Source organism: Arvicola amphibius, chromosome 3 (assembly GCF_903992535.2).
Source record: "Arvicola amphibius chromosome 3, mArvAmp1.2, whole genome shotgun sequence".
In the NCBI taxonomy this organism is placed as follows: Eukaryota; Metazoa; Chordata; class Mammalia; order Rodentia; family Cricetidae; genus Arvicola; species Arvicola amphibius.
Window position 1 is genome coordinate 163,351,126 of NC_052049.1, and position 71,755 is coordinate 163,422,880.

Here is a 71,755-nt window from a genome sequence, read left to right on the forward strand (position 1 = left end):
ACTGCTCCCTGGTGGTCACATGGGTTCAGCCCCAGTACCATGTCTGTTTGGGTTTACCCTGGCTCGCCCTGGTCACCTTGAAGATCTAAGCCTCAGCATCGGGGGGTATGGCAGTCTTTAAAGAACCTGGGCACAGCATTGTCTTCCAGATCAGGTCTCTGTAGCATCTCTAGAGCTGGGGTTCAAAGGTGGTGGGGGGAGTGGACAGCAGAGGGAAAAGCTGTATGGAGAGGCCCTCCCAGATGTGATGCCTGTGGATCTGAGGACAGACCAGCCAGGCCGATAGTGCGGTCCCCACACCCCTGAAAGAGCACTTGACACCTGGCTCAAGGACAGAATGACAAACTTTATTAGAAATGTTCCTTGCTTGAAGGTCACATTCACATTAAAGTGGAGGCTGCGCTGTCTGGCTCTGGTATCCCACGCTGTGACGGTTTCCAGTTAAAGACAAGTCTGGGTGGAGAATATCAGGAACACACCAAAGACGCTGAATGGTGGTGCTGGTGGTGACGGCAGCGGCAGCAGCAGCAACATTCTGGGAGAGGATGGGTCTCAGGGCCTGCAGAGACTGTGTGTCACCCCCACCCTTCCAGTCCCAAAGCCACGCCACGGGCCCCAGCTGATAAATAAACAGCATGTCACACACACATGAGAAACAAGAAACAAACTGTGGAAGTCTCTTAAGGTGAAAAAATAGTTTGCTCAAAGAAAGCTCTGTGACAGCCAGGCTTCACCCTGAATGATGGCGGCTAGAGTCCTGGACACTAATGGTGTCTCAGATTCAGTGTCCCGAGGCCCCCATCCTCCTTAGCACCTTTGGGAGAAAGCCATCTTCAATACACTCCTCTTCAAAATGCAAAACGCTACTTTAAATGATCATACCCAAGAATAAGCTCTGTCCCTGGGGGAAGTCATCAGACTACCGTCCCTGAAGAGACAGGTGGGTGGGGACAGTCAAAGGATTCTATCCATGGTGGAAGAGGGAAGGAAGGGCTGAGGAAGCCGGCTCAGAGAGCAAAGTCCAGGTTCTTCCTACTGCTGTGGTCCCTGGCGACTTGTCTCTCAAAGTGGTTCTAAGTCTTCAAATGGAAGGATGATCTCCCTACCCTGGCCAGGGGCAGGCAGGGAGGGGACCATCAGGGACTTGCTTCCGTCATTCATTATTCAGAAGCTATTTTCTCTCCACCGGCCAATTTTCCCGGGCCTGTCTGCAGTGGGGAACAGGACGCTGTCTCCTGCCAAATGTTTTATTCATTCTCTTGAGAAGGAAATGGTCTCTACGCTCTGGTTGACTAGGTGACTTCCTGGTCCCGGTTGATGGCAGCAGTTTGGCCCTAGCAGCCACAGCGGCAACAGGCATTCCTTTTCCAAGTCAGTGACACAATCCGGAGCTAGGTGCCGTGTGACCACAGATGACGGCAGGCCTTCAGCCCCGCTCACTGGTACTGCAGATAGTTCTTGAGCGACTGAGGCAGGGGCAGGGAGTCGATGTCCCGCAGGCGCTGTCTGCCCAGGGCTGAGCGGATGGATCTCCGGCACAGGTCCATCAGCGGCAGGGGCTCAGCTGCAAAGACAGTGACATGTGAGTGCCCACTGCTCAACCCACCCAGGTGGCCCGCCACCTACCCCTGCCCCTGAACTAGTCCAGGGCCTCCTGTTTCCCACGAGTCATCCTTGCTTGAAGTAAGAGGCCCTCAAAAATGTTTATGGAAAGGGGAACATGGCTGGTCAGACTAGATTTAGCATAATCAGTAGTGAATAGTGGTGTTAAACTTATCTCTAGCAAGGAAAAGCTCCGATGTGGAGTGCGTGACTCAAAAATGTTTGAAAGTGGCATCCTTTTAGAAACAGAATAATCTGTCCCAGTTACTCAGGAGGATCATTTAAGGCCAGAAGTTCAAGGCCAGCCTGGGCCACACAGCCAGACCCTAGCTCAAAACAAACAAGCAATCAGGTTAGATTCCACCAGCTTTGGAAATTCTTTCAAACCCTCACACTTTCCTATAGTGACTACAGTGGGCACTGGAAGGACATTCTTACAATGCTCAAGTTCTAGAAAAATCCATAAATTAAAATCTACCAGGGGGGTAAAAGTGCTTGCCACAGAAAGCTGATGATGTGATATTGATCCTCAAAAGTACTTAAAAAGCTAGATGCAGCAGCGGGCACCTGAAAGCCCAGCACTCCTACGTCAAGACAGAAAACAGATGAGAGACCCCAACTCAACATGGTGGGAGGAGGGAACCCACTCCTCAAAGTTGCCCTTTGACCTCCACATGCATGCACACCATGGTGCACTTATCCAACCCTCAAGAGTAAAAACCACACCAAACCACAGCAACCTCTGGATACAGGACAGTTGACTGATACAGGCTCACTGAGGGTATTTGCACTGACACTTATCTCTTCCAGGTCCTCTGGTAACTCTGGGGGTACAGAGACAACTAATCCAGGGCCAGAGCCAGCCCTGGGGTGAGCTTGTAGTCTGTGATTTTCTCATGATTTGGGATTTTTAAGTAAATGAATGATTTGCTGCTGCTGTTGTTTTTAATTTTGTATACATGGTTGTTTTGCCTGAATATACATCTGTGTATCAAGTGTAAGCCTTGTGTCCACAGAGGCCAGAAGAGGGTGTTGGGCCCCCGGAACTGGAATCACAGATGGTTGTGAGCTACCATGTTTGGGGCTGGAAATTGAACCCTGGTCCTTTGGAAGAGCAGACAGTACTCTTAACCTCTGAGCCACCTCTTCAGCCCCAGTGAGTGAATTATTTTAAAAGTGTTAATATGTAAAAGAACTCCTGAGTGCATGGGACAGAAACTAGGCAGCTGCTGGAAAGCTTTGAGGATAGAAATCTGAACAGGATTCTGAAGGGTGGGCAGGAGTGTTATCAGCACACAGGGCTGGGCAGTACTGTAAGCAAGGAGAACAGACCAGGATCAGGAAGGCGGAGAAACCGAGGAGGGGAACAAGCCTGGCAGCTCAAACAGGCCAGTGGGGAATGAAGAGAACAGTGTCATGTGGAGACATGGGGCCTAGATGCTTGCCTTGCAGTTCAGTGTTCTTTTGGTAATTGCATAGGGAGGACTTCTGAAAGCATCCTAAGGCATGGTCAAATCCTAAGTAACAAACATAAAAGTGTCAGCTGTATGGGAATGATATCAGGATGGATGGGAACAATAACAGCTGGGGTTCCAAGGGAACTTCTGCTAGAGATGTAGTTTGAATGGGCTGCCATCAGAAGCCAAGTGGGACTTAGCATGAGTGTCAGAAGCTATGTCCAAGGATGCATCTTGCTATCCTTTGGTGAGGCCAGCCTCAGCACCAGTAGCTTGATTTCCTCCTTATCTTTTGATCTTCAAACAAAATGAGGCTAGCCAGGGGACCCGGGCCATGCATCCCCATCTGACCTTTCCCTCATAGGGTTCCCACTCCTTTACAGTAGCACCTTCAACCCTCCCTGCCCCTTAGCCCTCACAGCACCAGTCCACATGTTGCCCTGGCCTGTCAATCAAGCCTCTATTCTAATCCCTCTGCCTTCAGCACCTGGCTGAATACTTTAGCAGGGATAGTAAGGATATAAGATATGTCTGTAGCTGCTTTTTCCTGAAGGATTATTATGTGTCCAACTCACCCTAAGCTCTTCTGGGCGGGCTCAACTCATGTGAACCCCTGGAGGCAATGAAAATTATGATTATCGTCTCTACTTAAGGAGGCAGAAGCTGAAACGGAGTGTGCATGCCCTTTACCTAAGGATGCACAGCTGGTAAGCGGCAGTACTAGGAAGCACACTCACTGAACCAGAAGCAGGAGCTTGTCTTCTATCTTACCCACATTGACTGTACAACAGTTTGGCCCACTGCTAGGCTGAGCGCATCTCACTGAGGTCTTGAAGTAGCCTTCTGAAGTCAGTGCGGTTACTCGTCCCTGGCTGAGAAAAGGAAACTGAGCTTCGGGGAGGAGAGGCTAGTCTAGAGTTGCAAGCTTGCATACGCCCCTCCCCGCAAACAGTAGTAAGAAGTGGACTCGAGGGGACAATGGAGTGAAATCATCTATCTGACTGTGCCACGGCCTCAGGTTCTTGCTGTCCCCCATGGCCACTCTCCAGGTCACGACTACCCACCTCTCCCACATGACCGTAACAGTGCCACTTGGAAGGAGCCATGCTACTGCTCCTCACCAGCCGGGTGCCAAAGTCAGCTGCACCTGTTCCCAGAATAGAAAACGAATCAGCTTGTCATGGAGGCGCCCCAAGCACAGGTGAACGCGGGGACGAGCATCTCAGGGACGAGCATCTCAGGCAGGATTTTAAGCACAAGAAAAGTATGTTGTGACTCCCGAAAACCCCCACGTTTAAAAGTAGCTGATGATCAGGGTCTGGCCAATGATATGCAGGGTATAGTGACCAGGGAGGGTGGTGGTGATAGAGAAGGTTGCTTCTAGCCAGCTTGCCTTAGTGTCGGCAGGGAGCAGCTTGAGATCCTATTACTCTTTACCTACTGCTCTTCACCAGAAGTTAGGTCTGAAATAAAGGAGCCACTCACTGTGTCAGGCCTTCGTCGTTGTTCCCCCCCCCCCCCCGCCCATGAAGGCCTTTGTCCCCCCGGGATAGGGGGCAGGGTGAGCACACATATCAAGAAAGAATACGTGAGGATAAGAGGCGTTCACACTCAGCCCCGCCAGCCAGAGGCAGCTGGCTCCTCTTCTCCCAGCCACACATTTCTCATCCGTATAATGGGACGGGATGGCAGCTTCACATCATGGACTGTATGGTGACAAGAGCATGGCATAGCCTGCCCTCTGCCTTAACAAGGTTCGTGCTGAAACACACTTTCAAACCATCAGCTCAAAGAGGTCTCTTTAAAAACAGCCACGCTGTTGTTTGCTGTGCTTCTAAGGATGTTCCAGCATGCCACCCTATTGACAGCCACTTTCTGCTCTTGATGAGGACTTACCCAGGCCGGTAAGGAATGCCTGGCTCTATGCTACAAACATCCCAGTCCTGTTGGAAGTCCTGGGTAAATTTTCCTCAATTACCCATCACTGATCCCTGTACAACCTGAGGGGAACCATGGGATTTCCAGGGACTCTTGCCATCTGCAAAAAAGGGTAACTCAACTCCTGGGGTTAAGTCGGAGTTTTATCGTCAGGGATGTGGACAGCGGGGAGACTAGCACAGAGACTGGTGGCTTCGGCTGACTTCTCAAGACTTCCCACCTGCCATGGGACGTGCTAAGATGTGAGTCATCAGTTACCATCACGCCTGCATTCCTGGTTTAAGTCACAAGGCGATGGCAGACAATGGGAGTCAGATGGAAAAGCACTTAGCGACATCCCTGAACGCTGAACTTAAGAAGACCTGGGTGCGGTGCTGTTTTTCATAAAGGAAATGAGGAGACACACAGGTGTCTTGCCAACATGTATGTTTGTGCACTACTTGCATTCCTGGTACCCATGGAGACCAGAAGGCACTGGATCCCTTGGAACTGGAGTTACAGTACAACACGTGGGCCCTGGGATTTGAACCCAGGTCCTCTGGAAGAGTAGTCAGTGCTCTTAATTGAGCCATCTCCCCAGCCCCATCCACTATAATTATTCAAGAGTGAGGATGCTGAGAGGAGGGAAATAAGTTCCGGGGGCAGCCTGGGCTCCAAGCTAGTGTCCCTCCCAGCTGTAAGGACAGAAAAGAGGTGCACGTTCCCGGTGTGTCTATGAATGACACCACATCGAGCTGGAAACTAAGAAAGGCAGCGGCAGGCTAGACAGCTGGGTCGACTCTAGGAAGGCGGAAGGCAAGTGTAGTGGGCTGGAGAGATGAAGCAGGGAACCTGGCAGCGATGTCCACTAAGGGAGAACGAAGGTTCGGAGAAGCCGCAGTACCGCAGACCACACATCTTGAGAATCCAGAAAGAGCTGTAGCCCAGCACTTGGGACAATGGTATCCCCACCATTGCCCCAGCAGAAGCCTGAGCCTGCTGTCTGTCTCAAGGGAAGTTGCCTCTAAGGAAGGCCAGCTGTACGGAGCACAAGCAAACACTTCATGCTGGATGGAGGAGGGGTGAGTGGTGGAAAGGAAGAGGCCATTTCTACAGAGGTAAGAACCCAAGAGCCTGGCCTCTGCTCCCCCCCCCAGAGGGGCAGAGCAGCTTCGATTTTCACCCCCAGCTCCAGTGTAACTATCAAGAGTAGGATCAGAGGGTAGGATTTTCACCTGTTGGCCACTGACTGCAGGGTATTTAAGCATCCATGGTGGTATTAAAGAAGGGCTTTTGGTACCAGTGTTGGAAGGTCTGTGTGTCTGTCTCTGCCTGTGTTTCCTCAACCTTCAGCCCCTTGCCCGAGGCTCACGAACTGGGGGTGCGCGGCACTGGTTTACAGGAGATTCCCAGAGGAGCAGGGATCTATCCTCAGACCTGACCTTGTACCCCAGGCCTCCTATCTGTAGACCTGACCATGTACCCCAGCCTCCTCTCTGCAGATCTGACCGCGTACCCCAGCCTCCTCTCTGCTTACCCGACCATGTACCCCACCCTCTTCAGACCTGACCGTGTAACCCAAGCCTCTGTCCACAGGCCTCCTCTGACTCCTGGCTAGGCTCTTGGGGGTTTGGCCACTTCTGGCTTTGCTACATACCCAGCCCTTTTGGAGCTAGATGCTGGCTAGCGACTGAGCCTGTGCCAGCTGTAAGGAAGAATCAACTGCTCTGCTCTAGTGGGCTCTGAGGACTGCAGCCATATCCTCCTGGCTGTGATCTCAGCTCTGATGAGCCTTTGCAGTCTCTGAGCAGACCTGTGTGTTTGGGTTGGGGTGCGGAGAGATAGGGATGAATGCCTCATTATTTGTCTAGCAAGTTGAGAGCTAGGCTGGGGTGTAGAGACCTGTACTAGAGCAAAGTCCAGCATAGTCTGACCTTGGTTCACAAGCAAAGCCATACTTTTCCAACAGCCGTCACTGATAACAAACGATGTCAATATACAATCTATGAAGATACAGAAAAATCGGTTGTTGAAACGAAAAAAAAATTCAAAACACACACAATTTCCTTCTACTTCTATGCTTCTAAATTCTGATCATAATGATTAATGCTGGTGTTTCTGATGTTTAAGATATTTTGCCCTAGAAAGAATGACGTTGCGTCTGTGAACGTTGTCAGAATCTAAGTGAAGCCACCTTTGCCAACTACTAACCAAAATAAATAAATAAATAAAAAGCGGGAGGCTGAGGAGGAGGGTGCCTCGTGCATGTGTGGCCGGTAACAAGACCTATGCACCATAGTCCTTGCCAGAAGCGTCACCTCACACAAAGGCTACCACAACCTTACCCAGTCCCAGATTCGACAGAGATATCTTCTGGACAACTGTTGCTCCTTCCTATGAATTCTTGTAGGCAGGGGTGATTGTTTGAAAATGTCTTTTGCAATCCTCATATCCCGCTTAAAACCTTCCCACATCAACCTCCTAAACACCCTTCATATGGCTCATCTTCCCACGGAATGCCCTACTATTCCTAACTTAGCATTATTCCGTGAATCTCTCCACTTGCTACTTATGCTGACATTCCTCAACTCCGTATCTGCTTAGCACCTACTCTGATAAAATTAGGGCCATTGTCACACGTGATCTCTACCGTGGCTCTAGTCCGGGACCCAACATTAACTCTAAGTGATCTATTCACCCGAAATGTCTATGGGTTTCACATGGAGCCCTTAAATGCAGGATCTGGGGTTTCACCCAGACACACACTGCATCCAGACAGCACTTAAACAGGGCCTGTTATTGTAACACATTGGTCTGCAGACCCAGGGCAGGCAATGCCCTGCAGAGATCACCGGACTATGCAAGGAAGTCAAGTTCCTGTTCCCTCCTTAGCACTGTGGATCCCTGTCCTTCAGCCCCAAACACAAGGGTCCTTGACCCACACCTTCAGACAAAACTCTGCATGTTCTTGTCTTTGAATGGCACCCACTCCTAAGTCCCTTCCCACCCACTTTCCAAGCACCTGTGTTCTCTGTTAGTCTGCATTCACTCTGAGCCCTTGGTCTCTTCCTGATTCCACCATGAAGCAGTCTCAGGGGGTCCTTCTACCATCTCAAACAGCTCCAGCCCTCCTCCCTGTCCTCCTCATCTTACTCCTCAGCAAGGCCAAGCATCATTATGGTGACCAAACCCAAGAATTTTGGGACAAACCCATTTGAAGCACTCTACTCTATCCTACCCTCAGACCTTGTCCTAAGAAGGGGCATCTGTGCTCTCTGTCCCCAGCTTCCAGCAAGCCCAGAATTCTTGAATCACTATTGAATCTCCTCCCCTGGGGACTGTGGCTCCCACAGGCAGGAATGGGTGTCATCCCTGCTGCTTGGTCCTTACTGGAAATGACAAGGCCAATGGGATGGAGAAGCCCAGGTTCTGGGAGACAGAAGAAGCTGCAGTGACACGACCCTGGGGCTACCTGTTGCTCAGCAGATACTAAGCTAAATATGCCCATCATGGTGCAGGGAGCCAAGCCTGTGCTTGCAGAGCCAGCAAGTATGGGGTGGGGGCGGTACCTCAGGAATAGGGTTCCCAGGATGCACCTTCTTCCAAAGATGAAGATTGAGGCGTGTGGGCCAGTCAGACTTGTCCACCAAATGACAGATTAGTCAGTGCTATGGCAATGAATCCAGGGTGGCCCTGGTTCCGGAAGAGACAACTAGGCCAATCAAACAAAGGATCTTGTAGGTGTGTACAGGAATACTGAAGATCAGCGAGGAAAGAAGGGGCAGGAATCAGCACAGAGGCACTTGGTTGTTAACGTTCTGATCTTCCAGATGGGTGGTGGATTCACGCATGTGCATTAAATCTCAAGCAAGTTCACAAACAAATAAATAAACAAGTTGGAACAAAAGAGTGCTGGGCAGGGCACTGGTGATGATAGTGTGTCACTGGTAAGGTCACAGCTAAGTGACAGAAACAGCCCTACTGCCATCAGGAAGTTCAGCTAAAAATAGAGACGAGGAGAGCAAAATGGCACAAGAGAATTAGCGTCCCAGTCTAACTCAAGTAAGAGCTTGGCCAGAAGATGAATTACAGCTAATTCTAGCTAATGAGTAATAATGAAGTCACTCTTGCCTGCACAGAACTCAGCACTGCCCGGGAGGGGCGTTACTACCATGCAGAAACAGCTGACCTGGGGTCGAAGACCTAATGAGTTCCGCCTTAATAAAAATGTTTTTTGTTTGTTTGTTTTTGTAAAATAGTGACACTCCCTGCTTCATGAGGAGCAGTAGGGGAGGATCAGGTAAGGGACAGAGTGCTTAGGGAAGGCCCTGGCCTTTGTGGCACTCAAACATTGACAGCTACTATCAACATTCCAGAGCAGCCTTGGGAGCAAAGCAGAGAAAGAGGCAACTGGTGTAGAAGGAAGCTACTCCTGGTAGGATATTCCTGTGCTGAAACCACAGACGACTCTGAACACAGCCGAGCAGGCCAGAGCAGCTAACGTGTGCGAGAACCACAACCCAGCAGCCCTGGGACTGGAGCCTCCTGTCCTGTGCCCCAGCCTGTTGTGATTTTAGGGACTGCCTTCCAGTTTCTCCATCAGATACAGAAGCATGGAGAAGCCCATGACTGTTGACATCTTCAGGGCCACTCGCTGGACTCTTGAACTTGATATCTAGCAACCGTTACAATATGAATGGTTGTACTAGGACTCACACATCACTTCCTATATTAGAGAACATTCTAGCGCTCTTCACTCTCACAACCCGGTGAGGTAGTTGTTTATGTATGCTCACTTAAAGCTGCGAGGAAACTGAGGCAGAGAGGGGCCATATGGCTAGCTCAAGACCATGGCTGAGCACTGACAATGGGACTGCAGCTCAGGGTCTGATTTGGGATGCACACCCGTGTGTGCATGTGTGTACGCATGTGTGTGCATGTGCACACGCACGTGTGTATTTGTGTGTGTCTGTGTGGTGTAAATACAACCTGCCTACCTGCCCTGAGGAGTCTACTAACTGGTCTCAAGAGCCCCCCTTGCCTTGCCTCTTCAATACTGCTCCATGTGGTGATGTCATCTGGTTTGCTGTGCTTGAGAGACCCTTGAAAGGACTGAAGGTGGACCCTGACCCAGGCAAGGCCAGCAATTGGCTGGCAGGAGAACTGGGAGTTCCGGCCCCTAGTAAAGGAGTTTGCCCAGTGTTAGACAGTGAAATGGGTCCAATTTGCCAGGTCCCATATGGGATTTGGATGCCATCTGTGGCATTGCTTTTTCCTGGAGACCCAGTGACCAGAAGCATGGCCTTTAGTCCTCCTTCTGGAAGCAGCCTGGGTGCTGCTGCTCACAGCCACCAGGCTGGCTGGCACGGCTACCTTCTGTTTTCAAATAGCTAAGGTCAGACAAACTTCCTTCCACTTGGGAAATGTCTCCATGCTAGCCTCTTACTAAAGCATAAACCCCAGGGGCTTAATATGAAGGCCTTCTAATGGATTTACTATGTTTATTTGACCTTTCCAAGTGTGAACTCAGAAACAGGCCCGAAGGAGGTGGAGAAGCTTGTTTTTCTTAAATTCTGCAAAAGTGATGAGTAAATTGAACTCTTGGATATGGTCCGCCTAGTTCTCTCACCCTCCCTCCCTCCTTCAGCCAAAGGATGCAATTAGGCTCAGGAGGAACCAGCATTTATGGGACAGCTCGCTCCAGAGGAGAAAGAGCCGTCTGCTCAGAAGTGGTAAGTGGTGAGGTCTGTGCACAAGTCTGTACATCGCACAAGCACCACAACGCAGAGCAAGGATCACCAAATTCGGTGATCTGTTTCCCCTTCTGGCTTCAAGGCAAGTGATGTCATGTGTTACCTAAATTTTAAAAATGTTAATGCTCAATGCACAGGTGGCAAGCTCCAGTGGCACAAACATTGTAGACCGGAGCATGCAAACTTCAACCCTAGGGGCCCAGGAATCTTCTAGGTGCACCCTGAAGAGCAGGTGTGGAGAATATGGGGGCAGCCAGCAAACCAGGGAGCAGACACCAGGGGACCAGCACTTGGGTCCAAGCAGGACTGTGGACCCCAGGTTACCAGGTTCCTTCCCAATGAAGGTAGGGACTTGCAAGCAGAGGGGTCACGTGATTTCCAGGCTTACCTAGTCTTAGAAAGGACAGACGGAGCTTCTGGACTCTAGGACCTGAACTCTACAAGACACCACTCAATGCCAAGAAAACTGATATATTTGATATAAAATGCCTGTAACATCTGTTTTCCCACAAACCCAAACATTTTATTTCTTATTTTACTACAGACAAGGTATGGCAGACATTAAGGGTTTTTGAGCCAAAATGTATTGGCAGGAAAAAAAACTTGACAGAAAAATCAACTTTTTTTTTTTTTTTTTTTAATGTGCTAACGAGGTAGTGGCAAAACCAGTTTCCACTCAGTCAGTGATACAGACTGAGAACCCTGTTGATCCTGATTGGCCGTTGCCCAGGACATGGGGCAGCTGCCCTCGAGGAACCCTGCCAGCAGACCACCTGGCTGACTCTGTTTACACTCTGCCTCTTGCTAGATCCCACAGTCGTCCCAGACCCGATACCACAGCCCGAGGACTGAGAGGAAGAGACTCTGGCACCTCCTAAACCCATGCAGGGTCACCCACAGGACGCTCAGGTGCGTGGGCGGAGGGCACATCTGTGAATTTAGTTGCACAGTTCGCTGGTGAGAGACAGATACCACAAACTCACTGAGAGGAATCCACCCGGAGCTGGCTCCTCTGGTATTTCTGCCGCGGCAGGACCCACTTTAACCCTCTAGAAATGGCCTCTTCTACTCACACACCTAGCATCTTCAATGGACTCCACCCTGACCTGCCTCCACCTCCAAGAAACCTCTGGGCTTGGGAGGAGTCCCTGGGGAGAGCCACCTACGAGGAAGTCTTAGCCCAGGTCCTGGTGGCCATACCCTGTAGATGTTCTGGACTGCGGTTCTTCACCAGTAGAAAAGCTGGTGGGTCTCTTCTTCCAAGGGAGCAACAGTCTTTTGACAATGTTAACAGAGTCCAGAGCAGTGCAGCAAGCATCTAAGGAGGAAGTGGCTTTGGACAGTGGAGTCCTAGGTTCCCACCATAAGGAAGGATCCCAAGGTCTTCCAAGGAACTTTGACTCTGCCTTGCCAGCTCCCTGACGTGAGAAGTGAACGAAGACAGAGCTGAAGACTTGCCATGGGAAGACCACACTCTTGGTTTGGATTTAATCAGGGTGAGAACACCACAATACTTATCCTTACAAAGCACTGTCTTTTCCAAGGACCTTTATAAACACCCCATTTACTGCAGGAGTGAGCCATTCCAAAAACTCACTCAAGGAATAATGAGGCCCCGAAGAAGTCTCTAGTCGAGGATGGGACACTCAGGAAACTGGGAGAGCTGCTGAACTTGCATTTGCACAGGCAGTCATTGGGCCTTTTAGCTTTGGCTGCAGTTCCTATAGCAACCTCCTACAGTCCCTGCTCCTTCCTGACTCAACAGCCCAGCCCGGGAGTCAAGGACAGCCATGTTTTGCACATTCGTGGGGCAATGGACACTATCTTCAGAGACTTGGATGCAGCGTTTTCCTTAATCTTTAAAGAGAAGCTATGTAAAGACTGACTGAACACCACCTACAAAGTTCCGTAAGAGCACATGGCATAGCGATGGATGTGCTGATTTTCCTGGTCTCAGCCTCAGTTCCCTCTAGTTGCAGGCAATTATTTAACTTGGTCTGTTTTAATGAATGAACCATACTAACCCACCCAGTGCTAATGGAAAGGACTTAAAACAATCACAAAAATGCTGATGTTTCTTTAATATATTCAGTCATATATGTCCCTCATTCCACTCTGGCTTTAAGGGGATATTTGAGGAGAAGGGGTGGAGACTGGAAATAGAATTCTGGCCCTTAGAAGGCCAGCCTCCTGAGAACTCAGATTTCTGACAGACCTGTGACTGCACTGCAGAGGGCCAGGAAGACTGGGTAGGTTACTGAGAGCTGGGTAGCAAAAAAGGATGTGCTTCCCCTCAAGCAGGGAGATGAGGGAGGGAGGTACAGGAAGGAATCTCCTCGAGGAAAATGTGGATGCCACGGGAGCTCGCATTAAGACCCCATTTAGCAACACTGATTAAGGAGCTATAAATAGCACCTGGCTTGTCTCGAAGGCCATAAAACACACTTCCCTGCATCGGCTCCCAGCCTTCAGCCTGCTCTGCTTAATTGAGGCTCAAAATAAAATACCTGGAAGGCCACTTTCTGACTGAGTGCCCGCCCTTGTTGTCATAGTGACCAGTCATCGGGACCAAGACCAGCTAAGGCTTGATGAAGGGCTGTGGGGGGTGGGGCAGCAGAAAAGGAGGAGGAAGGGTTGTTAAAGAAAAAAAAATCACCAAGGAAGCCTGAAATAAAATTCCACACTGAAAATTGTTGAGACGTCAGACTACTGCCTGTAACGCTTACAAACATGGCAGCCTTGCTTAACTATCACCTTCTCCAGCTCATGGCTTGACACACTGTGATGGAGGAGTCAGGACCTGCCAGGCCTTTGAGGAGAGTTTGAGTTCTGGCTAAATCCTTGGATGGCCAGGTGACCTTGGGTTTGTGCCTCACCAACTCTGCACCTTCTACTGTGTAAGAGTCCACCTTCCCGCCCGGTGGTGGTGGTGGCGCACACCTTTAATCCCAGCACTCAGGAGGCAGAGACAGGCAGATCTCTGCGAGTTCCAGGCCAGCCTGCTCTACAAAGCCAGTTCCAGGACAGTCCGGGCTCTTACACAGGAAACCCTGTCTCGACAGAGCCCAGCTTCCAGTACAAGTGAGAGGTCCCGGCTGAGGCTCTGAAACTGAATGAGCCGCGGCTGGCCAAAGAAAGCGGAATTCTCCACGTGCTGAGTCACCTCCAAGGTACACACCAGGGTGTGGGGTGCACGCCGCCACCTGAGGAGAATAGTCAAGAATCCAACTGCCTCAGTGGCCTCTGGGAAGGGCGGCTGGACGCTGAAGTGGGCAGACTTACCACTGTCATGTTTTAATTAAACCTTATGGAGTCATTTAAATAGGGAAAATCTTTAAAAATTAAAACAAAAAAAACAACAGAAACCCACACGCGGCTGCAAACGCCCAGGTTTTGAAGAGTAGAGTCGACTACACTGGTAAGCTCAGCTTCTCTCAACTCTGAAGAGATCTTGCCGAGCTCTCCTGCCCACTATGAGCCCTTGCTCAGATCTCTTGCCCTTGACTGTCTTTTTAAAGCCTCTGATCCTCTGTACACTCCACCCCGTCCTCTGAAATGCCTTCCGTGACTTTCTCCATCCGGCAGTCTCTTCAAAGCTCATTCCAACACTCCTGCCGTGTGCCCCTCCACGGTTCCCTCAAGGGCACAAACAGGGCATTCTCTCTCCGCTGTACTTCCTACCCCTTACTGATGCTCGCCTGACCTATCATAATTTGGTGGCTGCCCCAGCAAGCTGGGGACATTTTGAGGCAGGTCGTCGATTTGAGTATTAGTGGCCTCTGAAAAGAAAGCTGCTCTCTGCAATCCTCCGCACAGATAGGCCATTGTTCGGCTGATTTTCTTGTTGACTGTCCACCAAAACCCCAGGGTTCCTGCTCTCATCTGACCTCTGGCCTCATTGGCATGCCAGGCAAGTTGATGATTAACATCTGGAGCAAAGCACAGAGAAGAAGGGATACCCCCTCAGCAGTAAATAAACACAGTATATGCCTGCTGTGGGCTTCTCACCCTTCCACACCGGAGGGGGGGGGAGGGGGGGGTGGGGTGGGGGAGTGAGGGGAGAGGCAGTTCACTCTGTAGCATGTCCATGGAAAGGTAGGGTGTGGGTCTTCACCTCAGCTGCCTCCCTGCTTGTTGCCTGTGGTAACCAGGCATCCATGCAAAGGAGCTGCTAAGCCTAGGATCCCGGTTTCTGCGATTTAATCAGCTGTGTCACGTAACGAAGACCAGAATTATTTATAGTTCCCATTCTGAGTACAAGGTCCTTGGCCCAGAGGCTCCAAGAACCGAATCACTTGGACCCTGTATCTAAACGTCTTCTTTTTTCTTTTCTTTTTTTCTTTCTAGTAGTGGGATTTGGACTCAGGGCCCCTCACACCCTAGGCAAGGACTCTACCGCTGAGCTACATCCCCAGACTTATTTTTAGCTTTTACTTTGAGATCTGGTCTCACTAAGTCATGCAGGCTAGACTGGCACTCTGTGTCGCTCTGACAGGCCTGTGCTGTGATTACAGAGTACATTCAACCTCCGCTCTGCCACTGAAGACACCTTCTTGATGAGATGGTCCTTCCAGGCCGGCCGAGACTGTCCCTTTGGCTTAAGTGAGAGCAGAATCATTTTAAGTTTCTGTCCTGCTCTTTTGTTGGCTATTAACGGGCTTCTGGGAGTTTGGCCTGCAGCTTCCTTACACTCTCTTTTGGTAAAATGCCTGCAGATGCCTGCAAGGATGACTGGTAAGACTCCGCTCTCAGCTCCGGAACTGAGCACACCAGAGCACATTCTGCCCCAGCCACAGTGATTGATTGGTTCAGTGTGGACATGTGACTGAAGGGACCCAACCACTGCGCACTCTAGGACTTACACCTAGGCAAAGCTGATGCAAATCTCTGGCTCTCAGGGCTCAACGTTGTTTTCGGGATTTGATCCCAACCATGCAGAACAGATTCAAGGGGGTATACACTCCTGGGGCAGGAGAGCCAAGGCAATAAGGAAACACTATATCTCCTTGGGGCGCATTATTTTATGGAAGACAGGAACATGGCAGCTTAAAGCTCAGTCAGACACCTCAGTGAACCAGGAGGGACGGGAGACCAGGACTATTCAGAGATAGTCCCCAAACAGACCCCAGCAGAACGTACTGAAGTGAGATGTAGCATCCAGAGCAAGGTTTCGCCTTGTACTACTTAGTGAGAAAAACACATTCATTCCTTTCCTAACTGTGGCGCTCCGGGTCAGGTGTTCTGTTCCTTAGAAGAGAATAAAGCATCTCGCTATAGACCCTGACTTTGAACTAAAGTCACAAGTAGGTATCTGGAGAGCCTGATGCAGTGTGGTGGAGGACCTCCGTTCTGCCCTCTGGAGGCAGGTAGACACATTGCTTTTATGTCACTGGAGTGAGCCTGGGTTGAAACACTACAAGCTGGAGTGTGAGGTCCTAGGGCAGCAGACATGATGGTCCAGGAAGGGCAGTGCTGTCATCTGAGGGCTTGCTTTCTCTTCCACTTTTAGCCCATCATAGCCTCCAGCCTGTCGAACGGTGATGCTCGCACTTAGGATGGGCCGTCCCTTCTCACTTGCTCTACCAAATATCAGTCCTCTTTGGAAATGCCCTCCCAGAGGTGTGCTTTGTGAATTCTAGGTATCTCTCCATCATGTCAGGTTGACCATCAGCCTGATCCCAATGGGCAGGGGATGTGAAGTGACCTAAGGGGCCTGGCATCAGAGGACAGCAGAGGACCATCCTAGGTGCACTGTTACAGGAGGAAGTGAGTCTTTTAGGAAGGGCTTAGGGATTCATGGAAACCACCATGGCTTCATCACCTTGCCTCAAAAGCCATCTGAGAGGTTTCTCCGTGTTCATTGCAACAGAGCATAGAAACAATGTGTTGGAAGGAACACTCCAGAAAGATCAGACTACAAAAAGCTGCAGAACTAAGAATCTGCTGCCCAGAAAACTGAAGGGATAGTCCCTCTCTGCACCTGTGACTGGGGCACCATACCGATGGGACCGCTGGGCTCCCACCTTCAAAGTGGAGCCTTTCCCATTGGCCCCAGGCTGATGTCTAGCTGTCTTTGCTCTTATTTACATTCCCTGCTAAGCAAAAGCAATGCCACCAGGTGGCAACAAGGAGTTACCTCCCGTGGAATGGAGTTCTAAGTGGACATTGTGGATTAGCTTTCAGGAAAATGTATTTTGACTTCAGCTCAAAAGGTGACTAGAATATATAACTAATGATCAATTTGATCATCACTTCAGTAGCAAACCGCTGGATTATTATGGTGGACTATATACACGGTCTTACCCTCCTCTCCTGCTTCTGTGCTGAGGATCGAACCCAGGGTACCGCACATGCTGCACCCCCTAGTCCCGCCCTATGTCTCCAATGAGTGACCAGACTCTGCCAGATACTAGCTGTGTGTCTCTGGCAAGTCAGTTATCTCTGAGCACAAAATCCACATCTGTCATGGGGGCTTCATGCGCTCTACACAGGGCTCTCATGAAGCATACAGGAGGTGCCCGCTGAATGAAGGCAACAAGGTGCCTAGTGAAATATTCAGCATAGTATTGGAAGTAACCAGTGAATGACGTTAGAGGCAAAAAGGGAACAGCTCTAACAAGAGAGAGACAGAGAGAGAGACAGAGAGAGAGAGAGAGAGAGAGAGAGAGAGAGAGAGAGAGAGACAGAGAGAGAGACAAAGAGAGAGAGAGAGAGAGAGAACCACAGGCAGTAAGAAAGGGGACTTTGCAGGAGGTAGGGGAACTCTCTGGCAAATCATAGTGCATGGGTGGCTGGCCACAGACTCACCGCGGGAGACTAATCCATTTCAATTTCAGGTTAAAACATGCCCTCCCTGCCAGGTATTTTGTGCCAAAGCCCTTCTAGAACGCTCTCTACCTTGTGGCTAACTTTGCAGGAGCGTTCCCACACTCTGCCCTCTGCGGGCCTCGTTAACGGACCTCATCTATGGGAAAGCGGGCCTGGAGAACATGACGCTAAAGTCTGCAGCACCGCAGCTGACCTCGCCACCAGCCTCATGGCCTCCTTATCTGTTCATAGTCTATCAGCTGGCTGGACGGCAGTGTCCCTCCAGGAGGGAATCCGGAGTCTGCCCTTCCCCCTAGAGCCACAAGGCCTTGTCAGGGGCACAGGCTTCTCTGCAAGGGAGCATTGGTTCAGTTCAGACCTCCTCAGCTGAAGCAGTACAAATTACGTGACGCTTTATTTTCCCCAGCTTGCAGGGGCAGAGCTAGCACCTCATAAAGTGACGGGGAAATATGTGGCTGGTTTCGTAAACGAGGGCTACAAAGGCTCACTTGTGCCGGGCCAGCCACGCAGCCTGTGCAGGCTCCAAAGATGCTTCACAGGCCTGCCCAGGTCTGGTAGTGAAGTCCACAGACAGCATGGCCCGCCTGACACTGGCCACCTGTGTGCAGGCCACGGGACCTGGCAGCAGCCCCTCAACCTTGCCACGCCACCTCCTTTAATGGACCTGCAGAACCCCAGCTGCCAAAACCAATAGCCACCAGGGCTGTGCAGAGGGATCTTTGGGCTGTGCTTGGGAGGCCTCAAAGAAGCTTCTATGACTGGTCAGAGGGAGCCACCCAGGAGATGTCCGCAGAGTGGCAGTGTCCGGGTCACAGGCAGCTCTAGTAGGCTCCCCTCATAGAAACCACCCACGACTTCTCTCTTGCCAGCCTCCTGCACTCCCTCCCCTCCCCCCAAGAAGTGAAGGCTGTATGGTCTCATAGCCATTGCTCCTGCCTGGCGTGCTTGGAACATCTTCACCCTGGGCCAGTCTTGCCTGTACCCGCCCTGCACAAGGGCTGTAACTCTGCACCCACAGGGACCGATCTTACCCACAAGCTGACAGCCCTCGCTGCCTGGACCCCTCATTCAGCAGCTAATCAGGCCCTTCTGGGTGAGGCTGATTATTTAATGCCGGGATTATTTATTTCATTGACACCTCACTTACTTAAAACTGCTGGATAAAGGGCCTTTTCAACATCAGTGAATTTTCCTGATCAGCTCTCCTCTTAAGTGAACAGTGTATTTTTAGTTTGATCTCTCTAGGAGGGAATTTTCTGAAATGCCTATGCTCTCGTCTTAAACCGATCACTCTAAATGACGGACTCCATTTTGGAAGGCTCAGTTTTAGAAAAGGAAAAGGTCACTTTTGGTACCATGTCTTGCTCTGAGGTTGGGGCAGTGTGCTGCCTTTCCAGGAGGGCCTTCCAGGACGACTCCCAGAGGGTTCTTGCTGTCTATCACTGTCCTTCCTGGAGAGAGGTAGGCAGATTGTGGGGCAGCAGTGGCCAGGTCCACCGCTGGCTTTACCTGCCCATATTCTCACTTGCAGCTTCTACTCTGAGTACGGGAGGAAGGTAGCTTGTCCGTGGACTTCAGAGAGTCTCCGGGAAGACCTTTAACAGACTACAGAGTTGAAGGATGCTCCTTCCAAGGCCCCGAGGAACCCTTTCAGCCTTCCTAGTAGGCACCAGTAAATAAATCTGTTCCTGGGTCTACATTTCCTTAGTCAGGGCTCCGCTGTGGCCACCTGAATAGCTCAGGCATCTGTCCCAAGTGACTTCAGGGGTATGGCTTCCCCTGAGCCCTCCACTGTGGCATCCTACTCAGGATTAATTGCATTTTTTTTTTTTTTTTTTTTTTCTTTTTCGAGACAGGGTTTCCCTGTAGTTTCTAGAGCCTGTCCTGGAACTAACTAGCTCTTGTAGACCAGGCTGGCCTCAAACTCAGAGATCCGCCTGCCTCTGCCTCCCGAGTGCTGGGATTAAAGGCGTGCGCCACCACCGCCTGGCGATTAATTGCATTTTTGAAGGGCACCTTGGACTAAGACTGGGTGGGATCAAAGCATGCATGCCCTGGCTCCATCTGCCAGTGGCTGTCTTCGGGGGATGCGCTTGGACACCTAAAGATTGTAGCAAAGAGTGTTGTAATCCCTGATCACAGGAAGACAAAGATGTCAAAGAGATTTAAGAAACATATAGGACAGGCACAGCCACTTGGGGCCATTTCTGGTTTTTATGTGATCACATCTGATATAGGCCAAAATGGAGTCATTCTTCTACGTCCCAATTGAGGGGTTAGACCAAGAGTGGAGTCAGGGCAGTAAGCACACAGGCAGACAGGATACAGGGGCTTTGGACAGGAAAGCCTGGGGAACCCTGGAGTCCAGGTGAGAGTCCTGTGGGCAGGGAGATGGACGAGTTGTGCCAATCTGAGCTCTCCTGGGTGATGGCTCTCCTTGAGCAGTCACTCTGATAACAAGGCATTCAGAGGTACCACACCTGGTCCTGAGCAGCACTAATGAGAGCAATCCCACTCCTGCAAAGCATCCTCACCGGAAATTCCTCCAAGCTGCAGGTTTAACTTCCTGCATGCTTGCCTTGCCATCTGGGAAGCAATACCTGTTCCCTCGGCCTCATTTCCTGCCATATTCCCTGCATGCCACCCACCGCCAATCTTTCTCCTGTGAATGCCCCGTCTTTTCCATCTTCCTCTTACTAGTTAAATCCTCCTCTGTGTCTCACAGGGTCCCTCGGGAGCCTTCTATGACCCTCAGGATAGACCGGGCTCCTATCCCACTTCCCTCCTAGGTCCTAGGTCTCCCACATGCTACCCACCTTAGAAGCAACTACATAATAATTTCTGCAGTTAGTTAAGGGACAGCTGTCCTCTGCCGAGTTTCCTCCTTGGGCTGGTATCTTTCTGTCTCTGTCTCTCTCTGTTCCATGCATTTTCATCAGTGACAACAGGGCCTGGCACCAAGCACACGCTCAGTGACATGAACTGTGCCACTCTGCTGAGTTTCCTTCTTGGCCTGGTCTCTGTCTCTCTCTCTCTCTTCCCTGCATCGTCATCAGTGACAACAGGGCCTGTCACCAAGCACACACATGACAAGTGACATGAACTCTGCCAGTCAGGGACCACACTTTCCACTTGTCTGAGCCACTTCAACCTGTTGCCTGGGCTCCATCCTTGTCCTAACTCAGATCCCTTGGTCTTTCTACCTAGACATGCCTTTTGCATCAGTTTCTTTCCTGTTACTACGGTAAAACACCATGACAAGGGCAACTTAAAGAAGGGAGAGGAGGGTGTTTGGGGTTTACAGTTCCAGAAGATTAAGAGTCCATCACTATCACGGTGGGAAAGTATGGCAAGTGGAACCGTCAGCTCAGAGCTCACACCTTAAACTGCAAGCAGGAAGCAGAGCCCCGAAGAAAGTCCACGTCCACCTGCAGTAACATAATTCCCCCCAACAAGGCCACACTTCCTGAGACTCCCCAAAGGGAGCCACAAACTTGAGACCAAGTATTTAAATGCCTAAGCCTACAGGGGACAGTCATCTCATTCAAACCACTACACCACAGTCCCTGCCCAACGCTTGCCCTTTGATGAAGTAATGAATGAATCAAGTGAAAGCACAGAAGAGTTAGAACACCAGGTAATCCACGCGAGAGCCACAGGAGCCCTACTGCTCAGCTGCAAGACCCCAAGACATGCCCAGAGGGGTATCCGTGGATCCCAAGGCTCAGGGGTAGGCAGATTGCCCACCACAGCATAGTAAGTTGATAAGCGTCCGTCTAAGCACTGGGGGACTTCCTGAAGTGTCTCCAGTGCCCCATGGTCAATGAATGAAATGAAGTCATCAGGCTGACTTAAGACACAATGCACTATAGACATATTCTGTGTTTAGCAAGTAGCTATGTCTGTTTAGCTTTTTTAGAAAAATGAAAAATATTCACAGAGGGCTGGGCAGTGGTGTTCACGCCTTTAATCCCAGCACTCAGGAGGCAGAAGCAGGCAGATCTCTGTGAGTTCCAGGCCAGCCTGGTCTACAAGAGCTAGTTCAGGCCAGGCTCTAAAACTGCGGAGAAACCCTGTCTTGAAAGACCAAGATATATATTCATAGAGCGGGAGGAACATAGGTGTCCATCATTTGGGGAATTAGCAAATTAGAAGAAGAGCCCTTAGCAGAGATCACTCCATGTGTTTCTTGGCCCTGTGCTGGCAGTTATTCCTATTACACGATTTGCCCCGCAGGAGAACTTGGGCAGGCATGAGCTGTTTCCACTTTAGAACAGGGGCCCAAGATGGCTGAGAAATTTGTCTAGGGTTCCAGAACCAGCACGGCTCAACTAGGCAGTTGGACTTTCAAGCCTCTGTCACAGCTCAGAATGAGATGTCGAGCGGCTATCCTCAAGTCTAAAGACGTATGTGCTGCCAAAGAAACTGGGATGCCAGTCTCTGGTACTGCCAAACACGGTCCTCAGAGTCTTCGGTCAAATCGTCCCCCAATATTCCAGACTAGGGGTTGAGAGTGCTCAGGGGAGACAAGGAAGTGGTCCCTTGGGCTACTTGGCCCTGGGTATTACAGAACAGCAGGGTCAGCCAGGAGGAAATGTGGCCATCTCCGAGGGACAAGGACTGGGCTATCAGGTTCACCTTCCCTTCTACAAAGGGGCTCTTCTGGGTGGTATTTCTCTGGGTCAGTGCCCTTGAGCTATGGCAAGCTATTATAGTCACAGGCTTTGGAGGAAGCTACTCTCAATCCACTGCTCGGCTGTGCAGCATCTCCTCACAGAGGAACAGTTCCTGTGTGGGCCCTGGACAGAAGGCCCAGACCACTTCACAGCAGGGTTGGGAATGCAACACCACAGTGTTCAGGGCCAGGCTACTATGTGGTTGTTCTCCAAGTATCGTGAGTACCTGGGACACTTTCTCCTTATCTCTTAGGCCACCGTTCACACCCAGGGCTACTAGGTCCCAGAACTTGAGGGACCCAGTCCACAAACTCTCCTCTCTGTCCACCCACACCGTACCCTGAATCTCACCTAGTCTAACCATCTATTCACTCATCTAACTCCTTTGCTTATAAGGTTGAGCGCCCCACAAGCTGGTTTCCTGGGGATGTCAAAACAGTGTCACAGCCTGGTGCACATGAACACTCAAGAACAGAAATGTGGTCTGTTACAGCTCTGTAGGTCCACAGCCTAAGGTGGAGGCACAGTCAGGGGTAGCATCTTCTGAGGGCTAGGAGGGAGCCTCTGCTGGGCATGGTTCCTAGCTTCCACTGGCTCATCAACCATGTTTATTTAGTATAGCTTGACTGGTGTATGCAACCTGGGGGTCTCTGGCCTCTGCCTTCAAGTTCATTACCCTCGTGGGTTCAAGTTTCCCTGTCTTCTAGAGACACTCATCACAGAAATGAAAGCCCTCCCAAGCGATCTCATCTCAATTCACTACAACTACATTTTCTGAGATACTGGATGTTAGGGCTTCAACATGTGAAGTCAGGAAGGACGTCAATCAAACTCCCAGAGACTCTACCGAGGTGAAGCAAGAGCAGAGGCGGTCATGAGGGGAAGTCATCCTGGAAGCCCATGGCCAGACTGACAAGATACCTTTGGCAAACAATGAAGGAAAGAGATGTTTGTACAGCTCAAAGGTGGCCACGGGAGCCACCCACTGCACGCCATCAGCACAGCCGCTGCCACAGATGGTGGTCTCTTGAGCCAGAAGTAGTCAAGACATTGCTGGGCACATGTCTGACTGCTGTGTAGTTCATATCTGTCCCTGCCAGAAGGGGACTCTCGGAAGGAGGTTGACCAAAGCTATATGTTTTATACCTCAGCTCAAGCAAAATCAGGGTATCAGGTCTGACCTTAGCATCAGCCAATTCTGATGCCATGCCTTGTTCTGAACTAAATCTAAGTTCACAACAAAAACCCGCTCCAACAAAACTAGCAAATAAACCCCACAAGGTATAAATTCTCCTCCAAGGAAATGTTCCCCAGTCCCGGGATTCTGTAGAGACTGACTGCCTTCCGAAGCTCTAAAGTGTACACTTTCAGTTAGATTACAGAGAAATCTGCAAAACCTGAAAAATCAGGTGGCAATCGGTCTTGACAATCTTGAAACAGCTCAAGGGCTTCGGCTCCTTGTTTTCACTTCCAACAACTTACCAATAGAATTCAATTCTATAGAATAAATTCAATAGAATGAATGGGAGCAAGGCAAGTATTCTGCGTAATGTTATTTATAAGAAGGAAAGATAGGAACAACCTCAGGTAAGTTATAGTACAACCAAATAGTGACCTGTTATTTAGTCATCGAAAACCAATGAGTCCACAAACACCACTACTACTTATCTCATTGTCCTAGATTAGCCAAGCAATTAGGTAACAGGAGGAAGACTAAACTGTCATTAGCTATAGACAATACGCCAGTCCGTCTGGACCACCCTAGAGACCCCTAAGAGCTTTACTAAGGAAGTAAAGATTCGGTGAGGCAGTTCATTACAGCCTGTTGAGATCTGCTTCCCTCTAAGATAAACAACATTTTAGGAACTCTAACGGAGGATAGGATTCCTTTCATAATAAAAACACAAAGATCAACTACCTGGGATAAACATGACAAGCATTGCTTAAGACTCATGAGAGTAAAAATGTAAACACACTGGAGGCCATACCAGAAAGCTTGAAAGAGGACGAAATATTTTATGCTTGGATGGGCATGCCTAAGGACTTGATACATCGCCTACCCCCAAGAATAATGTGTAAACACAGTATAATTGCAAAATACCAACAGGGCTTTGGAGACCCTAACCATAACTGATTAAAGTTTATCTGGAGAAGTAAACACAATGGAAGAAACGGAAAAATGCTCTGGGAAAGGAGGTAGGAGGGTCCTACCCGCTACTGAAACGTATAATCGTGGCATTACGGTAATTAAAGTCATTTGCTACTGAGCGCAGGACAGGACTGGACAGACTAACCAATGGAACTCAGCCTTTCCACAGGAACTGGTAAACACCTCTTTGGCTGGTATGGTGGCCTGAATAAAAACAGCCCCCATAAGCTCATATATTTGAATGTTGGCTTCCCAGTTGGACTGTTCAGGAAGGCTGAAGATGCTGGCCCTGTTGGAGGAGGTGTGTCACTGGGGTGGGCTTTGAGATTTCAAAAGCCCAGTCCAGACTCAGTCCTTCTCCCTGCCTGCTGCTTGGGGATCAGATGCCAGCTCCCAGCCACCGCTCCAGTGCCCTGTCCTACTTGTCCGCTGTCATGCTTCCCACCATGACGGTCTCACATCTGAAATTATAAGCAAGCACCCAACTAAATGCTTCTTTTTCTAAGTTGCCTTGTTCATGGTGTCTCTTCACAGCGACAGTAACTCAGACAGCTGGTAAGAAAACGGCCTAATGAGGAAGATAGGGTGTAGTAGATTTGAGGGCCAGTTCCCATGACCTGGGCCGTCTCTGGTATGAGTCTGTTTTTGTCTAATGTGTTATGAGGATCATGCATGTGAAGTGCTCAGAGGGGGCTCAGGAGTAGGCACTCACTGACAGTCCCTCTTCTCATCAGAGTGTTCAGTAAGAACCCAGTGTGTACCTGAAGCCACAAATAGAATGGAACTTTATTAGTCACTTTTCTTGTGGCTGTATCAAGAACCCTGGCAAAAAACAACTTGCGGAAGGAAAATTCTGTATTGCAGTCTGAGGGTACAGTCCATCACATGGAAAGACATGGGGACCCTAGCTGTGGTGGAAGGAATGGGAGGTAGTTGGTCACTTTTTTTTTTTTCAGTTTTCTTTTCTTTCGGTCCAGGATCCTAGCCCATGGGATGGTGTCACCCACATCTCTTCCTCCGCTAAACCTCTCTGGGAACATTCTCACACACCAGACCAGGGTTTAGTTCTAAATCCTGTTGAGTTGGCAATTAAGATTAGCCATCACAGAAGCCAATAATTTAACACCTCTCTCATCTCAACTGTCCACTGCCCTCTTGTTCCAACTCTTGTAGTCTGAGGCGAAGCGGTCAGCCTAGCAGGAGCCGCTTCCTTCCTTTTCACAACTCCACAGATTCATCCATAGAGCTTAGCAACAGCGGCCCAGCGTTTGTGTGTCTGTCCTTATTAAGTGGAGCACGTTCCCTCAAATGAAGTACTCAACACATTCTCTTCACCAAGCCCAAATAGCTAGAGCCACTTTACTGACGCTTCGGAGTCACCAGTCAGTGAGGTAAGCATTCCTCCAGGACACGCACTATAGCGATGTAACAGGGATGATCTGACAGCTTCGGAGAGACTAGCAAGGGGTAGAGAGCATGAAGACTCCAGGCAAAGGGCTCACTCAGGTCCCGGGAGAGTTAGAGTGGGCAAGGACAGACTTTACCACGCTCCTCAGAGTGGCACCAGATTTAGAACTTAGAATTTATTTCTTGAATTTTGCATTTGACACTTATGTACCATGGGTTGGTTTTTTTTTTTTTCTCAAAATGTTATTTTAATTGTTGAACACCATCATTCTGCTGCTTAAACGGAGCTTACTGACCTGCTCTGGGGTACTAGGCACAGGTCAGCTCCTGGGCTGGTCCTTCCTTCCATGAGCAGCATCTGCAGATGCCAGAACCCACCATCCCTCATGTGATGGGTCGGGGGAATCAATTTGTCTCCTATGGACAAGCAGTGGAACCCCCATCCTTCTAGACAAGTACCTCAAAGTCAGAGGGTTGAGAAAGGACAAGAACCTGGGGAGCCTGGGCCTGTGGTAAGAACATGTCAGTTGCAGAAAAATCATTCTTGGGTTTGGGGTCTATCACCATGAGTCTAGGATGGTACAATCCAGCCCCTTCTATCCGCAGGCTAGTTAAGAGTGAACAACTGTGAAAATAGAAACCCCTGCAGGGTGGGTGCCAGAATCAACAGAGACAAGGCTGACTGCAATGATGGCTCATGTGAGGACAGAAAGACACGGGCTCACACAGGAGCTGAGGGCTGGGATGGGAAGAGCCCCACAGGAAGCCTGGCTCCCGCCACCTTCATAGACATCAAGGGAGGATGGAACCACAAGAAATGGTATCTCAGGGCAATGAATCGGGAAGACATTTACAGAAGTTAAAGGCTAAGTAAGCATGGCAGAAACAGACACAAAAAGATCAGAGGGCTATGCATTCAGCCGACCAAGGAGCCAGGGGAAACTGATGTCCGCTTTAACGACGAGCCACTCCATGGACACACAAGCCCTATGTGACACACTCTGCCAGGACCCTGAAATACCCTGAGCCCCAGGGAGAATCGATAGTCTCAAAGTTACAGAGAGAAAGCTGCAAAGTTAAAGTGAGTATGATTTAATGTAATTATCTGCGCCCCAAAGAGCTTACGCTGGGCAGTTCAACCCAACTCCACACGATCAGTTCACACCCACTGGGACCAGTTTTACATATTCTAACACAGTGATTATGCTGTCACCGAGTGTGAGAGGTGGGGCAAAGTGTTGGGTCTCTGTCTGGCCTCTGCCTTCACGTTCACATGTTGTCTCCATGTTTGTCCAAGTTTCCCCATCTCCTACTGACATCAGTCACAGAGATTAAGGCCCACCCAAGTGACCTCATCTTAACTCACCATACAGCCATAATGACTTCATGTTTAAATAAGGTCACTTTTGAGAGTCCAGATATTAGGGGTTCAACATATGAATTCAGCACTAAGTAGAATAGGCAGGGAACACAAGGAACATAGAATTGGGAACCCAGTGGTCTCCAACCTCTAGCGAAGTCTGGCCCTGGGCCTAGATAAAATCCATTAGGGATTTCCAAGCCTTGACTCCAGAGCAGACTAGAGGCCAGACGGGCTCACAGCAGTTCCCTGGCTAAGGTCATGTGCACACCCTGGTCCCTCCCTCAATGTGGAAGAATGGCTCTCTGCCCTCAGGGTCAGCTCCACCTGACCTACTGCAAGCCCCACCTCCTTGCTGCTCTGAGGATCTCCTAGAAGGACTCTCCCTGGCATTGCGGGTCCTCGCTGCTCTGAGGAAACGGGGAAGCCCAGCACTGTTCATCTGCCACCACAGGCAGAGACAAGCAGCCTACCCGCCCAGGGGTTGTTCCTCCTGGCAACAGAACCAGCAGACACAGCAGCAGTTGAGGGTTTGACGGTCTGCAGTCTAGTAAAGCTGGGGGCAGGGAGCAGGTGGGCAAGCGGGCCTGGGTAAGTTCACTGGAGCCCCTGGTCAGCCTCACACATTATGCGTTTGTGTTCACTGTAGCCATGGCATTCCGGGCAGTGGCCCAAACAATACAGAGGACCCAGCTGTTGAGGAGCTCATGGCCTCACATTTTCCCCCTCAGAGCAGCCCGGAAATCCCTTCCTGAACATGCCAGTGTGAGGACTCCCTCCCAGGGTGCAGTGCAGGTCTGGTGGCATCCTCGTGACTAATATCAGCCGCGTGCCCCGCAATGGCCCAGGGAGGGTCCCCGCTCTGCCCTTCAACAGGCCTTGTTCCTCATCCTAGCCCTCTCCTACCTGAGTCCTGACCCCCGCTCAACCTGGATAGTTCCTCGCCCTGGCCCCCACCTGGCTTAGCCTCTTCCCCAGCCTCAAAATCAAATAGGAACCATGTAGTTCAGCTAGCTTGGCCTCCATGCTAGCTGCCCAGATCTCTGCTCCATCTTACCCCTCCTGTGTGATTAAACACTTCTCCATCGCTTCAGGCCAGGGTGAAACCCTTCAAAGGCCCTGATTTTCTGTAGAATGGTTCCTTCTAAGAAGGCAGAAAGGCAGATAAGCGCAGGCAGCAGGACAGCTCTCAGGCTAGGCTCCTGCAGTGACTTCAAGGGCTGGGTCAGACACCACTCAGGAAGATGCCCTGAGGGGTAGAGCTGGGGTAAGGACAACCTGACAGTGACCAAGGGCTGCTCTCAGCGACAATTGGTGATAAGGGAAAACCCTGAAAACCCTAGGCCGAGAAGTATGTGCTGGAGTCTGCACTGGGCAAGGGGATGGGGGGACTATGAGTCAGCATCAGGGACCCTAAGGATGAAAGAGCTTCAACTAGCCAGCATCCCAGCCTGGCAGGTAACTAGCTTCCTCCTGGAGTGCAATCAAATGTTTTCCACACAGCTTTGAAGGTAATTAAAAATCAAAAAAGGCCTTGTAGCAAACACAAGCTAAAACCTGTCCTCATCAAGGCCCTCTCAGGAATAGTCTTCCAGCGGCCTCCTGCTCGCCTGTCATTCTCTGAACAGGGACAGCTCTCTCTGGGAGATCGCGGCAGCCAGCACAGAATCGGATACAGCCAAGTTCACATTCAACGATGCATTCATCCCCCAGCTTCCCACATGTTTGCTCTGTTTACCCTGGGCTGGATATCATAGGGGCAGCTCAACAAGGCTCACAGTCAAGGCAGGGAAGTAACAGAACGGGGGTCAGTCTGTGGCAGTCAAGGAGGAAACAGAAGAGGATATGGGCATTGCCAGCCTCCAAGGGTGGCCATGCCTACTTTCCCCAGTTGGTGAGGCTGTAGGAGACACTGCTCTGGAAGTACAGAGAACGCACCCAGCTTCCAACCAAGAGCTGGGCAGGCCAGGATGGCATGGACCACTCGCCAGCTGACTGCTAAGTTCTGCCTGTATCTTTTATAGACACCCCAAGCTCACCTCTACCGCCCAGAGAGGAAACTGAGGCACAGGACAGGGCTGTGGCCAGAAGAGGAGCTGTTAGAGGAGATAATTATTTGGCTCAGGTTCAGCAAGGCCTGGCTTGGGCTCTGGATGGCAGGGAAGTGGGCATATACTCTCTGTGTCAATCAACAAGGACATCCTGATTTGTGCCTCTGCTCATCAAGCTATACTCGGACCCGAGGAGTCCACAGGGGAGAGGGCAGCACAACCAGCCTGGCGGCGGGCCCACAGCATCCTCCCGCAAAAAAGGATGGTGACTAATCCACTCCGGTTCTTGCGCCTCTTGGTCACCAAAGACGGAGCATTCCAGAGAATCAAATTATCCCTCGGGTGAGCTGGATTTTGGAATATGGTCTGCCTAGGTTTGGATCCTGACTCTGCTACTTATTCACTGGGTGATTGTGAACAAGTAAAGTGTCCTCTGCTGGCCAGGATGACCTTATCTGCAAAGATAAGGTCTTACCTTGCTGTTTCGCTGGGAGATTGACAGCAAGCAAATGCTCCCTACAATCCCCGGCGTCACCAGAGACATCATCATTGTCATCCCACCTTAGCGGGCATTTCTGGGCTTGGTTCTAGAGAGTCTGGATCCCTATAGATGCCATGAAAGGTAACTGCTTCATCTCCCTGTATGACCTACGTAAGACTTCCCATTTCACTGTGGCCATACCCTACCTTCAGCCTCTCTATCCCTCCTTGGATTGTAGACAGTTTAAAGCTTGGCTCTACTGCCACCCCAAGCTCATCCCTGGGGTCTGTGCTGCAGGTGGTGAGCAGAGCCTTGTCGGGGTGGGAGGATGGATAGAACAGAGCTGGAGCATCAGACTGGCTTGGAAACAATGTGACCTTGGATATCTCACTTCACCTCTCTGAGCCTCACAAAATGGGAAGAATAGCCCCTCTGTGCTGTGGTCAGGACAAAGGGGAGATTAAGATATACAGTGTGTGCTACGCTGGCACTCTTGGGCTCCTGTCCCTCTCCTTACTTTAGGACAGGGCCTAGGCCATTCATTCTGCCTCAGTTTCTCTCCCTACTCTTAGGTGCTGAGATACAGTCACCAGTTCTAGGAGGCCATTGCAGATGTTGCACACCCCATGGCAGGAGCCTGAGCCCTGTACTGTGCTAAGCATCTGGAGGACCAGGTGGCACAGAAGAGCCAGCAGCTGCCTGGGTAGAGCCTGGAGAGGGGCCTGATTGCTCAGAATCACCCTGCAGCATCTGGCTGATCCCAGCCAAGCTGAGGCTGATGCACAGGGGCATTTGGATCAGTTCCATCACTGATGAGGGCTCCCATGTAGCAAGTTCTGACCAGTCCTCCTTGACTGGTCATCTGTCCCTGGTAGAGAATAATACACAGGGTGTGTAAAGGAAAAAGGCTGCGGTGAGCTCAGACTGATTATCTCTTTCCCTTGCTAATAATGCTAATACCGATGGCACTGTCATTTGCTCAGTCTCTTGACCAGTCACGATGATTCTTACTGCATGGGAGCAGCCCCTGAACTGGCCTCGCTGCTTCTCCACTGATCCTGTACTGTATATTTATAACAGAGTGACGACCCCCCCCCACCCCCTTAAAAAAAACCTTAATGTATATTGTCAATTCTCATCCCAAAAGTTTGTGGTGATCTGTACAACCCACTTAAAACCTGCTCAGAGATGCTCCACTTGATCTGCCAGTCTCTGGGCCCTGCTCCTCTGGCCCCATCCCTCATCTCCTCCCTCCCTAGTATATGTGCCTCAGATCCTCTATATTTGCAGCTTTGCCTGCTATCACAGCCTTGTCTGCTGTCACAGCCCTGTCCCTGTGACAACCAGATGACCCATTTCTTCTCTCCAGTTTGGGTTCTTTGCTCACATGTTACTTTCTCAGTGAGGCCTTCCTTCCTTAACTGCTCACTTAAACCTGCCAGGTCCAACAGCTTCCAACCCGAATCCTCTCCCTATCTTTTGTCTACAATGCTTACCATTAGCCAAAGTTTTGGTGTGTCTTTACATTGACTTCCTATCTCTCCTGGTAACACGGAAGCTTCCTGAGGACAGCCGGCTGTGGCTGGTTTGTCCCTGCAGGTCTGTATCCTCAGTGCTTGTCCTAGTGCCCACCTAATAGCTGCAGTACACTCAGGCATTGGTCCTGCCTTAACTTACAGAATCAATGCAATACCTATCGAAATTGCAGCATCATATTTTACTGATTTAGACAGAACAATACAAGAATTCATACCAAGTCACAAAGGACCAGAAATGGCCAGAGTCATCCTAAGAAGCATGAACACTGTTGGAGGTATTACAATGCCCAACATCAAATTATACTATAGAGCTACAGTGATAAAGACAGCCTGGTACTGGCCTGAAAGTAGACCAAGGGAATAGAATACAGGACCCAAAACTAAATTAGCTGTGTCCACTTAACTTTTGACAAAGGAGGCAGAAACAAACATTGGAGAAAAGAGCGTATCCAACAATGGTGCTGGCAAAACTGCATTTCTACCTGCTGAAGAATGAAATTAGATATATGTCTTCACCCTGTGAAAAATCAATTCAAAATGGAAAAAATATTTTAATTTAAAACTGGAAACACTGAGACTTAGAAAACATAGGGGATGCCTCCAAGATATTAGGGTAGGAGAGAACTGTTTAAAAGAATGCCAACAAGAACCTGCCACAAGCAATCAACAGATGGATTCCATGAAAATGGAAAGTTTCTGCACAGCAGAGGAAGCAATCAGCAGAGCCTACAGACAACCCACAGGAGGGGAGACAAGCTCTACCAGCTACACGACAGACAAGGGGTTAATATCCAGAACTCACAAAGGACTGCAGACACTAGACATCAAGGAAATAAAACTGCCAATCACCAAATGGGCAAATGAACTGAATAGACAGTTTTCAAAAACAAAGGAACACAAATGGCCAATAACTGTTTTTACAAGTGCTCAATATCCCTAAGCTATCAGGGACATGCAAGTTAAACTACTCTGAGATAGCCCAATTGTATGGCTGTCATCAACAAATCTGACAACAGATTGTAGAGGGTGTAGAGAGAAAGGGGCCACTGTAAGTGTGGGCAGGTGTAAACACTAATACACCACTGAGAAAATCAGCTTGGAGATTTTCCAAAAAAAAAAAAAATCAAAATAGAACTATCATATGCCCCACCTATTTTACTCCTGGGCATATACCCTGAGAACACTATACTCTACCATAGAGATATTTGTACTCCCATGGATTTATTGCTGCTTTCTTCATTAAAGCAAAGAACTGAGGTCAATTTAGCTATCCACCAATGGATAAATGGATAATGAAAATTTAGTACACACACACACACACACACACACAGAGAGAGAGAGAGAGAGAGAGAGAGAGAGAGAGAGAGAGAACACTAGTCAGTGCTAAAGAAAAGCAAAATTACAAAATTTGCCCAAAACATGGATGGATTTATAATGTGTAATAAATATTAAGAAGGGTTACACAATCTCAGAAGATATACCTCTCATGCTCCCCCTCATCTGAGGAGTCTAGCCACTACTGCATGTACAGATGTAAACGAACATACGTGTGAGTATGCTGTAACATGGGTAAAAGAGAACAAGAAAGGCTAAAGAGGAGGGCATGGGGTAAGGCTGGGTGCCGGCAACGGACATCAGCTTGGAAAGGGATATATGGTGAATTTTTTCTCTAGATCTAATTCTGTCACAGATTTTTAGTTTGGGTGAGAATTAAGCGTATGAGAATGTATTTGATAATGAACTTGTAAGACCTATGAGGTGAAGCCCCATGGCTGCAGAATGTCTATCCTAACCACACAGAAATTCACTGAGATGTGAAGACATTGGTTCATTTTGGTATGCGGTGTTTATTTGCAATTTTTCTTTTTGATACACAAGAAAGTTCAGGCAGGCAGTGGTGGTGCACACCTTTAATCCTAGCACTTGAGAGGCAGAGGCAGGTGGATCTCTGTGAGGACAAGGCCAGTTAAGTTTACAGAGTGAGTTCCAGGACAGCCAGGGCTATACAGAGAAACCCTGTCTTGAACCCCACCCTCCAGAAAAAGTTTATTAAAAAAAAAAAAAAAGAACATATGGGTAAAACTCAACCACAAAATGGAATGGGTGGGTCAGAGTAGAGCTGGGGGTTGAATTCTGGGCAGACCCCCATGTGGGAGTCAGGGCAGGGGTACCATAGGAATTCATGCTCAGCTTCTTCAGTTAGACCAATTTGGCAGGGAGGCAGGTGCAGTGGCCAGTCTGCCTCACCTCTGCAGGGTGTCTGTTCTGACCAGCCCGTCACTTTGAAAACAGGAAGAAGAGTGAGCCCACAACAAGCCCTGAAGGGGCTCTCCCAAGGTCACAGTGCTGATTAATAGCCAAGCTGTCAACACCCACAGATTCTGGACTGATTCCTGTGAAATCCCTGAAAATTGGTTTTTCAAAGATAACAAGCTTTTGACAAATTCCCCAGAAAATAAGGTAAAGCCTGGTCCAAATGCATCCATCCCTCATCTGGCTCCTGACCCTGAGGCTGCTGGCAGCCATGGGCCAGCAACCAAGATATTCGCTACAGGGAGTTCACTATAGGGCTGGGGTGTTGGGGAGGTAATGGCCTGGCTTGGTGGCAGATCGCCTGCCTAGCGCGTGAGTTCCATCTCTCCATCCAGCATTGGGAAAGGGAAAGCCACTTCCCTGTGGTCCAGGAAACGACAGGCAAAGGGTCCTCCAGAGCTGCTCGGACTCACTCAGGACACACCCTAGACTGTTTTAGGCATCTACCTCATTCTCCTGATAGCCTAGGCTCTTCTCAACACTGCCCCCACTTGGCAGGATGGACAGCGTCACCACCTCTGCCCTACTCCATACTTTCTCTCCTTTGGGTGTCCCCTCTCTGAGGTGTGTGGCACCCGGTATCCCTCTGGGCTGTTCTGTGGGCTATGCATCACTCTGTTCAGCCTTCATAAAAGTGGGGGAAACTTCATCAATGCTGGGCTGACCTCTCAGAAGGGACAAGGATTTCCCATACCGCCCCTTCCTTGATGGCCTCCCTTTAACTGGGTCTCGGTCATGGCATGTGAGGCTGACACTGTCAGAAAGGCCTGTGCACCAGCCTCCCAAGCTCTTACAGAGTCTCATTCAGCCACCAGGGAAGCAAGCTGCTGATGGGCGAGTCCAGCCCTGTGTGCCCTGAATACCAACCATGTGTATGGAGACGGCCTCTGTGCAGCCCACTGGAAGCTGTTCCACAGGGCCAGTCTTGGCTTGGCTTACCTCAACAAGGATATGGGAAACGGTAGCTTGGGGAGAGAACCTTAGGAAATAAAAACTGAGTTGGGGAGACCAGGAAGTGAGGCAGGCAAGCAAGGGGGGGGGGGATGAATGAGCTGCCACAGTGGGCAGCAGGCGGTCTCCCCTAGAGTCCCTTGAGCCCTGAGGCAGAAAGCCCCACAGAGCTGCTGGTATAAGAGCCCCTGTCCCGGGTTGGGGAAATGCAGAGTGTTAACTAAAATCCAGACTTCACTTTGTTGGTGAGGCACTGTCTGCAGAAGATGTAGCAGGGCTGTAGCCACAGGGCTGTGGTGAGCGCACACAGACCATGTTGGGGACATTAGACTTCTTGACTTTATATTACTTTGTACACGTGGATTTGGAAACATTAAGATCATTTAGTGGACTTTGAGAAATGGCTCAGTTGTTAAGCTCCCACATACATGTGGACACACACACACACACACACACAAATAGAGAGAAGGCATGAAAGTAGGAAAAGTCAGCTTTCATCTTGCTGCCAGGGACAACCCTGGCTACCTTTGGCTAACCTGTTTGAAGCTGAGTTTGAGCCTTCCTCAGGGTCTCATTTTCTTCAGTGTTATGTCTTCATTGTCTTAAAATTATTCAATGGAAAACTCCATCCATATATTTTCAGTAACATTTACTACAGTGCCTTTCCACATTGTCATTGATTTTATTTTGGTGTTGTCATCTTCAGACTTAAACTGTAACCCAAGCTAGCCTGCAACTTGGGGTGACCCTACTGACTCGGTCTTCGAGTGCTGGAATTGCAGGTGTATACGCTCACACCTGACCCACTTGTGCTGTCAACCCTCACAGCAACTAGTTTATAAATTAAATTCTGCCATAAGCTTGTCTGCCTGGGAAAGACACAGACACACGGTGTCTGGTGTGGTCTGCAGACGTCAGCATGCTCCAGAGTCTTGGGATGTACCCCATAGATAAGGAGGTCCTGAGATGGCCTGGGGGCAGGATTTCCCCCCACGATGTAGGCTTTTGTGGTTTGTGTCCCTTGGTGGCCTGATAGCAACTTTCCTGAAAGCCAGTGCTAGCAGCAGGCAATGCGAGTGTGAGAGCCCCCCATGTCCAAGACAGGCCTTGGACCCTGATGGCCTGCAAGCTGGGACACCAGAGGGCGACTTCTACCCCACAGCAGAAAGCAGACTCAGCTACTCTGACTGCTATGACCCTGGCTCTTCCCCCATGGACAGCACAGCTTTAAATCTCAGCCCCAGCTCGCTTCCATTTTCCTGCTCACTGAGCAGAACCAAACTTTCGCTTCTAAAGAAAACCCTATCATTTAGTTGTAAGTACAAAAGTGTCCCGCCTACCCACAGACACAGAAACATCGCTAGGTTCATCTAAGCAAGTGGCTGGAGACTGCCTGCTTCCAGGCTTCTCTTACATGAAAGAAAAACAAATGTTTAGTTTTGTTTAAACCTACATATTAGTGGTTTGGGTCACAGCAACCAAACTCAATATCCACAGACACTGTTTGAAAGTCCCAGAAGCTTCCTGGCTATCTGCTCCTGAACTCCAACAAGCTGCCTGCCTTGGGCCTGCGCCCTCCACATGCTATGTCTGCTGTCAGAATCCTCCACCTCCTCGGCAAATACCAACTTGTCCACCCAGACCAGCTCCTGCTCGATACAGTGGCCACCCATTATCCCTGTACTAGGGAGGATGAGGCAGGAGGACTGCTGTGAGTTCTAGGGCAGCCTAGACAGCCTAAGATATAGGTAAAGAGCCTGTCTCAAAAACATAACAAAACAAAACAAAAAGAACCAGCCAACCTCAGGGAAGCTCCTCTAGATTCCAAGGTTGGCACGGATTCAGAGTTCCCATGTGCTTTGGGTCTCCAGGTACCACCCGGCCCCATCTCTGCTCATACAGTGATCCAATGTGTGCCTTTCTGTGCGAGTCCTAGTAACAAGGATGCTGCCCAGCTCTCTCCAGGGCCCTAGCAGAAAGTAGAAAGTCAAATGTTTATAGAAAGAATCAAGCATAGATGAAGACACACCCAGAGGGACCAGGGAGGGTGTAAGGCCAAGGAGGGCTTCCGGAAGGAGGAAGGCAGACTGAAAACTGGCCATGCCAGTTTGGGCAATGAGCCAGGCCACCGACTACGGCATAGAAAGCAAACATTGCAGACCCTCGGGAGATCTTTACATGACTTAATGAAGCATATCCTCAATGCCCCGGAGAACCTAAGAGTGGTCCCAGCCCCCAGCTGCTGTTGGTGATTGACAGGGGAGCTGCCTACAGGAGCCCCAAGCCCATGGCAAGGAGGGGGGTGACAAGCACTGTGGGCTGCTGAACTCAGCTTAAAGGATTGCCATCTGGTTCAGGTCAAAGGTCTCCGGGGACCGTTTTGATTTATAGGCTGGGGCAGTCACCAAGGCGGCATGAGGGGCTGTGGAGAGAGCCTGTAAAGGCGAGGGGGAAGGAGAAAGAAAGGACCATGGGGTGGGGGAGGGGTGTTGAGGAGGTGGGGAGAGACGCAAGTTCTGAGCAACCACCTGCTTCTGAGTCCAGCTTCTAGCTGTTTTCAGTACAGAACATGGGAAAAGAAAGCACGGAATTGAAAAAGCCAAGAAGCGGGTCAGGAGAGACGGCTCAGTGGTTAATAGCACTGACTGCTCTTCCAGAGGACCTGGTTTAATGCCTGGTACCCACATGGCAGCTCACAACTGTCTGTAACTCCAAGATCTGACACCCTCACACAGGCATACACACAGGCACAATACCAATGTACATAAAATAAAAATAAATTATAAAATAATAATAATTTTTAAAAAGGCCAAGAAACATTTATTGTGTGTCTACTGTCTCCCTGGGCTGGCACTGGTGCTGCCACTGGGCAGAGGAAGCAAGTCACATGGGTTCTAGGTGGTAACACAAGTCACACGGGTTCTAGGTAGTAATGCAAGTCACATGGGTTCTAGGTGGTAACACTTGGTCTTTTCCTTGCAGCGGCTCAGCCTCTCAACCCGACTGCCATACATGACAGATGATACCCAAGGGCTGAGTTCTACAGCTTGCACTGACAGTTGTATGTCTGGACCAGGCTTCCTGCCCAGCTGCAGAACTTCCCTATGCCCTGAAGGGCCTCAGGAGACCTGGCACTCATCGGAGGAGGTGACTGATGGCCTAGTCCCACATACAGGGTGTCAGAGCCCCTGGAACAACTGCAAATGTGTTCGGCCGCCAGAAGTACAGACTGGGTCATGAGAGAGAACTTTATAAACATTAGGCTGACATCTCAGAGCCTCGAGGGAGGACAGTTTTTGAACAGATGGAGGAATGGGGTGACATCCAGGCAGGGAACGGAAAAACAGCAAGAGTAGAGGCCAGACTGGAGGATGAGGTCCGGGAGGCTACGCTTCTGTATGGAAGAGCTGGGGACATGGGCCCTGCTGAGGGAGACCACTCACATTTCCTGTCTCCTGGGTCTTCTCAGAGGAAGAAGAAGAGCTTAGGCAATGGCCTAAGTGCCTAGCCAGTCTTCTAGGGGCAGAAGGAGCGAAGGGCTGTAGCCTTTAGTGTGTACCGTGCTGGACACGTCCAGGGACCATAAACACTACCTTTAGAGTCATCTGGGATGGAGGAGTAGGAAACATGAGGAGACAACAGAGGTCCCCGTGGATATCTAAGCCGGCCCTAGGAGGCCATATATATGAAATCTCCCTGGATATGCAAAATAAGCCAGGCAATCTATTGTCCAGAGAGGCCCAGGGTTCCAGACCCAGCTCTGGCTACACAGGACAGCTAAACTCAGCCTTAAAACTAAATCCAGAGAAGCTCTGATTACCAGTCTAAGGCCGAAGCAGGGATGGATGCTGTGGGAGGAAGCCACTGGGTGAGCAAGGCTCATGGCCCAAAGCAGAGGATCAGACAGGTCAGACAAACATCAGTTCCAATCAGAGATGAGCCAGCATCTCATGGCCTGTGTTCTTGTACATGAGATGGTGTGCCATCTCATGCTGAACCTGGAGTTACAGGACAGCTAAACCCAGCCTTAAAACTAAATCCAGAGAAGCTCTGATTACCAGTCTAAGGCCGAAGCAGGGATGGATGCTGTGGGAGGAAGCCACTGGGTGAGCAAGGCTCATGGCCCAAAGCAGAGGATCAGACAGGTCAGACAAACATCAGTTCCAATCAGAGATGAGCCAGCATCTCTTGGCCTGTGTTCTTGTGCCATCTCATGCTGAACCTGGAGTTACAAGGACACTGGGGGGTCGCTGACTGGTGTTGCCGACTTACCTATACCACTGATTTCCCAGGCAAGCAATAAACTACCTCTGTTTTATTTGTCTGTGGTAGGGGCTACAGGAAAACCAGCCCAAACCTGAGCAATAAACTCAGGTGGGGGTTGTAGTGTAGCCAGCACTTCAACAAAGCCAGAAGAAACCCCACTTCCCACCAGGACTACAGATGCAAGGCCCAGCTCAGCCTGGGGAGGGCAACAATGAAACCTGACTCCAGGCTGCTTCCCACCGAGACATCCCAGGGGAAACACTGGCGAGGCCCAGCTCTGGCCTCTGACCTCTGCCCTGGATTTGTTTATACAAGGCAGGGTTAGAGATCAGAGCTGAGATGAGCCACGGGTTTAGAAAATGACAAGCAGACCCAGCCAGATGCTCAAATGTGTTACAGACAAGGATAGTGTTCAGCAACTCTCAAGCATGAATCCGAGGTGGGAAGGGCACAGGGTCAAAGGGGAAGAAGAAAGGCAATCGGCCTTCCTGTGCAGCGGCTGGCGGTGCCATCTGTTACAGGCTAAGGGAGGCTGATGGGTGTTGAGGGCTGTGGGGACAAAGGAACCTATGTGCTCCCATCTCCAAATAGGCTTTAGTCCTACTGAAAAGCCAAGGCAGATACCACAGAACTCTAACATAGGAGTGTGTGCAACCACAGCATGAAGTATGTGCTCCGTGATGGCCTAACCACGCTCACAGGACTCTTGGGGGGTCTCGTTTTACTTTCACCCCAGAACGTGTCCTGCTCACTCCTCATCCCAACTTTAGAGACAAGAGGCTCAGCGGATTTAAGGACTTGCGGGAATTGCAGAACTAGGTGAGCTAGCGACAAATGCAACTTGGGTTCTGGGCAGTCGCAGTTATACTGCAGCTGGGGCCTCATCGCTGCAGGCTGCCCTGGAATTCCTGGGATTCCTCCTGTCAGCCTCCTCCCCACCTACTATATTCTCTAAGGTTTCCTGTCTCGACTGGACGGTCTTCTAACTCTGGCCTCCCTTGACTGGCTCGTCAGTCCTGGAAGAACTCACGAGAGTGTGGTGTGCCTAACGTCTACACTGTGCCTTGAAGTCCCTAGAGGAACCATATCCTTTGCTCTGTCCCTGAGCCCTCAGTCCTCCCCAGAGTCTTTAAAGTCTCCACTCCTGGGTAGTGGGGATGGCCCCTATCTTCACTGTTTAACACGATGGCTACCCTCTATGCATGTTTGAAGACATGAGGATGTAAGCAGGACGGTCAAGGAACTAAAGACCTGCTTTAATTGTAGAAGCCACCTACGGTCAGTGGCCAACCTATCAGATGGCAGGGTCATGAAGAATATTTATCAAGCAAGTGAGATGGTGCCGACACCAACATCAGAGACGACAGAGCGGCAGAGACCAGTGAGGTCATCTTGTCCAAACTTCTTTCCTGCGATGGGGAAATCAAGGCACAAATAGAGATCATTTCCCCTAGCTGGAACCAGCTGACCAGTGTCCCAGCTCCCAACTCAGTGTACTTTTCAGGACCTGTCCCGCTTCTCCTTCCATATCCAGTACAAACTGGATATGGATGTTAAGTCAGTTCAACTCAAGAGCACGTTTTAATTTTCACACATCTGTACAATCCATTCCTCTTCGTCAGTCAAGGAAGGTTGCCTGTGTCCGTCAAAAGGGAAGTAGAAACCGCAGCCCACTAATTCCACCTTGGGTAGTTTGAGGTGAAAGATACCCAGGTTATCCTTGTGGTTCTCTTGTCTTGGGACGAGAGTAAAGTGGGTCTCAGCAGAACTTCGTATTGGCACTGCGTTCCCAGGGTCTCTCCAAGACCGTAAAGGGCGAGAAGCTGTAGACAGGATTGGCTTCTGCCCAGGCAATGGGGCAGGCTCTATATCCTGCATCACCTGCCCACCATTCCAGACTGGAAAAACTGAAAGGTAAACCCTGCTCAGGGAGCAGCCTCGGCTAAGACACACACCTGGGAATCCTCACTCTGCAGAGGCTTCTGTGGGCTAGACCTCCGCAAACCTAATGAACTTTGTTTAAAAAAAAAAAAAGCCCCAAATTTGCCTGGAAGCAGCAGCAAAATGAGAGGACCAGGAGCAGGGTTTTGGATCTGCTGTGCGGCTCACTGTGACCCTGTGTCCCACAGCCATTGATTCCCCAGCCAGTTAAGAGAGTGAACTGAGAAGCATACGCACTTTGACCAAGGCGCCTCCACAATAGCCTTCCCACAGGCTCATCTGTCCAATCAGGAGGCAAGCGCAGGTGGAAGGGAGCCGAGAGATACTGTGAGATAATAAAATACCTTTCAATCAAACAGTGGACTCGAAGGAGCTTGGAAGGCAGTGCTGACCCCCTTGGTCTCACGGTGCTCACTTCCCAGTGTGTCCAGGGCTGCTGGCAACGGGCTCGCCCCACTGAGCTCCTCTCCACACAACCTTCGCTGACCACCCCCACTGCATCGTCTGGGTTCCTCTCAGTCCCTCTCCACCAGGAGTCCTGGGTCACCGTGTCAGCTGCCCCTCTCACACTTATAATCTCATTTCTCAGTATCCAGATTGATCATACATAAGCATTTATTTCAACGTGTTTCAGTCAGTCTCTTGCTCAAACTGCCATCCCAATGTCCCTGATGCTGGACATGTAGCAGACAACGGAGCAAAGAGTTATGGAGTGGCCCAGTGAAGAAACCAACAGGAACAAAACCCGGTCTTAATCTTGACCACAGGCTGGACAGCGGTGGAAACCAGACCTACACAGTTCACTGCAGCTGTCTGGATCTGGCTGGTGTCAGTATAAACACCAGCACAGACAGATGATGAGGTGCCAAGCCACTTGGGCAGCAATGACTGCCCAGATTATGTCTTTGCCCTAGTATCAAGTTAGCAGCTATGTGTGGGGCACAACTAATGTAAACTCAGAATTCTTCACTAACTGACAAGCTCTCCAGTTTCCTTCCCAGAAGCACCAGCGAGGAGTGAGTGTGTGTGTGTGTGTGTGTGTGTGTGTGTGTGTATGCCTGCTTCCTGCAGGTGCTGTGGAAAGAGAGCACTTCCCCATGAATTGGTCATGGGTGCTTTTCATACCACTGTCCCAACTCAACTAGGGATCTGAAGCATTAGTCTAATTAATCTTAATCTGCAAAAATTCGGGAGTCAAATATTGTGGTAAGTCTTTTGGGTATATATCCAAAGAATGCCCAATATTGCCACAAGGACATGTGCTCAATTACGTTCAAAGCAGCATTGTTTGTCATAGCCAGAACCTGGAAACAACATAAATGCCCCTCGACCAAAGAATGGAGAAGGAAAATGTGGTACATTTACACAATGGAGTACTACACAGCAGGAAAAAATAACATCTTGAAATTTGCAGGCAAATGGATGAAACTACAAAACATCATTTTGAGTGAGGTAACCTAGACCCACAAAGACAAGAGGAGGAGGAGGAGGAGGAGGAGGAGGAGGAGGAGGAGGAGGAGGAGGAGGAGGAGGAGGAGGAGGAAGAGGAGGAGGAGGAGGAGGAGAAGAAGAAGAAGAAGAAGAAGAAGAAGAAGAAGAAGAAGAAGAAGAAGAAGAAGAAGAAGAAGAAGAAGAAGAAGAAGAAGAAGAAACAGCAGCAGCAGTAGCTGGAAGATCAGAGAACAGGGAACAGCCATTATTTGCTTCCTACTTCTTCCATTCCTTCATTCAAAAAGGGACAAGATCCTTTCTTAGCCCTTCCTTAACCACTTCCTATCTCCTCTCTATCTACAGTCCTCCAAATCTCTATGGTTATCTGACTCTGCCTTCTGACTCCAAGCAAGCTTTATTTGTCAGAGCATAATCAATATATTACACAACATGTATTCATTTGTGCGAGTAGCACTTACTGAGACCCCACCAAGCATCAGAAGCTGGGACATAGGACAACAGAATGGTAAGGAGATGCAAAGACTTGAGGGCCTGAGAGTAGACCCATATGACCTTGAAGGTACAGAAGGACACACATGAGAATGGGATTGTTTCTGGGGACCTGGCTCTGGGCAGTGCTTCCACACATTGCCCATCAACCTAGAGGCTTTCGGGATGTCCGGAGGAAACACAGGTGGAGTTTCCAAACAGTGGTACCCTACACTTCACTTAGGTGCATACGCTATCCCTTTGGAAAGGAAAGCAGCTGAACTCTGCTGTGGTTTGAAAAGGAAAATGTGCCCGGCACCACTACCACCAAGTGGTATGTGATCTAATGTTGGTGTCCCTCCTAAGGTGTTCCTCTTCTGGGTTCTAGATTTCCAAAGAAGCCTTGACATAAACATCCCATTGGACTCTCAGCACGTGGCCGATGATCACCACACTAGGCTTTCACTGAGGGGCAACCACCTACACAGCCCTGCGAGCAAGGAATAAGCCTAGGGCAGAGGACTGTCATCTACCTCACTAAACACCAGAAGCAAATCTGCGTCTCCCCAGGGGCACCCCTGTGAAATGATTTCTGAAGGGTAAGTTCTGGAACTCAGTCTGGGTCCAAATGGAGCTACTCAAAAGCACGCACTGGGTCCCAGAGAGTTAGGACCATTTGTTGCTTTTGCAGAGGACCTAGGTTCCCAGCACCCACATGGCAGTTCACAACCATCTGTAACTCCAGCTCCAGGGGATCATGGTTTGCCCTTTTCTGAACTCTGCAGACACTAGACATGAATGCACACATGCAGGCAACACACACACACGAACATCAATCATCTTTTAAAAAAATGTATGTCCTGAAAGGACTCCGAGGCCAGGACAAGGTCAAGTTTTAGCATATCTGTCCTCCACTGTATCACAGCGGGGTGCCAAGTTTGGTGAGTAGGAGACAGGGGCCACGTGCTGGCCAGGTGCCATATCGAGGGCCTGTGGTGGGGCAGCCCTTGCCTGTCAGGGCTCCCAGCAGGCAGGTCACGAAGCAGGGTTCTCACAGTTCTATTTATAGAAGGCGGCCTCTGAACAGGATAAACTGGGAAAGCCAGCGAGGCAGTATTTTCCAAGCTCACACTGTCTTGGCTTAATTTCATCCTAGGCAAATAAATCATTAAGGAGGCCCTAAGCCCTGGAAGATCTGACGAAGAGGCCCATTACACAGCACAGCCTTCCCCTGAATTATGGAAGACCTCTGACAGCAGCCTTATTAGTGTCTGGGCCAGACTGTAACTCACGCTAACCACCCCCTTGCCATAACCAAAGGACGAGACAGGGCACATCAGCTGGCTCCCTGATGGAAGGACAAAAAGCTGCTGCCAGCCTTGCAGGCTGCAGCTCTCCCTGTAAACATGCTCGCTCATTGCTTTCCCATCTCCTCCTGCTCAGAACAGTCACCAGTGCCACGGGAGGAGCTGAGAACTAGTGCCGTGGACAGGTGCTGTGGCAGTGACCAAGGCCAACCTCAGCCTCAGCATCCTCATGAAGCCCACGAGAGCCAAAGCCTAGCTGTCACCACAGAAAACCGGGCATGACCCTCAGGGTTCTAGTTTGTGAATTACAGGTAAGTACTAGAGAGTTCCATGAGCTGTCTTATCATGGTCCTGAGCCTCCAACATCCCATGTGCAAAATGGGCTTGTGGATGGGAGAAGGGTCATTCAAAGAGAGTCAGGAAGCCACCAAGCAGAAGGCCCTGACCAGCCCCGGGTGTGTTGGGGAGCTAAGCAGTTGCATTGCAATCTTTTCCCGGTCATCCCACAGCACGACTCTGCCACAATCCTGTGAATTTCCCATGTGGCAGATGGGGAGGGGAGCACAAGATGGAAGTGAGCTGGATAGGAAGGAGAAGATGCTGAGGCCCAATAGGGACAAGGCGCAAGGCCCAGGACCTGCCCTGGCATCAGCTGGCAGGAGAGACTATGGGTACAGGCAGGCTGAGCAGCACCAGGCTTGGCTTTCATGGGCAAGCATGCCACTTCCACCAGACCAAACTACAGAGGAACTGTAGACGAGCAAGTCTCCAGGGCCACCTGGAAAGGAAGAGGCAAATGGGAGGTGGGGGCTTCTGGGGACAGTGTGGTGGTGAGGATGCCCGCTCTATCCACACCTGTGACATGTAGCGTCATGCGCATCAGCTCAGAGTGTGTTAGAAAACCAGCATCTTGGGCCTCCACAGACCTAATGTGTCTCACATAATCTTCACTGTCAAAGGTCCCCGGGACAAATGTCATCACTGCAGTCACCCTCCAGATGAGGGTTCCGAGAAACACAGCGGGCAGAAAGTCCTCGCCGACCTTGGCATCCCAGCCTCCCCTATTCTGCATCATACACCAGCTTTCAAGGCCCGAGCCATGAACCACGCTGGTGATTCACTCACTCATGTCTTGCCAGGAACATCTTCAAAGGCTTTGGAGCCTGGGTTTCGACTCTGGTTCTGCTGCTCATTGGTAAGTGACCTTGGCAAGTCCTCCCGGTTCTCTGAACGTCTCCACAACCGCCTATCCAATGTGGCTACCGATTGGCTGCCATTCCCCATGCTTTCTCACCAGAATGCTTCGGAGACACGCTGCCTCCTCCCTGTTTCCCCACAAATGTCCAACAGTGGCTAGGCCCTCCACCTAGCATCTCCTCCTGACTGGTACACACATGGCCACAGGCAGAGTGGTGCCATTTGTTCACGTCCTTGCTGAGGACAGGTTCACCAGGCAAGTTACCACTGGAAGACACAGCCTGTCGGATACTCAGTGGGAAACCTCTGAAGCGGCTCACAGAGAAGGCTTCCCTTATGTGGAGAAATCCCTCGGAGTTCAGCGTGGACCAACGTTTACTAACGACGTTGTCCACAGTGATTTTCCAATCCACAGAACAATATTAGCACTTTTGTGTTCACTATTGTGAGTCCCTACTGTGCGCCAGGAACTAGCTAGGTCACTTTTGGTGTATCACCCATGATTCTGACACCTCAGAATGTTTTTCTTTCTCTGAAAAACAAACTGAGCTCAGAGTTAAAATGACGCACTCAGGTGACGGCTAGGTAGAGCTCAGACTCCTGGGTGCCAGGAGTCCCTGAGGCCAGATCCACCTCCAGACCATGCTGGCCCAGAGTGACACTTAGCGTGACACCAGTCCCACTCATACCTGGCTCCAGACACTGCCATCTACCTGCCAAAGGCCTTGGTGAAGGCAGGGCTATGTGGGACTGTTCGTAACTATCAAATGTGTGAATCCCCTCAAAGCAGGACTGTGGCAGCTGAGCAAGGCTCTTTCTCAGCTGCAAATCTGTTCCCTTTGTGAAGAACAAAAGGGAGGGGGCCATTTTCTGAATGCCAAGGTCCTGAATGGAACTGCCTGGCCTATCACACAACCTCCAGCTGGTCTGGATGTGGGGACAGATGTGCCATGCAAAGCACACAATGGGAAGTGGGGACGGGTCACGCTGGGGTCAGACTACAAGAGGGCTGGCAGTGATCACAGGCTGCTCTGTCTACTCTGGCCCATTGTGACTCCGTCCCCGCTGTGAAGGAAAAAAGAAAAAGCATTCAGGTAGTGAGAGGCCATTCCGTTCCTGTGCGTACGCAGCAGCGCATCTACTATGCCCTCCGTGCAGGGGTACAGCGCATCTACTATGCTATCCGTGCAGGGGTGCACCGCATCTACTATGCTATCCGTGCAGGAGTGCTACGAGAGTGGTAGCTCTGAAGATGGAGATGCAGCTCCCACTATGCAGCACCTACTGAGCACTTCTGCATAGGGTGCCCTGCGGAGGACCAGACAGAGGCTAACATAGATGCCATGCCGCTCCCGGTTCAGTGTCATCTCCTTTCAGCAGCTACGTCATTACAAACCATACATAGAACAGTCCACTCTGTGCACACAAGGGCGCCAGGTTCTTATGGTGCTGATGGACATCCTCCATTTGGGTCGGCTGGACTGGACAGCTGAAAAAAAATCTCAGTGCAATAGGAGTTTACAGCTTTCTTGGCAGCAGGGCCGTGTAACTCTACTGTCCTGTCAAAGAGAAACCCAATCACCCACAATGCTCACTGGGTGCCTGAGATGAGCTCAGTGGAACAATGGGAAACGCACATGTGTGATGACGGCTCGCATGGGTACACCCGCAGTGGCCACCTAAGTGCTGGGCCGGACTCCATTCTTATGTCACTTCCACGGCGCTTGGCATGGTTGTCTAAGTATCCCACTGCCCAGATGGAAAAACCAAGGCTTGAGAATGTTGAGTAGCGGGAAAGGGGAATGAATGGAATTCAAATTAAGATTAAAAGTCTATTCTTACAGGAAATTGCCTGACTGTACAAAAATAGGGATCTGAATAATTAAATCATTAGACATCCATACTATGAAAATACATGCAACTGTTAATAAGAAATGAGGGCCATTCTACCATAACTGATGTTTAAACAATTGCCAAGATCCATTAAGGTGGGGGGGTGGGAGCCATGATGCGAAGCTCCGCTTACAGTGTGATCTAAAAATTCCCTGTTGTAAGTATTTCTGGAAGGATACACGAGAAACTGCTGATGGTGACTGGTGGCAATGTTGCGAGGGAGCCAGGGACTGAAGAATGTGGCGGGGATGCTTCAACATACAACTCCGTGTATCGTTGACAGCTGCTACCCAGCCCCCAGCTTTACTTCTTAAAAGGATCATAAATGTATTAAGTTCCCACTGTTTCCACCTGTCACAGATGCCTCCCTGGCCACCACCCCTGCCTGAGCATGTCTTCATCACTTGAGCAAAGAGGACAAACCCACTGAGTGGGGCCTGGGGACAGAGTCTCTGGTCTGTAGTAAGCTGGGGTGACAAACTGAGATAAGATGAGGAGCTCAGACATGGACCTTGGTGGAGGAGCCACATTCTGTCATCAGGGAAGTCAGGAGGACCTCGCTGCCCACGCAAGACTCCCGAGTGTTGAGCAGGAGGGTGGTGGGCTCCACACAAAGGAGGAACACAGTCTGACAAGGGGAGGGTGCCCTTGCAGTCATCCTGTGGAAAACCTCTCTGGTACCCATCAATACCGGAAGCGCTGGCTGGCTGCCAGCCTCCTCTGCTGTACTGCTGTGCCCATAAATACTTGTTGGCAGATCGATTAAACCATCTAGGAATGACGACTGGAAATATAGCTTCTTCTGCTTGACACAAGTGGACAGGCCTTCACGGCCAGCTGGTCCCAGGACACCATACCTGTGCTTCCCCTCTTCAACCAAAAGTCAGTCCAGAGCATCAATGGGCCCTCTGTGCAGAACACCCCCAAAACAGCACAAGCCCAACACCTAAGTAAAATGTTTAGCCTACAGAACAGCCCATGGGGTTCCCCTGACAAAGAGAACCATTAGTTCCCCTGTATCAAAGCTGCTGAGGCCCCCAAGGATGTTGGCCTCTATCTGGGGCTCCTTGCCTCCACCCGTATATCACCAATGCAAGAAGTCCAAGACAACACCCTTCTGTTAGCACTCAGCCACCAGGCTGTGGGAAGAGGAACCTTCAGGCCAGGGAACAAGTCCAGACAAGGCCAGGACAGCCCAGGGGTGAGTGTGAGAATAGATGGGGCATCTTCCCCTGCTCGGGGATAAAGTATACCTGATTCCAAGCAGCAGAGTCGGCCTCTGCACCCAGCCTAGCCTTCAGCGCACTCTGCAGAGATCTTTGAGGGCCGGGAAGGAAGCAACAGAAGGAGAAAAAGCAATAGAGACAGCACAGCAGGATCTCAGTTAAGTTTACCACAGAGGGCCACAAAATCAGGTAGAGCCAACCCTCCTGCCTTGTCTGCTGGGCTCCCCATGAGAGTCTCACACCATTTGCCTCAGCCTGAATCCAGGTTCCTCAGCTATGAGCTGTGTGGTTTTGAGCAACTTGCTCAACTTCACTGACCATCAATTCCTTCAGGGTGAATCAAAGATGACTATCCATATATTCACTTAAAGAGTATTTCAATGATTAATTTTATGACGGGCTTAGAAAAGAGCCAAGCAGGATGAGATACGTCTAGTTAGTAGTATTATTGCTATTACTAGGTTGGTCTGGACAACTGACACAGCCTAGTCATGTGCCTGGCTTGGTCTGCATACACCTCAGCTACACACGCCTCAGCTGTCTCGGTTACAGACCTTTGAGCGTCCTCCAGGTCTTTGCAGGAAAACCCGAGACGCAAAGCCATATCATTCTGCAGTGTAGCGAAAGAACAATTCTGCCCATGAGAGGATCCAGGGCATCGTGCATTTGCAAGAGGAAATTGCACTGCCAGGAGCTCTTGTCCCGTCCAACGTGTGCTTCAGGGTTCAGTGTGGTAAGACCTTTCAAGGCTTGCTTTTACAGTCATAAAAATCATAAATTGAAAAGAAGTTATCCATTAACATCTTCCACTGCATTAGAGGAAAATGCTTTACAGAGGCCACTCTGTGTGTTCGATTTGTGACCCCTAGAACTTCCTCAGCCCAGCTGGTCAGTTGCAGCAATGGACTCCAACTACTAGGTGTCTGCTCAGTGCTGGTGTGCCTGATCACCCCCCCCCCCCCGCCCAAGCTGAAGAAGGGACACTGAGGCTTTGAGGAGGGAGTAACCCCAAGGGGCAGCCCTTTAATTCCCAATTATGCTTTCATTCCAATCCTGATACCCCAGTCAAATTACCACGTCCACAATCAACGAAGGCTCAGAATTCTTTCAACCCATAGATCTTCATGCGGGACTACCTTCCCAACCAAGGGGCTCTGGGGTCAAACCATTCCCCTCTGTGGGAATGCGTGGTGGAATCTGGCTCAGATCACCCTCTATAGATACAACATAGCTCTTTCCCAATCACCTCCCAGCCCTTGGACCCCACTGTAGCACAGGCTACCACATAATCAAGGCTTGTCCCAAGATAAGCTTCCCTCTCTGCCATCATACCTCTACCCAAGGTAGAGGATGCCAGTCTTGTCTGGAGGACAGCCTAGCACAGTGCCAGGATGATGGTGGAGAGTCATCTGTCTATGTGTTACTTTCATTGGTTAATAAAGAAACTGCCTTGGCCCTTTGATAGGACAGAAAATTAGGTAGGCAGAGTAGACAGAACAGAATTCTGGGAGAAAGAAGGCAGACGCTTCAGGCAGTCACCATAGGCAGTCGCCATGCCTCTCCTCTCCAAGATGGATGCAGGTTAAGATCTGGTAAGCCACCCCTCGTGGTGCTACACAGATTACTAAATATGGGTTAAGCAAGATAAGAGAATTAGCCAATAAGAGGCTAGTACTAATGGGCCAGGCAGTATTTAAATGAATACAGTTTCCGTGTAATTATTTCAGGTGGAAAGCTAGCCAGGTGGTGGGACACAGCCCCGCCGCTCCATCCACCCCAGGAAAACTTACCTGGTCATCAAACAGGAGATGCTACAGGCTCGCATCATGACAGTCTGCTCCACTATCACAGCCCCTACCCTGTACTCGCCTTCACCTCCTGAATCCTGTTCCGGATTCTGCCAACCTGAAAAACCCCAGCCACTGGAGAAGGAGATAAAACCATCCAAAGGACCCATGAGGTCAAAATGCATCAAACACAACTGTCTTTCCCACCCAGCCTCCTTCAGTAACGCAGGAGATCCCTGACTCTAACAGCCACAAGGGAGCCACAGGGACAATATGTTAATGACTTAGTTTTGTTGTTGAATACCAACCAATAGGCCGGAGTGGTCAATAACCGAAAGGAAATATTCTTTTTTAGGCTTTCATAGCTCCCCCTGCTGTCAATTTCAGACATTTGATGCCAACACCCAAACTAAGATAAGGATCCCATGTCCCATTTTCCAGATGAATAGAATGGATCTTAGGGAATTCGAGTGTCTCACTAGAGACAGAACCACTGTGCTGGGGATGTACAGAGGGACACCCTCCAGAGCGCCAGCGCAAGCACAAATTAATTCCAGCAGTAAACTTCCCAGCTGGACCAGAGAGCTCACTGGTGCCATTGTCTCCTCATCCCTAGGGTTTGCATCGTCATGTCTACCTAAGAGGATTCCAGACACTTCCTACAAAGCACCACGATGATCACCCTGCTCGGAGCAGACTCATCTGCTCCAGGGATTTAACAGAAAATGGAGCATCATTCCACCATTAACCTTAGTCCAACAACCACAGAAACAAATGCCAGTAAAAATGCTGCCAATTATACCGGAGTTGGAAGCTCCGGCCACTTTTGTGTTGGCTTGCCACCCTCAAACCGTCAGCCCACATTTTGCTCAAGCAAACACACGAGTCAAACCTTGCCCATGATTCCTTTTCTGGAATGTTACTCTTGGGCTGTCAACTGAAGAGGGGAACATGGGAAAATGGTTGATCTCAGAGGCCAACAGACCTAGGAGGATCCTGCTTATGGTTCAGAGCTTTGTGCTTTAGGTTTTTTTGTTTGCTTGGGTTTTTTTTTCTGTCTTTCAAAAAAAAAAAGAAAAAGAAAAAGAAAAAGGTGTATAGAATCAGCCACACTGGCTGGCAACTATACCTCTCATTTAGAATGAACCCTGGAACTGGGACTGCAACTGCTCACTTCTGTAAGATTTGGTAGGGAAGATGTCTATCGACGGTTGCTGGGAGACCAGCACACTGTCACTTTTCTCACTGCTGTGACCTACTAACCCCTGACAAGAAGGAACTGCAAGGCAAGTTCATCTTGGCTTAGGCCTCACAAAGTATGTGGTCCCCATGAGAAGGAAAGTATAGCAAGCGGCAGGAGCAGGAGGCAGCTGGTCCCAAGACATCTGCAGTCAGAAAACAGAGAGCTGACATAAAGTGAAGCCAGGTTATAAGACTCAAGATCTGCTGAGTGGTGATGGCGCACGCCTTTAATGCCAGCCTTTGAGAGGCAGAGGCAGGAGGATCTCTGTGAGTTCAAGTCCAGCCTGGTCTACAGAGTAAGTTTCAGGACAGCACAGCTACACAGGGAAACACTGTTTCAAACAACAAAAGAAACCCCTCAAGATCCCCTCCCCCCACCACCCTATGATCAACTTCCTTCCTCCCACAGGGTTCCATTTCCTGAAGGGGATGAGGGTTCAAACATAAGAGCCTATGGGGGACATTTCATGTTTAAATCACAATAGCGGCTATGTGTGAGCAAGCCCAACAAAGCCCTGGGATTCAAGATGGGCCACGTAGCTAGGAGTGCCTTTCCTAGAGGTTACCCTTTCTGTCTCCAGAGTGCTAGCATTAAAGGCCTGCCCTGCCGGCATTAATTAACTTTTCAACTGCCTGACAGGTTATGCATTGTGAATAAAGGAGGCCTTGGTGCCCCTAGGGCGAGATCTAGCAGCCCACAGAGAACTTTCACTTCAACCAGAGTCGTTAGCAGTTGCAGGGACAGGTCCCAGGATCTAGATTTCTGCTTGTCTGGAAAACGGGCCAATTTCCATAGTCCAGGGCTTCATTTCCACATGGCCACAGTCTGCTGGAAGGGAGAGCATTTACCTCTTTTGACAGCTGCCAGAAGGGGCTGGGATCTGGGTGTTCAAAGCTGCATCCAGTAGGCAGCAATCAATAAGTGACTGTTGCTAACACTACTTCTTGTCTGACAGCTGGACTCCCACCTAGGGGCCGGGCAATGGTGATGCTCTCCAGCTGGGACTAGGTTGGGTCATTCCATAAACCTCTTTAGCACTCACAGACAGCCCTTATCAAGAGCATTTACTATCCTAAGCCCACATATGATCCTAGGTAGCCCCCCACCTGAGTGCCAAGTTGGAGTTTGGCCATGTGACCCCCCTGAGTTGGAGTTTGGCCATGTGACCCTCCTGAGTGTCCTGAGTTTGATCACGACCACCGTGCCATTTGAAGATGGGTAAACTGAGGCAGAGCCTCCAAACTACAAAGCCTTGGACAAAGTCACAATTCAAAACCATGCCCTGATCACTGCTGAAAACGGCAGGATACCCCAACTACAGCTCTCCCTGCACTGCTTACCCGCTCCCCAACTCTTCTGGGGCAGGAGGCCTCTGCACCCCTTGCCACCTAGGCCAGCACACTTACGGTCAAGGCCATTGATGTAGCGCATGGTGACTTCGCAGTGGCCCCACACGGCACTCACCACCGGGTACAGTTTCTTGCCCTTGAGGCCACGAAAGGCCACGCCCAGGTACTGGCCGTCCACGATGAAGCTGAGCGTGCCCTCGTCCATGTCCAGCACGACCAATAAGGAATCTGGCAGAGCAAAGGCCTCGTCCGGCCCCAAGAAAGCAGGGTATGCCACCCCAGGTCGGTTCTTGCCATCGTGGTATAGGCGGCTGCGGCCCAAGTCCCAGCCCCACGACTCGGAGTCGCTGCCCACCAGTGCGGTGTAACCCACTGAGTGCAGAGGGGCACGGGACGTGGCCACGCCCACCACAGCATGGGTACCCCGCTGCCTAGCTGGCCAGTGGATCTGCCATGCGTGCAGGCCCCGGGCATGGCCCACCTTGCCGCGGATGCCATCCGTGCTTTGGGCCACCGGGTGACGGTGGAAGGTGAGGCGGTCATCTTCCTTGACGAAGACATTAAGCGAGCGGTCCTCGGGGTTCCAGGCATGTCTCAGCTGAACAGCCAGCCCTGCCGCAGGCATGTCCAGCAGCTGGTCTAGCCGCGCTGGCCGCCCGGGTTCTGAGCCTCGAAGCTCCCGCTTGGCAGGCCGAAGAGCTGGCTCTCGCACCTCCACAGACTTGAGGCTCCCCGAGAGCTTCTGACCCATGGCTCACTATAGGGAGGGGACCACTTCGGGCCACTGCTACCTCGTGGGAGCCTCCACTCCCCACAGCCAGGGATGGACCCTGGGGCTGGGAACCAGGCTTCCTGATGGTTGATCTCTACAGCCTCTGCTGGGCTGTGGCAGGGGCCCGAGCTCCTGGAAGGAAGCAAAGGGCACAAGTTATGACAGAAGCATCAACAGTCAGCTACTCGTCTCTTCATTTATACCCTGGCCTTGGAAGGGCCCTTTGTAAGGCCCTACCACATAATTAATGCGCATAATAATTAATGGTACTTCATATCTGGTACTTTCCAAGTATATGAGATATGGCAGATACTGTCCTTAATGATGACAGTTTCCCTGTTCACCTAAATCTTAAAGAAGTCAGTGATTAGCCAGTCTCACAGGTAATAAGTGACTGAGCCAAGAGTCAAACCAAGGAACTTTGCTCTCAGAGTCTGTTCTTGGCACCAGAGTAACCACTGGGAATTGCTGTCCCAAGAGGAACTAAACCCCGAGAAACTGGAGTGCTGAGACATGGGGTCATACACACTTAGCATGTGGCTCATGGCTTTGCAGCTCCAGTTATCTGGAGCTAAAAAAAAAAAAAATCTTAAAATGGAACCAGGTTTGGGAAGCAAGACACAGAGCAAGTGTTCGGCGGGGTCACCCAGGGACAACTATTTGAAGATGGCGGTGTGTTGTCGCCATGGGAAAATAAATGGCAAAGAAGGAGAAAAAGAGAGCTGATCCATCCAAACTGTGGACCCAGACATCGCTGACACAGATCCCTCTGTATCTTAGGCCTCTCCTGGACTCTACTTTCCTCCTCTCTAAGATGGGATACAACACCTCCCATTCGGGTGGTATGGTGAGAATCTGAAAGACAATACGCTAAAAGCTCAGATCTGGGACTCTTAGCTTTGTTCTCCAGGCATCCCACAGGGAATTATTTCTCTTGGACACACCAGTGTTTTCCCTGGGCATAGAAACATCATTGCTAACATTTATCCCAGTTAGTATCCCTTGCTGCAGAGACGGCAGTTTTCCAGGAGGCGGAGGAACTGGACACAGTAGGGTCATTTGGGCCCCAGGGACTTTGGAGAGCTTAGAAGGCCCTAAGTATGGAAAGAGGAAGGCTGACCTTTGCCCCATCTGACTCGCGGCTGGCAGAGAACAAGTGCGTGCCTCCTTCTTCCTTAGCCTGGGGACATCCTGGCTCAGGACTTCTCCAGGACAAATGAGAAGACAGGATGCTGCCATGTTCTGTCTTACTTACCCATGACTTCCTACTGGTGATAGACAGCTCATCTTCACTGTCAATTTAAGAAGCACCTATGAGATCAGTAAAGCTCACCTCTAGGTATATCTGCCAGGACATTTCTAGAAAGCACTGACCAAGAAGGGTGGACGGCCCACCCTAAATGTGAGCAGCACCTTTCCATAGGCTGGCAATCCAGATAGAATACAAGGGAGAAAGGGGAAAGCTGCCAACTGTAGGCACGTTCTCTCCCCCACATTCCTGGCCAGGATGGGAGTTGCTGTGCTGGGCCATGCCCTCTTTGCCATAACAACCAGAGAAACCTCTGCAATTGCAAGGAAAAGAAAAATCCTTTCTTCTTTAGGGCATTCTGTCAGCGTTTGTCACAGCACAGAAGACTGACAATCGCAGAAACTGACGCTGAGGTGTGGCTGGCACTGTGCCTGTATCTGATCATGTGGTACAGAAGCTCGTGGAACTAATTTGCAGGAAGAATTCAGCAAAGTTTGGAGAAGCCAGCCAGAGAAATCCTAGAATTCTCTAAGTACAGCTGTATGGGTGATTCTGAGACCTTAGAGACCAGACTGCCGAGAGGAATGCCAACAAACAGCAAAGACATCCACCTCATCCAGTTCTAGGCAGGAACAATGTCTCATGGGAACTGAACCGAGGCCTTTTGTGTTACCCATTGGCACGGAAGCTGTGCACATTTTGTCCATGTCCTGAGACTTTACAGAGGCTGAATTTAAAGGCAAAGAATGAATTGATTTCGGGGAGGAATTCTCAGTTTGGCTCTTCGGCCAGATTCACAGTGAGGTCCAGGAGCAAATACCCAGCAGGAAGAGTCAGACACTTAAGAAGCCTGCCCCTTAGTCCTGACACCCAGCTTTTTCCACCATCAGGAACTGTGTCAAGTGGTAACAAATCCTTTCCTTAAGATGCTTTCGTCAGGGTTGCCAGAGCAATGAGAAAAGTAACAGATACAGAAGCCATAACAGTGAGGCCTCTAAAGAGATTGGAGCAGTGGTCCTCAACCTTCCTAATGCCGTGACCCTCTAAAATGGTTCCTCGTGGTGTGGGGACCCCAACCATAAAATTATTTTCATTGCTACTGCATAACTATAATTTTGCTACCGCTATGAATGGTAAAGTAAATAGCTGATATGCAAGCTATCTGATACATGGCCTGTGTGAAAAGGCCATTTGATCCCCCCAAGGGAGCACGACCCACAGATTGAGAAACACTAGGTTAGCGCCATTATAGAGGGACATCAGGACAACTAGAAAGATGCCTTGAGAGCGTCTCAGGAATTGGCTCCGGAGTGTGAAGGTTTTCACTTATTTGAAAGACTCTGTCCCGAGAAGCCAATTCCAGGACACCCTGTGTGCTCCAGGTACCTAGGAGATCTTCTGTTTCCAATCATCAAGGCACTCACAGGCCACTTCAGCCATGACTCAAGGTGCTCCGGCTATCGCTTGAGGAGGCAGGAAATCTAGCATGACCCACCATGCTGGTTTTACAGGCATGCAGAATGCAAGAACTATTGGATCACGGAGGCTTAAGCCTGAAGTACAAAGGAAGGCCTAGGTGGCTAAGACAGTCTGTGACAGGCATGGAATTCCCGCAGGCAAGGGATTCCCAGGAAAACCCAAGTGATTTCTCCAGGAGGGTGATGCATGAAACCGTGATGGTGAAGCCAAAGACGCAGGAAGGCGGGATGTCTGCTGAAGAAGGCAGCAGGCAGTGAGCAGACGGCCAACAGAGAGGCCAGGGGAGCTGCAAGTGCCAGTGTCATAGGCCCAAGGGTGCTGGGTTGACATCATGACACCTTGTACCTCGTGTTTTCCCTAAGAGGTTTCAGTCTTGCTTTGGTTCCATCCTTTCCATTCCCCAACACTGTCTACTGAAATGGGAATGTTCAGTCTGTGCCATCGTATCTTGGAAGCGTGTGACTTGTTTTTGATTTTGCAGGGACCCACAGCTGAACGTGTGCATGGAGGTTCGGAGGATAATTTGGACCTGAACAATGTTGCAACTGTTGAGATTCTGGGGGGACATGAGGGAGACTAAAAGCATGTTAAAACATTTTGAGACAGAATTGAGCCTTTTGGGAGCCAGAGGTGAAACGTTGTAGCCTGCATATTAAGTGGTAAGAGGTGAGCTTGTGATAGTTACTTCTTTTTCTCGAGTGTATGTACGCACACCTGTGTGTGTGTAGGTCCGGGTGCATGTGTGTATGCAGGTGCATATGCACATATGTGTAAGTAACCCACGGGCCAACCTTAAATGTATTCTTCAGGTGCCATCTGCCTTATTTTTTAAATAAGGGTCTCTCATTGGCCTCGAACTCACGGAATAGGCTAAGCTGGCTGACCAGTAAATCCCAGGGATCCATCACCTTTTCCACTTCCCCAGGGTTTGGATTTAAAGTACAAACCACCATGCCTGGCTTTTTTACATAGCTTCTGGGGATCAAGCTCAGGTCCTTGTGTTTGTACAGCAAACACTTTACCGCCTGAGCCATCTCCTTGGTCCCATGATAACCGTGAGTGTCACCGTCACTGTACCGAAAAGTGTCTGGAAGGACAGACAGGGACACCTCTGGTACTACTGCAGGCATCCCCTGTGTGCTTCTGGCCTCTGCCATCGGAGCCTCCCTCCTCCCGCACATGCCCTCTGCCACTATGAACTGAAACTCGGAGACTGTGAGCCAAAACAAACCCTTCTCCTGTCAGGCTGTTGTCTCAGGTGCTTCTCACTGACAGGGAAGTCTACTACTCCTCCCTGACGGAAGCACACCCCAACCAGAGTGAAGAAGGGATGGAAGGACCCCCCCCCCCCCACATCCGCTGCTCCTCAGGATGCGCACACGTGTTTTTAACTCTCCAATTTTAGTCTCCTCTCCCATGTTCTTCCCTTTCTGTTGTTAGGACTCCGCTTCAGCTGGCATCAACTCTATTTGGAAAAGTTCTGGGTGACGTTTGATCTGAGAGAATACTTGATCACAAAAATCCCCAGCACTCGATAGTTGAAAGGCGGCAGAATAAAATTACTCATGTTCTGATCTGAAATCACCCCAAATCAAGGAGAAAGAAAGGAGAAAAGAAAGAAAACCACAGCTTAGGAGGGAAGGCTGCCAAACACAATCAGAGGCGGCCCAGAGCAGCCAAGATCAAAGCCAGTCTAAAACACCTGAGAACGTAGGCACCTTGCGGGTCAGGGTTGTGGGAAAGCCTATAGAGTAGGCTAGCGGCTGGGATCCCTGAAGGAAGACTCCAATGGTCTAACCAAGGGCACTGGGCAGAGGATGTGCAGTCTGGTGTCAGGAACTGTCTTTGGCCTCTCAGGGAATGGGAAGGATGGGTAATGGAGGAAGCCACAACCTGCCTTCTTGCTTCACAGGCAATAGAGCAAAGGCCTGGCAGGAGGCAAGAAGCCCACAGCTACAGGTCTCTGCTGACTGAAAAATAAAGCAACTACCAAAAGAAATCACCACCCCAGTCACAGAGCAATCCTGCACTCTTTGTGTAATTTCCAGCACTTCTGCAAATATATCTGCAAAATCCTGAGCTAAGACAGCCCCTAGAGCAGAGAGAACCATACCTGGATGGAACGAAGACACATTGGAGAATGGCTCAATCCAGAGGGTGCTTGTCTCCAAGTCTGAAGACCCGAGTTGGATCCCAAGACCCACGTGGTAGATGGAGAGAACCAATTCCCAAGTTGTTCTCTGGCCGCTTATGCACGCTGGGGCACACTCACACCCCACAAACACAAAATCAGTAAATTTCATTAAAAAATTTCAAGATACTATTGGAGAAACAAAGGAGAAAAAGACCAAGAAAAGGCAACTCGAGAAACACTGTCATTTAAAGCAGCTGCGGTAAAGCATCTAGAAACTGTGATAGAATCGGTAAACAATCTTTGCAGTTACTCATTTTAGAAGGCAGGCAGTCTAAACAAAAGATTAAATTCATTCTACATAGTTATTCTAAAGATAACTTCCCCAACTAACAATAAAGCACAAACCTTCTAAACTGTCAGAAGGAAGGCAGCACAAAGTAAAACAGACCGTACCCCCGAGGGCTTTGTTTTAAGAAGCTATTGAAGCAAGAAGACGTCAAGACAGAAGATGTGATAGTAAAACCGAGACCGAAGTAGTAGCCATGTCAATGCACAGCCATAACAAACCACTCAGAGGCAAAGACCAAAGCGAGGAAGAAGACAAAACCCCCTGCCACAGACAACACATGAGAGCCATCCCAGAGAAAAGTGGGTCAGAGCCAAAAACAAAACAGTGGAAGCACAGACAGACAGACAGCTGTGTATAAGTTCAAACCTAGAACTAGAGGCAAGCAAAGTGGATTTCAAAGCAGAAGTTTTAAATGAAGCAAAGGAGACTATTTTGCAGTAATAAAGAAATATGATCCACAGCTGAAGATCAGCCACACCAGATAGAGCCCATCATTCAGAGCAGAAGCAAGAGGGACTACCGGGCAGGTGATTTTAATTCCCATCTTCTAGCTCATGAGTGATCAGTTGACCAAATGAAATAGAGACCACGAAACGGCAAAGCCTACTTGATCAGTACACAAGATCTAACCGATGTGTGGATTGTGTTCTGTGTCTCAAGTACAAAGAAAGCATGTTCTTTCTGGTGTCCATGGAGCCATTAGAACTTCTCCCGCTCGGCAGCTCATACAACCTATAGCTCAGTTTTGGGGATCTGACACTTTCACAAAACACATACAGGCAAAACACGAACACACATGAAATAAATAATAATTAAGAAAGCTTCTCCTAGCTTCTCTAAAGGAAAAGACACGGCCAACAAGATAAAACAGCAGCCTACAGAATGGGAAAAGATCTTCACCAACCCCACATCAGGCAGAGGTCTCATCTCCAAAATATACAAAGGACTCAAGAAATTGGTCATTAAAAGAATAAATAATCCCGCCCCCCCAAAAAAGGAGTATAGACCTAAACAGAGAACTCTCAACAGAGGAATCTAAAATGACTAAAAGCCACTTAAGGAAATGTTCAACATCTTTAGTCATCAGAGAAATGCAAATCAAAACAACTCTGAGATTCCATCTTACACCTATCAGAATGGCCAAGATCAAAAACACTGATGACAACTTATGCTGGAGAGGTTGTGGGGTAAAGGGAACACTTCTGCATTGCTGGTGGGAATGCAAGCTGGTACAGCCCCTTTGGATATCAGTGTGGTGACTTCTCAGAAAATTAGAAAACAACCTTCCTAAAGACACAGGAATACCATTTTTGGGTATATATCCAAAGGATGCTCAATCGTGTCACAAGGACATGTACTCAACTATGTTCATAGCAGCTTTGTTTGTCATAGCCAGAACCTGGAAACAATCTAAATGTCCCTTGACCGAAGAATGAATAAGGAAAATGTGGTACATTTACACAATGGAGTACTACACAGCAGAAAAAAATAATGACATCTTGAAATATGCAGGCAAATGGATGGAGCTAGATAACATCATTTTGAGGTGAGGTAACCCAGACTCAAAAAGACAATTATCATGTGTAGTCACTCATAAGTGATTTTTAAACATAAAACAAAGAAAACCAGTGTACAAATCACAATCCCAGAGAACCTAGACAACAATGAGGACTCTAAGAGAGACATACATAGATCTAATCTACATGGGAAGCAGAAAAAGACAAGATCTCCTGAGTAAATTGGGAGCATGGGGACTTTGGGAGAGGGCTGGAGGAAAGGGGAGAGGCAGGGAGGGGAACAGAGAAAAATGTAGAGCTCAATAAAAAATTTAAAAATGATTAAAAAAAAGCATTTCCTGCATATTAAGATACAGATAAAGACTCAGAAAGTAAATATAGCACAGTATCTGGTAACAGGGGATGAGAATTTTTTAGATTTTCTATAAACAATTCAAATTTTAAATTTTTATATGTAAATGCATAGTTACCTAGAAAGTAACAGAAAATTCATCTGTTAAGTTTGTGGGATGCGTCTGACACAAGGAAGTCATAGATAATGTGCTTACACTAACAATTGGTTTCTGACATTTGTTCATTTATTTGGAGTGAGGGGCACGCACGCCAAGATGAGAATATGGAGATCAGAGGACAGCTCATGGGGATCGGTTCTCCCCTTTAACTGCAGAAGTCCTGGGATCAAACTCAGGTCATCAAGCTTGCTGGCTGGAACCTCCATCTTCTGAGCGTGCCAGCTCACTGATTCCACACTGTTACACTTCTTAAAATGAAAATACATAAACTAAGCACAATTAGGTAGAAAAATAACAGAATTAAGAGAAAATCCAAGAGCTAGTTCTTTTTTTGTGGAGGGGGGATAGTTACCATAAAACTAGAAGTAAACCAATGACTAATCCCATTTAATCCATCATACTGTGTTTTCTAGAAGCTATTACTGCCTGTTATGCAAGCTGTGAATGCCATCAATGTGCATAAAGAAGAGGTACTTTCTCTGTGGTTCCTTCTTCCACAAGCACAGGAGCACAGTCTAATCATAAAAGTAACAGAACAAATTCCACTTGGTGGGGCAGGGAACCCAAGATGCCCAACCAGCACTCCTCCTGTCAAGGTCACTAAAAAGAAGAAAAGGTCAAGAGACTGGGCCAACAAAGAGGAACCCAAGGAGACATGGGACCAAACATAACATGGCTTCCCTGGTGGGATACTGGAACCAAAAGAAGGACTGTGGGCAAAAACAAAAAAAAATCATTTGGATAATAATAATGTAGCAATATTGGTGTGTTAACTGTGACAAATACGTAATATTAGTGTAAGAGTTAACTGTAGAGGAAGGAGTTGTGGAGTCAGCAAATGAAACCTCTCTATGTTGCTTTGGTCCTCCCCTCCCCTACCTGCTTTCTCTCTCCTTTCCTCCCACATTGGAGATTGAACCAGGGCTTCATGCAGCTAGGTAAGTGTGGGGTTAGTTTTTCTATTAAGTCTAAAATTATTCAAAAAGTAAAATTTGTAAGCTGGGTGGTGGTGGCCTACGCTTTTAATCCCAGCACTCGGAAGGCAGAGACAGCTGGATCTCTAGAGGTCGAGGTCAGCCTGGTCTACAAAGCGAGTTCCAGGACAGGCTCCAAAGCTACAGAGAAACCTTGTCTCCAAAAACAAAACAAAAAAGTAAAATGTAATTAAATATTAAATCAGTTTCTCAATTTGAGAAATACCAAAAATGTGTACTAACCAAATTTTCTATTTCTCACTTTCTACTTGCTCTTCCTTGATATTGTGCCATTCAAACCATGCCGAGTGTCACGTGTATAAAACGTTGAGCACAACTGGGAGCACAGCTAAATAAGTGGGGAAAATGAAACTGCTAGATTCAGTGCATCTGCCATTTTGAAAGATGGAGTTCATTTACCATCCCCTGAGTTGACCAGAATACACTCAGGTCCATGATGTACAAGGCTGTCCGCTTTTCTACACTCCTGCAAGGAGCCATTCATCTTTTGGATCTTCACTGAGCTGATAAGACAAAAAAAAATGACTTTCCACTGCAGTTAAAAGTTGTTTCTTGACAGCCAGCTAGAAGATAGATTAAAATAATGATCAGCCTACCTGCTGTGGGTTGAATGTGAACAGTCCCCCATAGGTTCCTGTGTGTGAACACTCGATCCCCGGATGGTAGCGCTGTTTGGGATGTCTGTGGAATCTTTAGGCAATAGAACCCTTTGGAGAAAATGGGTCTCAGGAGGTGGGTCTCAAGGTTTTACAAGCCAATTCCACTTCCTATCCACTCTGCTTCCTGACTACAGATACAGTGTGACCTGCTGGCTTCCTGTTCCTGCCACCGTGCCTTCCTCAGTGTGACAGACTGTATCCTCTTGAACTGTAAGCCAGACTGAACCTTTCCTTCCTTAAGTCATTTCTCACTAAGTGTTTTTGCCAATAGCAACGACAGAGAGTAACTAATACAGAACATGGTAATGAGAAGAGAGGCCACCACTCTGATAAATCTGGCCATGTGGGCTTAGGCTTTGGGATTTGTCTGAAGGAGAAATTTGAAAGAGTTTGGAACACTGGGTTACAAAAAAAAAAAAAAAACTTTAGAGCACTGTAGCAAAACCTAAAGTATTCTGGTGAGAGTTTGAAAGGCCAGAATCCTGACATATGGCTTCACCCTGCCCCTGTCCTGAGAACTTGAGTGAGGCCCAATTTAAAAGTAACACCCTAATGTGTTAGGCAGAGGAAATTTTGAGGAGAGGTAACTTTCAGGCTATGGAATTATCGCTACTAACTAACTGATCTTATCCAGGTCTGCAGTGAATGTTACGGACAATGGGGCAAGAAAATATTTTTTAAATGTGCCCTCTGGCTAGAAAGTGAATGAGTATGGTAGTTTGAATGAGCACACACACACACACACACACACACACACACACACACACACACCATTGTTAGAACTGTTTGGGAAGGCTTAGAGGTGTGGCCTTGTTGGAGGAGGTGTGTCACAGGGGGCTGGCTTTGAGGTTTCAAAAGCCCATGCCATTCCCAGTCTCTCCCTCACCATCTCTCGACCTGCTGCTTATAGGTCAGAGGTAAGCTCTCATCCACTGCTCCCTTGCCATGCCGGCCTGCCTGCTGCCACGGTCCCTGCCGTAACAAGCATGAACTCTAACCTTCCGGAACCATGAGCACCAAACTAAATGCGTTCTTTTGTAAGTTGCTTTAGTCACGGTGTTTGGTCACTGCAACAGAAAAGAAACTAAGGCAATGAGGACGTTTAAAGCGGCAGACCAGGCAGATGCAAAAGGAGAGAGGCTGGAACTGTTAATTAGGTTAACTCCATTAAAGAAAAATCTCCTGCTCTATTACTAGGACAATAGGAAAGATTCGTGCAAACAAGATACCACTCACCACACACGCCAACTTTAATTGAAAGGAGAGAACCTGAACCAAGAAAGCTGTTAAAGGGATTCCCTGATCCCAACAACTTCCTAGAAAAGCAGCTCCAGATCTAACGAGGCATTACAGAAGCCACTATAGCTGTGACCAAGGTGACCAGACTATATCTCGAGTTGATTGTATTATTTTATTCGGGAGGTACTAGTTTTGCGGACATTAAAGATTATAGAGGCTTGCTCTAAGGTTCCAGAGAGCCACTGAAACAAGGCTATGTATGGGAGTGGCAGAGTTCCCACAAAAAGGCCCAGAGAGGTCACTGCTATGCAGCTTTGAAGGAGAAAATCTATGCTGCCCTGGAGAGCCCAGGATGTTAGAGATGTCAAAACTATGGGACATTTACTGAGTAAAGGTACAGGTATAGAATAAATCTGGCCTAAGGGAGATGCTGCATGTGTTGAAGGTGAAAAAGTTGGAGGGTTGGCTACCTAAGCTTTTTGGAGCCCAGATGATTTTGTCACGAGTCCCAGGGGCTGCACACGGAGCTACAGGATTTGGCATCTTCCCCACTCTTTCCTTGATATTCCTCCATTTCTCTCTGTTGTCTCAACTTCCTGGCTGCTAATGAAAGGCAGTCAGCCCCTCCCACTCCTGCAGCCTACTCTTCCCTGCCATGATGCACTGTGTCCCCTTGAACTATAACCTCAAATAAACTCTTCTTATCAAGTTTCTTCTTATCAAGTATTCTGTCACTGTGCTGGAAGAAAAAGTAGCTAGCACACATCTTACGAAACACTATGAGGAAAAGAAGGTATTGGTAATGGGAAGAGTCAAGAGACAGACAGAATCCAACAAATAAGGAACATTATCATGGAGGAGAGAGTTCAAGGAGTGAGGATGGGACCAACAATGGGCCCCAAATGGAGCAAAAGTGGATGCCCTGAGACAATTTTAGAAGATATCTTGCTTTTGTCCACTAGCTCTTCTATTGGTTTTGCCCATCCCTTGAGCCTCAACCATGCTGTAAAAGATACACCAATATTTGTGTGTAGATCATGGGGCCCACAATGGGGAGGTGCAATTGCTGGATCCAACATGAGTCCAAGGACACACCTGTGAGTCTGTCTATACAGGGATGCCGAAGGGTGGGGGCTGGGAGGCAAGAGAGCTGCAACCTGACACTTTCACAGCTCATTAGGAGAAGCCTTATGCTCCTGTAACAACAGTCTAGGAACTGAAGCAGTGCGGGAGGGGTGCTGCCCAGTCAAAGAGACATAGCTCAAAGATGGCAGAGCTGGTCCCATCCTGAACTCAAAGCCTCATCTGCTTCTGATCTCTCCTGCTTCTCCATCACTACCCTCAAGAATCAGCACTAGGAAAGCAATTCCAGATACAAAGGCCGCTACAGCTGTGGCCAAGACCACCAGGCTATAACTGAAGCTGTTGGCACCGCCTATGAGGTACTAGGTTTGGAGGCGAGAAAGATACAAGATTAAGTGGGTCATAGAGGTTTGTTCCATGGCTCCAGAGAGCCATGGAAACCAGGCAATGTGTAGCAGGATCAGAGTTCCCACACAGAGGCCCTGAGAGGCCACTGGATAAAGCTATGAAGATAAAGCCTACGGATGCAGTGGAAAACCCGGGATGCTACAGATGCCAGTCAGCTTGTCAGCTTCCCCATGGGCACCATGAGGCAGACAGCATGCTCCTGCATTCAAAGGAGGACACAGCTTCAGAGGCATGGCATAATGTGAACGGGGTCACATACCTAGTCAAACAGCAGGCCTAGGGTGGCTGGATGTGCAAGCCTGGGCTATCACCTCCTCCTCCATACTATTTCAAACAGTTCCTTCCAGGGCATTATCACCACTCTGCGTGAATGGCCCCATCCCTTCCCCTTTCTCATATTCACTTCTATAGCACGACAAGTTTGCAACTGTCCCAGAAGGTTCCCTGGGGCAGCTCCTTACCAGCTCTTGGCTGTCCCATGCTGGGTCATTCTGGCAGAGTCTCCCTCCAAGTTTTTATTCCTATTAGTGGCAGACAAGTCTCCCCGCTGTTCAGGGTATAACCAGGTGAGCATCTAAATAGACTGTTCCTCCGCTGCTCCCAGTGCAGGGTCTTCCTGTGCATTCATGTCAGGGCTAAAGGAAGCCAGCAGCAGTACTACAGGACACAAGCCGGGGGACCTGGATGGGTTGACTTCTGCCCATCTGCCGGGCACTGGGCAAGGACTTAACTTCTGAGAATCCTCACTAAAGCGTGGTTGACTCCCTGCTTGTTTGGTTACCAACAGCATCCTCAGCAGGAGTCCTGTGAAGGACAGGGTCCCTTTAAGCTGTGTGTGTCCCCTGCCATTGCTGCAGAATTCTGCCGTGGAGTGAATATCTGTGCTAAGTGCCCAGAATCCACAGTGTAGAGGTGTTTGAAGGCGGGGGACCCTGCATGGTGACTTCTTTCACTTCTCTTGGGAAACCTGCTCTGGGCCACCAAGTCTCTGGCGGCCCACTCCAACTTCTGTGCACCCCAGACTAGTCAGGAGGGACATTTTTCTGGACCTGGTCATCTGATTTTTGCTGAGGCCACCTAACCCAGACACAAAAGCTGTCCTTACACTTCTGTGTCCCCCAGGAAGCACCTCCCATCTTGAGAAACGCCCTCCAGGGATGGCACACAGGGCAGGCACATAGATAGGCTGTTGCAGGGAGGCTCTCAGTGCAAAGACCCAGAGCATCACTGAAGACACAGAGCACTGTCCATGCCGTCTTCTCTGAGCAGCTCTTCTTGACTGTCACCTGCCGGTCTCCTCCACACAGACTGCTCCTCACTCCTCTGCTTCTTTTATCCATTGAACAAACACGCAGGAAATGTTCCGTGTGCTGGGCGCTCTGCAGCTGAGAGCTGGGGACACAGCAACTCTGCGACTCTACCATGCTTCATCCCCACTCCCTCCCTCTAGCCAACCACATTTCTCCTCTCATTTCTATTGCAGCATGTGGCACATGGCCAGGCACACAGGACAGACAATAGAATCTAACTTCCTGGTGGGAATAAACCCAGTAAGCAGCAGGCACACTGAAGCACACCAAAGGGTACCGAATCCACTTCCCACACCAAAGAGTACCGAATCCACTTCCCAAACCCAACAGAATGTGTATGCCATTCCAGTGGCAATGCTTAAAGACATTATCTGAAGCATTTGCTTCATTCGGAGGCTTCAGTCATGACCAAGCAGGAAAACAAAAACTCACGATTGTCGATGGCCCTTCCCGGGACCCTAGTGGGTATTACTACTCAGCAGGGCAACGAGGCAACATGAAGCAGCCTTGCCACACTCTTCCAAAAGCCTCAGTGCTTTACATATTATACTGTACTTTCTACAGTCAAATAAGTCTCACGTGGGCTGGCTGGGTTCAAGAGGGGAAGGGTCTGTCTGCAAGGACCTTGATGACCTTAGGCATCTGGTGACAGCTGAGTGACATGCCCTCCCTTCAGTGTGGCCTCCGGGTTTAGCCTTGCTGGGGTCAGGGAGTAGGGCAAGTTTCATACTTTAACTAGGGGTAATGCTCTCCCCCTAGGGATCCACAGCTAGAGAAAGGTATAAAACCCAATTACTCCCTCTAGGGAAATGCACCCCATAGGGGTGAGAACCCATGGCAGCTGTGAACAATGACAAGGGCTGCAGAAGCAAGGCACTGAGCACTGAAGTCCCTTTAGTAGGTGGGAAGGCGCTTTCGTAAAAACACAAGCCAGACCACGCTCTCTGCTTACACCCGATCCGACTTGAATCCTCCCAGGATGTTCAACAGTTCCTGCCCGGCCCACAACCCTCACTGGACCCTTTCCTCCATCTCCCTGACTGGCTGCCATTGTCCCTCCCTGTCTCTGCACGCCTCCCCCATGCGCCATCTGAGAATTCCACTCGGCTTGGCCATCAACATCTCTTGGACAAACACGTCCCCTATCTGGCTCCAGGCTCTCAGAGTTCCTGTGCTTGTCCCTATCAGAGCATCTATCATGAAGAGCCGGACTACGACACCTCCAGAGCAGGAGCTGAGTGTCCTAGATGGAGTTCCCAGGACTTCATCCATAAGGGTCTGGTATAGACGAAAAGGTGGGTGAATGACCAGGCAGCTGCAGTATGAAGACATAACTGAAGCATCATGCTACCTCAGGGCTAATGAGACCTGCCTGGGCCGGGGGCCTATGGACTGTCCGTGAGCTTTTCTTGCCACAAACACTAAAATGGATGGGTATTTTATTAAAAGATGATCACTCAGAATGAACCTACCAGCAGTGAATAAACTATGGCACCCCCAGGACTTTAGTCACAGATGTCCAATAGATTCTCCCATAATACACACAGGGAGCTCACTCTACAACAGGCCTGGCCTGCCTTTCTCCCCCAGCACTCACAAAAGCAGCCATCTGTCCAGTCCAGGTGGGGCCGACTCCTGACTCCTGCCGGTCCCATCTTCTTAGAGCTCAATCAATGAGGCTTCCCCAGCCTCCCCTCCTCCTGGGGTTTCCATGGGAATCCTCCTCCCACACAGAGTCAGAGGCTCAGGGGGATAAAAGCTCAGCTGTCAGCCAGCAGGAAAAGCAGTAGCTGGGAGGCAGGAGGTTTGCTGGGTGGTAGTGACTAGGCTGGCATGCTGTACAAGGTCATTTGAAAGAGACATAGGTCAGATCCAGAGGGACCATGGGAAGTCCCGGTTGGCAGTGCGGCCACCCTGGGGACCTGTGGTTTTGTGTTGTAGCACAGCTGTCCTCTGTGAGCCCAGCATTGGTTCACACTGGGGCAAAAGAGGCTGAGGAAGGGCTGCCAGGGGGGACCCTTGAGGAAAACATCTATTAAAGGAACCAGTCGTCTGCGTGTCTAACCTCTCATTTCTCTCCCAAGATGAGTGTAACGCATTGCACATAAGCACTTGTCTGAAAACAGGGTTCCTGAAAGAGAAGCAGGGCCATTCAAGCATCCAGGGAAATCTAGAGGACTGCAATGAGGGCTTAGGAATCCCTCTCGTAAGCCTGGGGCGTCTCTCTGGGTGTGCTCCAGACATCAGACTTGGAAAGAGGAAGGGAGGAAAAGGGAGATGCTGGCAGACAGGAGGGACCCGCCTATGAGAAGCACTCCACCCCTAGGACTCTTCTCCTTCCCTCACTTATCACACAGACTGCGGCTAACAGGTGGGGACGGCTTTACGGGGCTCACTGGGCCAAGCTCACTCACTTCTGGAAAAGGCAGAGGTGTGGTCCCCCATAAACACAGTTCACAGGATCACAACCCAAGAAGGTGATGCTGGCGCTGTCCTGAACTACTCCTGTAAGCAGTACATGGCACTTAGAGAAATAGCGTGTCCATACCAACTTTCCTGCCTGCCCTACGCGTGCAACACCTCAAGGCAACATCTAAGACTCTGTCCCCTCCTCTCTGTGCATCCTTTCTTAAATTTGCCCTTCCATCCCTCTGCAGATGTCCCTAGCCCTGCCTGCCCTCCCTCACCTAGCCTCTGGCCATTCTGGATGCTCCTTTGGTGACTCTGTGGTGTGTCTTTCTGTTCTAAGCTTTCCACTGAGCATGTGGCCACCTTCCCAACACTGTGGTACATCTGAGAATCTGAGAATCACGTGACCTGGGCTGAGCTCAGCTTCCTCCATCTCCATAATCCAGGTTCCTCTCTGTCAGTCACTCCCACTCAATACTTTCTCGTTCCCCTTGGTTTCCACCTTAGTGGAATCTCTGGAGCAGTCTCCTAGGGAAGACCTATGATTCTCATCTTGGAACTCTAACCAGTCAAGCTGCCCATCACTTTCTCATTTAAACATGCACCCCTTGAGCTGACACCCAAGGGCTTCATGGTCAATCCCTCCTTATAGTCTTTCTCCAAGCAGTGATACTGCGCTCTCAAGACGGCTTACCCCTTCTCACCTCAAGCTTCGGGGACTTGCTTACTGTCACTGCCTACTGACAGTCTCTCACACCTCTGTGCACCCTCTCTGCATCTCTCTGCCCCTTGATGTCATCCTAACAATCTAGTCCCACTGATGTCTCCGGCATCACATGCTTCTTTCTAGAAGGCTAACCTGTGTCCACCTGACGGCAGCCCGTCTTCTGGACCAGTCCTGTGCACACTACCTGTCTGCATTAAGAAGTGCCTGTCAGGCAGGTGTGACGGCCCACACCTGGAGGGGTCTGGAAGATTGAGAGTTTGGAGCCAGCCTGGGATCCATCGTGAGTTCTAGTCTAGCATGGGCTGTAAGGTGAGAGGGGAAAAAAACTAGAAGAAATGCTTGATGGGCTGAAACATTTGTATTTTTACCAACAAGAATTTTTTTCACGACTGAAGTATGCATTTGAAATGTGAGTTAAGTTCCACATTCAACCTGTGAAGCAAGAATCAATCCCATGCAATCAACACTCCACAAAGTTTATGACAGCTCATTTGGGGTCTTTCCCAAAGGATGGGCCAGACAGCTGCTTCCTGCAGCCCCTGAACAGACGCCTGTAACAGAGCAGCATCAGGAAAGCCAGTCAGCTCATGCAGGGACCATGTTTTATTTAAATATGCTGCTAGATTTTTAATTTTTTATTATTGATCTTTTTGCCAAGTATGAACGATCATGCTCACACAAGTTAAGTGCATACATTAAGTACCTTTAAAAAAAATGATTACCAGGAAAGACTTCTGATGACTTGGACCTAGGTCCTTCCACCCTCCTGACTTTCCACATCCAGCTTCTTGTTCTATCTAGGGAGCTCCTGGAGATCTTTTGTTACCGTGCCAACAGAGGACTGCCCTTTCAGGAGCACCGATGTGTGGCTGTGGGCCAGACAGCTTAGAAAAAAATTAACAAACTGGAGCACGGCGAGTTGCACTGGGCCTTTTCCTCAAGGGGCAAAGACCTTGCCTTGGGCCTGAGCCTTAGCCACAGCCACATCCTGGCAGATGAACGAAGTCTCCAGAACAGGCTTCCATAAAGGATGACAAGGTTCCGGACCTGTGACCAACTGGGGTGGGGTGAGGTGGGCTGGGAGTCAGGAGAGGAATAAGCCCTGGGAGTGTTGGAGCAAACCAAGATCTGAGGCCAGGGTCTCCGGTGGGGGAGAGATGGAGGATGAGAAAGAAGGTGGTGCCCGTGGTAGTCAGGCCCACAGGGCATGCTCAGTCTTTACTCCTGGCAGCCTTGAGGAAGTTCTAACTAGGGAGGAATTTGGTCTGTTTACATTTTTAAGGATAAAGGCTTCTTACTGGTGAACAGTTATTACTATTTGCTGATCTGATGTCTGAACAACCGAATCTGACGGCTTTTGCACACATTTTTCTTACTGAGTGAAGTAAGACATATAGGTTTTCGTAGGCTTTGTCCTTTGGGGCACTTGCTTGTCTTGAAGAATCTTTACACATTTTGGGCTGAGGCTAGAGTTCAGGGGTGGAGCACTTGTCCAGCCTGCAGAAAGACCTGGGTTCCATTCCCAGCACACACCCCAAATCTATTACAAATTGGAAGATATGAAGCCGTAGCAGTAAGTAGCATTTTTCCCCCAGTTTCTCATGTCTTTTGACTGCTTTTGGCAAGTGCTTTTCCCTGCAGATTTTATTTCTAAGTCACTGAATGCATCAGTCTTTAGAATTAAAGAGAAATGCAAACTGAGGGGCTATTTGGGTGGCATGACTGGTGAATTTAATTTTGTTTACAGCTTGCAAAAGGCTTGAATTCTTTTTACTGCCCTTGCTAATGGAAGCTTAAACATGAAACTGGCCTGTGTGTCTCAAGAACTGTGGCCTCCTGTAAAGTCTGTTTATATCACGCTTTTGACATTTTGTTTTTCTCCGAAGTGAGCTTATCTGCAGCCCCAAATCAGTACTGAATGGCTTGGGAAAGGGTCTTGTGGGGAGAGTCTGAAGGATCTTCCATCAGCCTGAGTTAACAGAAACAGCAGGCTTTAGTTGAAAGACCAGGGTGCCAAAGTGAGGAAACAGACCAGAAGCCTCAGGGGTGAGTGCTTCCCACAGGGCAGGGTGCAAAGAGTTAACTTTTCCCTTACCCACTTTCAGGTCTAAATAGGCTCAACAACTGTAGGGGGGAAGATGAGTGGGAAGATAAGAGGAGGAGTTCACGCCCAAATCCTGGAGTAGGGAGAGGGGAGAAAAGTGGGGAAAAAAGGCGAGGAAGAGCTGCGGATCTTAGAGAACCAGCTCAAGGTCACACCCGCGGTCTGGTGCTGGAAACAGAATTCGAATTCAAGCCCAG

General features: G+C 49.5%; 1 protein-coding gene across 1 annotated transcript; it reads right to left on the reverse strand.

Moving 5' to 3' along the window:
• Positions 1–1,436: 1,436 nt before the first annotated feature.
• Positions 1,437–53,363, reverse strand: Spsb4 (splA/ryanodine receptor domain and SOCS box containing 4). The gene is made up of 2 exons (XM_038324332.1): positions 52,670–53,363; positions 1,437–1,564 (listed from the first exon to the last, which is right to left on the reverse strand). The coding sequence occupies exons 1-2, from the start codon at positions 53,361–53,363 to the stop codon at positions 1,437–1,439; spliced, it is 822 nt and encodes a 273-aa protein (XP_038180260.1).
• Positions 53,364–71,755: the final 18,392 nt, after the last annotated feature.

Excerpts from the sequence above, each read along its gene's own strand:
- Spsb4 (XM_038324332.1), bottom strand. The coding sequence starts at position 53,363 with ATGGGTCAGAAGCTCTCGGGGAGCCTCAAGTCTGTGGAGGTGCGAGAG. Across the intron at positions 1,565-52,669 it reads CTACATCAATGGCCTTGACC|CTGAGCCCCTGCCGCTGATG; the intron begins GTAAGTGTGCTG and ends CTGTCTTTGCAG.